This window comes from Phragmites australis, chromosome 2, assembly GCF_958298935.1.
Source record: "Phragmites australis chromosome 2, lpPhrAust1.1, whole genome shotgun sequence".
NCBI classification, from domain to species: Eukaryota; Viridiplantae; Streptophyta; class Magnoliopsida; order Poales; family Poaceae; genus Phragmites; species Phragmites australis.
Window position 1 is genome coordinate 11,688,218 of NC_084922.1, and position 71,735 is coordinate 11,759,952.

Sequence of the window (71,735 nt, forward strand, 5' to 3'; positions counted from 1 at the left end):
GGCCCCATAGATCCGGAGAGAGACTACACAGATCTGAGTGTAAAAAGGGCTTGCAGGCACCACGTGGTATGCCATGTCTGCATCAAGACCCCCTTCGAACCGGTATGTACCTGATTGATACAATTTAACAATATTAATAATCTAGAAATATATTTTTAGAGCTCATGAACCTAAATGACACAACTGAACAAGTTCGAAGATCATTACTGTATTTTACTCTTAAATTTATTATTGTCTATTGAGTTTCTTTAATTTATGCCTCTGAGCCAAACCTGTTCTTCACGTTGCCCTTAATTTCTTCACCTCTCATTTATGCCACTCTCTCTTAATTGTGCTGTTAAAAAATGCCATTGTCACGTGGATTCCATTAGGATGTGTTTGGTTATTCGAATTTGTTTAAGCCTGATCCAGATGATGTATATAATTTTAGGGAGAAGTATGTTTGTTTGTCTACATCTATTATTTCAACCAGATCTACCAGATGCAAATATACGTCTTTAGCCTGGCCTAGGAGAGCTTCACTCCATATTCTGGCCTTGCAGATATAGACTCTTTCATCCACTCATATAAGCGAGACCATTGTTAGTATCACAAAATCATCTTCATACGAGCAACCAATCACAATATCAACTCTTGCATCTGCTAATGCGTTATTAGATTCGGTCAACCAAACTAAAACTTAGCTTAGCCTGTCCAGACAGATACAACTAACTAAACACTTCTCTTTTCAATAAATATAACTTTGCTTAGTTTGCTTCTGTAAAGCCAGACTATAAGATGCAGCTTTACAAAATCCCATCCGGAAAACCAAACACATCCCTTTATAGTAGCAAAAATACAACTTTGTACAACATACGTGACCATATTTGCTGAAATAGACAACTATATTCCGTATTTACGAATTTAGCATATGTATTCGGCATACGGTGTGCTAAAAACGAATTTTCGGAACACGGTGTACCGAAAAAGTCATTTTCGGCACACCGTGTGCCGAATACAGTATTCGGCACACCGTGTGCCGAATACAACAAAAAGCATATTTCGGCACACGGTGTGCCGAATACCAACTGTATTCGGCACACCGTGTGCCGAAATACCCTTTTGCGTCACGTCGTGTCACGTCGCGCTTTACTTTTTCTTTTCGCTTTTCCTTTTTCCTTTTTCCTTTTCGCTTTTTGCTGTCTCCCACATGGCATGTCGTCCTGCATGTTTTCCTATCTGGCCGTCTCGTTGAGCTTTAAAAGGCAGCGCAGAGGCGAGCAGCGGAGAGCACAACGGCTTGCGCTAATCCGCGTTTGGAGCTACGAGCAGAGGAGAGCAGGGAGGAGAGCACGACGGTGAGCAGGGCAGCAGATTAGCGCGAGCGCGAGCAGTCGAGCACGAGGAGTTGCGGTGCAGCAGGACAGCCTTCCTTAGTAGTAAGTACTTATATTTATGAAGTTGATAAAATATAGTAGGTATAATATTTGCATATTTTATGATGTCGTAACAGAATCAGCTAGTTATTTGAATCATAGATTATGTATGTACTTATATTTAGATTAGAAAATATAATTATAGCATGCAGATATTAAGTTGCTAAAATAGAGTAGGTGTAAGATTTGCATATTGTATGATCTCGTAATAGATGGTACTATAGTATAATAGTAATCGTAATATTTAGATTAGAAAATGTAATTAGAGCAAGTAGACCGTTCGAATAAATTGGATAAATGATATTAAGTTGGTAAAATAGAGTAGGTATACTATTTGTATATTCTATTATCTCGCAACAGAAGCAACTATAGTGTAACATTAACTGTAATACTTAGAATAAAAAAATATAATTAGAGCAAGTATAGTATTTATTCTGTTCGAATACATTGGATAAATGATATTAAGTTGGAAAAACAGAGTAGGTACAATATTTGCATATTTTATGATCGCGCAACAAAAGCAACTATAGTGTAATATTAATCGTAATATTTAGATTAGAAAATGTAATTAGAGCAAGTATAGTATTGATTCCGTTCGAATAAATTGGATAAATGATATTAAGTTGGTAAAACAGAGTAGGTATAATATTTGCATATTCTATTATCTCGCAACAGAAACAATTATAGTGTAACATTAACTGTAATACTTAGAATAAAAAATGTAATTAGAGCAAGTATAGTATTTATTCTGTTCGAATACATTGGATAAATGATATTAAGTTGGAAAAACAGAGTAGGTACAATATTTGCATATTTTATGATCGCGCAACAAAAGCAACTATAATGTAATATTAATCGTAATATTTAGATTTGAATATATAATTAGAGCAAGTATAGTATTTATTCCGTGCTAATACATTGGCTAAAATAGAGTACGTATGTAACATATATCTAATTAGTTATTTGGTCATTTACGTTTGTTTAGCAGAGACGCTATGACTATCCATATTTATTATGGAGAACGTCCCGCTGTTTTGCATGGGAGACTCGTGTCCATTCAGAACTGCCAGCACGTAGAGAGTACGGTTGAGCTACCAATTGATCTAGAAGGCTTACAAACACATGTTATGAGCCTTTTGCGTCTAAACCAGCAGTCCTACAATGTTATCCTAGAGGGTGTTAGGCCACGGCCTGTACCAAACAGCTCGCTCATTGTCCATACGTTGTTCGATTTGAGAAGGAATAACGCTTGGGCCTTGTACTCACGTAAGGTATTAGAGGAGAACTTTGAAATGGGAGTGTACGTAAACATAGTATCACGACCGGTGCATGGTGAAGAGGTGGCTACCGTGGAAGGATCAGACCATAATGTGATGCATGATGAGGCGGGAGGGAATGTCGGGGAGGGCACTTCGGGTACGGATGGACCCGAAGTGGACTATGGTGAGGTAGATGCACAATGCATGGATGATGAAGTCAGTGGCAGTGGCAACAAAGAAGGTGCTGACAATGATGATCCGGTGCCGGCGATCCAGTACTTTCATGGTGCTGGGCTGCTTAATTGTACCATCAGTGAGTATAACACCCTATCTAATTGGGGATACCAGAATAGCGACATCCAAGTGGGGCAACGGTTTCAGAATAGGAAAGAGGTCATCCACTTTATCAGCAACTATACTGTAATCACAAGAAGGGACCACAAGTGTGCCCGGTCTAACCATACGGAGTATGAGGTCAGGTGTACGAAGCACCCGACTTGTCCTTACTTCGTATGAGCCCATAAGCCAAAGCACGAGAACTATTTTGTGCTGAGTAGACACACCTCACATACATGCAGCGAAGAGGCTATTAGGAATGTGAGCCACGCAGTTGATGCGAGGTTCATAGCCCAACTACTCATCACCCTTGTTGGCACAAACATATGTTTGTCGCCAAAATCCATTATGGAGGAGGTGCAGACTAAGATGGGTATGCTGATCAATTACCACACCGCGTAGCGAGCAAAGCAGAAGGCATTGAAGATGTTGTTTGGAAGTTTCGAAGACTCGTACCACTACGCACCGAGGCTGATGCAGAAGATTACCATGACCAACCCCGGGACCTAGTGGGCCATAGAGGATGAGCCGATCAGGCTGGATGATGGGTCATACAGCAACACTGATCGATACCTCATTAGGTTTTTCTGGTCCTTTGGCCAATGCATCGAAGCTTTCAGGCATTGCAAGCCGGTGGTATGTATGGATGCCACATTTCTTAGCGGCAAGTACCATGGTAACCTAATGACAGCGATGGCGGCGGAGGCAAACAATCAGATAATTCCTCTCGCGTATGCATTGGTTGAGAGTGAGAACAATGATAGTTGGTTGTAGTTCCTCACCTTGGTGAGGACACGTGTCGTCGGCAATAGGGAACGAGTCTGCATCATATCAGACTGCAATAAGGGCCTCTTGCATGCATTGGATGTGCTGCATGACAGCACAAACCCCTCCATTGCTTGGCCTGATGTGGAGAGAAGGTGGTGCATACGACACTTAGGTGCGAACCTTTACTCAAGGTATCACAACAAGGGTCTTGTGAAGAGGTTCAAAGGGTTATGTCTTCAGAACCAGCAGGCGAAGTTCAACGAGATATGGCGAGAGTTAAATGAGACCACTCGTAAGATGATGGCACAGCAAGAAGCACAGGAGGACCATCTGCGGACGCAAATGGTGGGGGGCCAAACCATCATTAGTCGTTCACGTGGTACGTTTAGCCAGTGGATAGCGGGAAAGCCGACGGAGCGTTGGGCCCTATTCCATGATACTCACGGTTCCAGATGAGAACATAGCGTTTGAAAGATCGTATTTTCTTTTTGGTTACAAAAATATTGTATCTAAAATTGTTGTGTCTTATAATAGGTATACGATCATGACAACGAACATAGCTGGGGCGTTCAACAATGTCCTAAAGGGTGTACGTGGCCTCCCATTGTGTGCCATGATTGAGCTCACATTCTATAGGACGGCTGACTACTTTCGAGACCGTGGTATAGCTGCAATGGAGTGCAGCACGCGGTTCGCACCTAAGGTGGAGGAAATCCTATCCAGAAGGAGGAGTAAGGCACACTTTCATCGGACTATGATCTACGACCGGACCAACAATGAATTTGAGGTCATGTGTCATCGTCGGTACACTTTCTGGATACAGTGCGGGGGACACCGTGCAACAATGTCAAATTGGTCCTCACGAGGTGAAGTGCACATGCAATAAGCCAAATCTGTATCATATCTCGTGCTCCCATATCTTGGACGCTTGCAGTCACATGGGTAGGAACGACGGATCACAATACGTATCACCCTATTTCACGATCGATGCACTGAGGAGCACATGGCTTTCAAAGATACGTTCATTTAACATCAGATCCAGCTACAAAGCAATCGAGGGGCCTAAGTGGGTACCTTATCCCAGGGCCAGACGCACGGATCCTGGAAGGCCTAGAGCCACGAGGCTTCAAGGTGACATGGATGCAGCAGATGCTGTTGATGGACTACGTAGGTGCAAAATATGCAAGCAATCCGGCCATGACAGGAGGACTTGTCCGACCCGGCGGTAAACTATTAGGCTACGATCGAACTGGATTGTATTAGCTTTGGTGCTAGTGAGTTTGTTATATGAAGTTTGTTAGAAACATGGATTGCATTGTAATTTGTTATGAACGTATTATGTGTTGTACCTATTTTGTAATAGCTGTTGTCTTACTTTATTTTATAATTGAACCATGAGGCTTGAAATCATTGACATGGCTCACGTTCACCTTCCCGAGCTTCTTCAACTACGGTATGACGAGAACCACAGGAGAAGGATGATTTTCGCAGGGCAACAGGTACATCGATATTACGTGAATTTTATTTGCTCTAATACCTTGGTACTTACTCTATAAATGTATTGCATACCTTTGCAGTTGCTCTCATTGCGTTTCAGGAGTGTGCGCAAGCTTAAGGAGTTAGACCCTCGATTCCACGAGCCCCTCGCACAGGCCGAACTACTATCGTTCGCACTTATGATGGCAGGAGCTCCCATGGAGGGTGGTGGCAGGACTCCACTGCCACCGATCGAGGTCTCACTGCTCACAGGCCTGGTCGACCGCTGGCGTCCTTAGACGCACACATTTCACTTTCCTTATGGAGAGATGACCGTTACTTTACGGGACGTTGCCATGCTGACCGGGCTCCCGATAAGGGGCACCCCGTTAGTACTTCCACGACCAGCAAAGGAGCAGTGGAAGAGTTATATTCGCGGCAGGTAATTATTTGTTACATAAAGCATTTCATATGTTGCAGTGTTGTTCGTGGTTCATTGATTCTCTGCACCTTGTAGGTTTAAAGTGCATTATGACATGAAGGATGTAGGGCTCTCCATGTCATGGATTCATGGCCTACCACAGTTCAGCCCTTACCCACCGGATGCGGACGAGGCAACAGTTATGCAGCATTAAGAGGTGTACTTATACATCTTGCTTGGAGGCATAATGTTTTGCAACACGGCAGACGATTATGTACTTCCGCATATTGTATGGTTAGCGCGTGAGCTCACGTCACGTCCGTACGAGCCGACACATTACAGTTGGGGATCTGCTGTGTTGGCTGCTACATACAAAGGATTATGTGCCGCAACCCAATAGTCAACGAAGATGGGATCTATTTCTGGCTGCCTACACCTTCTACAGCTCTGGAGCTGGGATTATCTCCCGATGTGTCAACCGTGGGTGAGCAAGACCTACTATCCAGTTCTCATCTCTGACGGCGTCGCCGACGACATGAGGCCAACGATGGGTTATAGGTGGCTTCATGCCAAGCTGCGATGGAGTCACCACCAAGACCATAGAAACTACGCCCGGGTGATCAGTGACCTTGATGTCCTCAGCGCCGATCTTGTGGAGTGGGATCCATGGCGTAGTGAATGAGTGGCCGAAATTGTGACTAGCGGCCTCATCGCACCATCTTGTTTCCGTGACTCCGACCTATGGATGACTAGATATTTTTTGCTTTATATGAACAATGTAGAAGTGTATTCTCCTGACCGTGTGCAGAGGCAGTTTGGTCATCGTCAGTTGGTGCCAGTACCTCCCCCACGAGACGCTGGTCAGGCGCACAAGTAAGTGTGTTACTGTATATACCATTCTTATGTTACGAAATTTTAACTATTTATGTCACATACAGGAGGAGTGCCCAAGGAAACGCAAGCACCCACGACTGGTCGGAGATTAATGCAGAACACATAACCCGATGGATGGAGTCTAGCCTAGTGGATGTCGTCGTTCCTGCGGGACAGTACGATGATATTACGTACTGGGAGTACCTTGCGTGGTATCAATCACGAACACGTCCCACCTTACTCAACGGTAGCGTACCACCAGCCCCCAGACCCTTCCCCGAAGCTCGTGCCCGGCTTCTTCATGCGGTGGTAAGTGATGTTGTACTTATAACGATTTTCATTAGTTTCTCATCCGTATTACTGATATAACCCTCAACAACAACAGACCGAAGTGGGGTACGAAATGCATAGGTATGCGGAGCATGAATGTGGGGAAGCGAGTGGGTCAGCCACGCGAAGGGATAGGCACCCTCTCCGGGAATACATGAGGACGAGAGGGTCTCGCCTTTGGTCCGCGATACGTGGACTAGGTGGTTGCGCCCCGCGTTATAGGGGATACGACGTACCCGCCATGGACCCGTCCCGTGCCTCCCACAGCAGGCGCTCATCCAGTGCTCATGAGGCACATTCACAGGAGGCCCCTTCGTCTGCGGCACATCACGCATTCTTGTGCTGGAGCCAAGGAGGTGATACTTGAAGCTCCCGCTCCTGAGGAGTGCATACTGGGTTCCCAGCCCCCTCCGTTCACACAACCTACTCAGGCTACGCAGACAACTCCACCAGGATTATCAACTCACCACGAGGATGTCATTGACTGCACACAACAGACGCCCACCTGGAGTGGCACTCAAGATTTTGACTGGGTTGCTGCATTGCAAGCGAGCAGCTTCACCGAGCTACTGAGCGGCCAATACCCCCAATATCCCGATGCACTAGGGGGTTCACACTGGTACCAGGAAGCTGAGACTTCATTATTTCGGACTCCCACCGAGCACGTACTACCGGCAGGCACACTCCCGCATGACGATCCTACAGCGTGGTATATGCAGGGCCGAGTTAGCGGTTCTGGATACACATTCGGTGGAGTTGGAACACAGCATCAAGACGAAGATGAGGACCAAGGGCACACATGGCAGGGGCCAGCTCAGGCGACTGGGATGAGGGCCACACACCCGCCAGACGCTTACACTCCTGGGGATTGCTTGCGGTGTCGGCGTCGTTAAAGAGCTAGTGCAATATATTGTGATATTTCATTGTCTAGTGCAATATATTGTGTACTCATCTATTTTGTGTACTCATCTGTACTAAGTGGTATTCACTATATTATGTACTCATTTGTACTATGCCATACACTTCAGTGTTCAAGTAATTACATTTAGTTTACATAATCTTTTTCAACTAATTAGGACACATAACTTATTTATCAGTAACTTATTAAGAATTTGTATATATCATTTTTGATATTTCATACATGTTTAATGTTTATTAAATAACCAGCGATTCGTGCTTTGGTGCAGAGCAAAAAAGTTGCAGGGAAATCTCAATATGGCGAGAAATTCTACTACTGGCTTCCCATGGACATATACAACGATCGATATAGCATTAACTGCCTGCTTGCAAGTTGTGCGTGGAGGGAAGGATAATCCCTTCAAAGAGAGCAACCTAATCCAAGCTGTGTCTAAATTGAATACAAGACTGCCATATACTGCGTTCACCGTTCCACTTCTACATGTAACAACCGACGACCTTATGGCCCTATTACATGAGCGCCGCCGAATATATCTCAGGGTTTGCGAACTAGCCGACCATCCTTCTTTACTAGGTTTCTGTATGAGGCAACGAAGGATGGCTATGTTGCCCGACCAGTATGCATCCCACATACAGGTTCGTTATTTTCTATTTGATCACCATAGTTGTCTTATTGTTATTGATTCGAATACCCCTCTTCTGCTTTAGGCATTCCCAGAAGATGCGGAGTTAATCAACAAAGAAATACCACACCTCTTGGCAATGCAAATGCTCTTCGGTGGGGGTGTGCTGCCTGGTTCGCGTCGAAGACGACGAAGATCAGTGAACCCAAGGGGTACAAGAGCTGATGACAATTTGATGCCACTAATGCCTCGGTGTTCCACCAGCCACACAGGAGAAGGTTCAACTCTTACTACAAGAGCACGTCCTACTACCGTGATACCTGAAGACGACGACGACGACGATTTCATGCCACCAATGCCTCGGTGTTCCACCAGCCACACAGGAGAAGGTTCAACGAACAATACAAGAGCACGTGCTCGAACCGTAATACCTCCGGACGACGACGACGACGATTTCATGCCACCTATGCCTTGACGTTCCACCAGCCACAACCACACAGTACAAGGTTCAACGAACAATACAAGAGCACGTGCTCCAACCGTGATACCTCCGGACGATGATGACGACGATTTCATACCACCAATACCTCGACGATTTCGTTAATCTACATCATCACTTTCTATCGCCATTTTAAGATGATCACTGATACCTTGTTAATGTTGTGCATGTTCGAATATAACCTGTTAAGACTATCGGTCGCCTTAAAGACTATTTTTTTACTCATGCATTTTAAAATGTTTTAGATTAGCAACAAATTTTTAATTTTGTTACATAAATTACACAGTCAAATCACATAAATGCGGGGGAGCACGAAGAAAACATGTATTTCGGCACACGGTGTGCCGAATACCAACTGTATTCGGCACACCGTGTGCCGAAATACGCTTTTTGTTGTATTCGGCACACGACACTGTGCCGTGTGCAGGTCATTTTCGGCACACCGTGTTCCAAAAATTCGTTTTCGGCACACAGTACGCCGAATACATGTGCTAAATTCGTAAATACAGAAAATAGTTATCCATTTCAGCAAATATGGTAAAGTATGTTGTACAAAATCGTATTTTTGCCTTTTATCGTGGCAAGTCCAATTTTTTTTTTTACTTTCTAGACTTTTCTTGATTTTTTGGGAGTCTTCTATGATTTTATTTAGCATTTTTCTAGTTTAATCTTTGGGATTTTCTTAATTGTCAAAGGCCCTTGACTAACGGACTCCAGGCGTCAGCGACATTTTTGGATAGCACACTAACAGAATAATGGCAAAATGAAGAGGAGAGTTCGATTGAGCACCATAAACTAAAAATCCCCTTGGTTATTAGAGTTCACCGTCTCAAATTCTCAACCCCGTGGCATTTCAGCTACGTTTTCCTTGTCTTTTTTCGGCTTATGATATCGACCCTTTTTCTATTGCATTCGAGTAGGGGTCACTTTCTTATACATAAATTTCACTTTCTTATTACCATGGTACGAGCACATACTAGCGTTCATGCGGAAACTTTTCACCGCTCCCAAAAGGACCCCCTAGGAGTGTTGGGATGTTAGGTCAAGATTCACGACACGCTGTCTGAATCATAGTAAATCCATCATCCTATCTGTAACAACACAAATACACGTAACCTTGCATCTTGGAGAATAAAGAAAAGAACAACAAAGGGCACAGCTTTTACACAAAACACACCGGCCCGAATTTTCAATGCCTATTATTCGTTGTCGACCATACCAGATCAAGAGGGCATTTTTTGGTGGTTGCATACCATACCAGCCCTAGTCGACACACGTCCCTGATGCAAGATTAGCCCACTAGTTAGCAGCTAATTAAGCCGCGATTATATATTTGTCGCGTATCTCCTACCATATCTAGCCCTATCTCTTATTTAACTAGGTTATTAGATGGAGGCGTACCCTCCCTTTGAGAGAGAGTCAAGGCAACTTGATTAATCAAGTTAAATTAAGAGATTGGAGAAGATACGCTGAAGCTAATGGTGTCTCTTGCTCCCTTCGCCGTTTCAGACATTATTCTTGGACACCCATAGTTTTGGATGTCGATCGACAAGATCTCCAAAACACTAGTTAACCTTTAATTACTCTACCATGATATGTTGTTTAATACGTTAATGTAGCATACCGGATTTATAGGTAGCGACATGTGGCTAATAATCTACGTATACTGGAACGACTTAGTATATCAGAGTAGGCCCATGTAGGTGACGGATATAGCCGGACCGGACGGGAGGATGTGTCAACTTGCATTGCGTTAGTGCTACGTAGTATACTCCTAATAAGATACCTGCACTAGCTCTCCTTTTGTCGTAACGGGAAGCTGTTGGGCATCGCCAAATCAAGAGGCATCTTAGGTTCCTTGATTAGATTAGTTGGAGTACGGAATAATAAATTGCTCAAGTTTTGGTTAATCATTCGAAGAGATGGGTCAAGTCCTAACAATAGATGAATTAGGATATTTAAAACTATTTTAGTTTAAAAATAATATAAGATAAATTTATATTAATTTTTATCTAAATATGTTTTAATTTTATCTAGTGTGTCTACTTTACTAATTAAAACGACTATAACCTATCTAAGAAGGTAAATTGGAAGAATATAAATGCAGAAACGTAAATAAGGTAGAGACAGTAAACTCGGTATAAAGATTTTTTTTCTCGTGGTATCGATGACATGAATGTCACCCCTAATTCACATTGGAGCAACACAAAGGATATGATACCAGTTGACACCCAGTCATGACTGTTGAGCTACCAAGTCACAGAGATAAAGCCTCCACCTGGATAAGCCACAAGGCCACCAAGGCAAGGTCTCACCATTAGCCTCTCTTCCGTTTCCTTGCCGTCGTGATCACTTCGGAGTTTGAGCCACCAAGGTAAGGGTCTCCATGTCACCGCACAATCGTCTTGTCGCCGCTCCACATCAAGTCGGAGGGTCAGCAAGTTTGCCGACGAGCTACAAAGACTCCAAGGTGCCGACGTACCACTTGGTATAAGGTTGGATCACTCTTTGATTCACTCTCTAGGCAGTAATCACCAAGCAACACTCTCTCTAGATCTATAAGCACTAAACAGTCTCTAATCTTGTATTTAATCGCCTTGGATAATCACTTTAAGCGCTTTGGTGGCTTGGATGTCTTCTCAGGTATACATGAACTTCTCTAGACTCCAGCAGCACGTCACAACTTCAAATGACTGAGTGGAGGGATATTTATAGCATCAAACCCGCGCACTAGCCGTAAACCCAACAGCTTAGAAAAGTTGTTAATACTAGATGATCCGGTGAGAACAATAGTACTAACATCGGATCATCCGGTGAGTACACTCTCACAAACTAGCCATTCGAAGCCTACTCAAGCCTCTGTGAACACCGGACACATCGGTGTATATTTCATCTCCATCACCAGACTATCCGGTGAATATCGGGCTATCCGGTGAGTTATCCTAAGCCATCCGAGTCTTTCCTTTTTCTCTGTGTAAATTACTCCGATGTAAGCATTCGGTGCACATTACTTTATCATCGAACTATTCAGTGAGTTGACTTTCGCCATCCGAGCCAGTGCAATCATCTCTAAAAATAATGCTCTGATGTACACAACCTTCATCACCGGACCATGCGTTGCGTTGAACTTTGTTCTGCCTCTTTGCACTGTTCATTGTTCGGTGTGTGCAACACATTGATCACCGAACCATCCGATGTTTTGATCTTCAACTTCAATTGCTGCAAACTTCTCTAGACAAAATGCTCCGGTATGTATCTTCTCTGATCATCAGACCTTCTAGTGAGGTTTTTAGTCTCTCTCCTTTTCCAAATATGCTCCAGTGAGTTCAATATCTAGAGCACTTGACCATCTGGTGAGATAAATCTTCCTGAGACTTCTCCAATTCAGTTTAACTTTATTCCGGCTATCATGACTTCTTCATGTATTGCATCCATAAGATCTACTAACATATATTCTTAACAAATATGTTAATCTCATTAATTATGTTATCATTAAACACTAAAATTACAATAATAAATTAATAAAACCATTTTCGCTACACATCCTTCTCCTTTTAGCAACATGTAGTTATATAGTTCGTCTATCTCTCCTCCTGCCTGGTGGCATATTTTATCGTCACCCCAGTCTTGAGCACGGTCAGCATCCACACGATGTTAGAGGAGCTTGGTTGATTGGAGTCGACAGCCATTGACGCTGAAGTGTATAAACGGATCATTTTTTTTTACACCACTATATGTATAACGAGATCATTATCTAAAAGAAAATATGTATACGGAGATTGTTAACCAATGGTTTTGATTAGATGTGGGAAAAAAAGTAAGATTCTATATCAAAATTAACGTTGAAGTGATTTACACAGGAAAATCATTGGGTAATTGGATTGGATGTTACTCAACATCACTAGAGGGCTTTTTCCCAATAAAGCTCTCACAATTTGGGATGTTCACCGCATCAACCAAAAAAAAAAAAAAACACTCCTCACCCACACATACGTGATACATGCATACAGGCGTGTTTTTGCGTCAAATTAGTACTCAAAACTTTATATGGACCCTAGGTCCAGCTTGCTAGTTGACTATGGTGCAACTCTTTATTCTGGTAGAAGGTTATGTCTAGGGCAGGATTTAATTTATCGATGATAACCGGTTAAAATTTGCGGTTACCGAGTTTACCGTTCCGGTTCGGTTTCAAAAACCGAACTGTAATCGAATTTGAATTAAAAAATTCAAAATAAAATCCTAAAAAAACTAGAGATAATTCTAGGACCTTCTGTGAAAATTGTTTTCAAAAATAATATCGTTTGCATCATATTCTATAGGGAGGAAGTTTGAAAAAAATAAAAAAAGTTGAAGTGTGCGGCTCAGTTACTAACTCATGTTAAGGAAAAGCTTAACATGCAAAAACATATTTTTCTTGTATAGAACATAGCTTAAGAGGATCTTTAAAATTGATTTCACTTCATTTAGAGTTTTATTAATTTCTCCATAATTTTTACAAAGTTCACAAGAATAAAGTGAATATGTTAAGAAACAACACTGTAATTAACTTTTTCATGTCTACCATTATTTTTCTTACATAAAGCATAGTATAAATAAACAAATAAAAATAGTTTCACTAATTTTGGAGGTGAAATGTGTCAGTTATGAATTAATCTAGTCGCAACACATTTACACAATCCTGCATGTTACAATAACTAATTCATGAGTTCATGTATTTTTAAAAGACATAGGATCATATAATAAAACCAACAAAATTAGTTTCATGATTTTTGGATTAGCAAAGAGTAAACTATGCATTTAACCTGGTTTAACAAATACATTTTCTCACAGAAAATTTTCAACTATTTTATGATTATAAATACTTTTATCACGTAGATCATGTTACAAGGAAAACAACAAAATTTGTTTCACTTGATTTTAATCTGAGATGAATTAGTTATTAATTTTACAAGATTGAGCCAATATTTGGGTTTTTTATTGAACTTCATTGAAAATCGAGAAAATCGTTCGATAAATCGAGAAAACCGAGCGGTTACCGATAATACGGAAAATTCGAGAAAACCGCTCAATAAATCGAGAAAATCGCTCGGTAACCGGTCGAACGGAGAATCTGACATTTTTTTTTTACAAATTTCAAATTTTAGTAAATAAATTTTGTACGAATTTTAGCCAAAATTTGAGGAGTTATCACGATAACCACTTATTTTTAGTTACCGGGTGTGATCGGTAACCAAAGCCCATTCAGTAAGTGAAACCTTGGTCTAGAGGAGGCAATATGGCGCATGCTTCTTCTCTCAAGTTGCGTTGCATCAAGGAACATTTCATGGGACAACTTTCTCTTTTTTAAACATGTTTATGGTGTCTAATATTATCTCTTGGACACAAATACATATTATTTTAGATAAGATAGGATCTTTAACGTATAAATTTGATCATTATTTTCTATTAAAATAGATTTATTAAATTTGTGATATTATAAAAATATTTTAAAAAATCTACATATATAATTTTAAGTTTCTAAATTAAATATTTTTAAAATTATTGTGGGTAAAATTTTTAAAAGTTTTAACGGTATGTATTTACAACCGTTAAACTTTGTTAGGAAGTATGTACCACGAGGTTCTGGTTGTGCCAAAGCTATGCCATTGTCGATGCAAGGGTCGATGGATACTTGTTACATTTTATTTTTTATGGTACGGATCGATCTCGTATTATGATTTCTTAAAATCCGTATTTCATGGGTGAAATGCGTGCATAGCTCACAAAAATCACATTTTCCTCATAAATTTATTCGCTAAATTTGGCCATGAATTCTTTGGACGCCCTTCCATCTCTCGTCCACCCCACCCTCTATGATTGGTCCTAAACGAGCGCACGAACGCATGGCTCCCAATTATTGGAGCTCGACGGCTCCTAAATCCGCTGCCCCACAAAACATATAGCCAAAACAAGATGCATGGAAGCCAAGTTGCTATAATCAAGGAGAGCTGCAAGAAAAAAGAAATCCAAAAAACCCCCAATTTACATCCATAAATACTCTTATTCTCCACTTGCAATTTTTCCTATTCCATTTCTTCTTCTTCGTCTTGGCACCAGCCTGCTCCTTCTTGGAAGAGAGAGAGGAGAGGAGGGAGAGGGAGGCATCGGTGAGCTCGGGAAGCTGCGTGGGGCTTACACCAAGGCCCCACCCTTCCCCTGCTCACTCACCACACTCCCCTCTCACCAACTCTCTCTTATCTCCTTCCAAGATCCCACCTTGTTTTGTTTCCCCCATTTCTTGATCTTGGTAGGACCATTCCTTGATCTTTCGCTCGCTCCAGTGCACTCATTCCGGCTCCGGAGATCCCATCTCTGGCTCAAAGAAGCCAAATTTTAGCTCAAATTAGAGTTGTTTTTGGCTGCTCAGCTCGTGTCCCTGCACGAATCAATCCAAGGACTCCCTGCTCGGCAACAAGTGTCCACCGTCCCCCTGATCCCCGGGCTTCGATTCGATCGAATCTGACCTAATTTAATTTTTTCTGTCTCCCGCTGCGCTTTCTTTTTCTCCCTCCTCTCGCAAAGTGGGTTCCATCGCGTCACCCGCACGGCTCCTCCGATCGGGCGGAGCAAGAAAGCGGCAGAAAAGATAAAAGGCGAGTTCTTGATGCGGTTTTGGTTGTAGCAGCAACTCCACTGTTTGTGGCTTGGCTTTGTTATTTATACGCATCAGCGCCCGATCGGAGCTAGCGTTCCGGCAGCGGCAGCGAGCTTCTTCCCCGGCGCTCGCTGATGCTTGCCCTGCTCGCCGCCTTCTTCGTGTCCTGCCTTCTCTTTCTGTCTAGGCAATGCGCGCGTGACATGAGACTGTTCCTCGCGTCCCTGTGCCAAGAACTCGCGCTGTCGGTGCTCGGATTCTTGGCCGGATACCGGCTGCTCGGAGGCGTCGCGGCTGCGGACACTATGCCGTTCATGCCGTCCTTCAAGAGAAAGCGGGCGGCGGCCACGGTTGAGAATGACGAGGAGGCAGCCGGCAGCGGCGAGCCATCGGTGCTCGACCTGCCGGAGCTGGCCATCGATTGCATTCTCGAGAGTCTGCCGCCGGCGGAGCTGCGGAGCATGGCCGCCGTCTGCCGCTCGATGCGGGAGCGGTGCCGCGGCGACCACCTCTGGGAGCGCCACATGTCGGAGAAGTGGGGCCGCGTCCTGGGCCCCGCCGCCAGGGAGGAGTGGAGGGCGTATCTTGCGTCCGCCAGCGCCGGCGGCGAGGCGTGCTGCGCGTCAAGCGGCGGCGGTAAGCGCCGGAGGTGGCTTGCCGCGCTGTCCTGCGTGTGCCCGGTGGTCTCCTGGATGCGACCCAGGGCCGACAGCGGCAGCGGCGGCAAGTCGTCTGGCCCTGCGCTGGATGACTCTATCATGTCGTGGTATCTGTCCATGGAGAGTGGCAAGTTCTGGTTCCCGGCACAGGTCTACAACCGAGAGGTATCATCTCGTGTCCTGGCTGTTACTAGCAGTTTCATTGTTGCAAAGCATACTAATTAGCAATCTTTGTCAGTGCTTACTAGTGCTAATCACTAGCCTGTTAGCGTTGAATTGCTGGAAAATAAGTTGTAGGGAAATGTTTACGTCTTAATTTTGTTGAATAGATTTGCTTCTCGGCGTCCAGCTGAGCTGAATCTAGTCAGGCTTGCGTGCTGGCTTACATATGTGTTCTTTTTTGCTCCTCCTTTGTTGGTTTCAAGAATTCGGTTATGTTTGTTGAAGCAATCCTGAGGCTTCTTTTCTGTTTTGCAGCATGGGCATGTTGGGTTCATGATGTCATGCTATGATGCAGAGCTCAGTTATGATTTCCATACCGACACATTCCGCGCAAGGTACTAATAACTTTTCTGATTTTTACCTTGATGGCCAGAAAAATTGTGGATATGTTCTGATGATTGTGTGGTGAACACATAGAAGCAAGATGATCTGTACATGCTGAAAAAAATGTTTCTTCAAATTGTCTTGCTGATTCTTAAAATTATTGATGTGCCAGGTATCCACCACATGGGCGACGAACTGTGGTGCTGGAGGACAGAGTGCAATGGGACAGGGTCAGGGCACCGCCGGTCGAAACTCTTGCACATGATCTGCATGCTTCCGACTGCTTACACGAACTCCGGCCTGGCGATCACATTGAGATTCAGTGGAGAAGGAACAAAGAATTCCCATATGGTATGTTCCCGAGCACCCAGCAATGGAATCCTTGCTATAGGCTGTGCCATAGGAATTATTAAAAACTGCCATATGGCATATGCTGATCTTATCTGATAGTGGTGAGGAGTATTTTACGAGTGGATAGTGTGTTCATTCATACGCATTTCTATGCTTGGCAGGCTGGTGGTATGGAGTTGTTGGCCACTTGGAGTCATGTGATGGAAATGAACACTTTTGTCGGTGTCATCTTAGTGGTGAGAATATCTTTAATCAAAATGACTAAATTAATTGACTTGACTAATAATTACAAAAGTTGTTGCATACACATATGCTTTTGATAGTCATGTCCCATGAACATGCCTGCAAAGTCTAAAGAACATTATAAAACAACTTCGTGGCCTCAGACTCATTTGCCTCGTTCATCTATGGAAAGCAAAATGCTACCCCAAAAATGGTCAATTAAGATATGTAACATATGTTTGACCTCAATTTTACTATATGGGTGTTGTACACTATGTAAGTTGTATTCCTATCAAATAAGCTAAACTACCATCTTTTTTAATATGTTTCTGAAAACAGCTGCTTAGTATGTATGCGAGTAAACTTTAGGGACATAATTTTCATTTGTTCATTTAAATGATATAGGTGCAGAGAAGTAATTAGGGAAGGAAAGAATTAGTTTGGCACGTGCATATGAACAACGCCTTTGCGACGAGTCTAAAAACCCTTCTCAAGGCCGTTCTCGCGCAACAGTAGTAGCAGTAATCACTCCAACAGCAGCAAAAGCTGCAGTTATCTCCAGTAGTCCATCATAAAGATTGGCAAGGTTGTAAATCTTCTCAAATTCTTGCAGTTCCTTCTCCCACCTCCGTTGTTGGACAACACATGCGCCATCTAACTACACATGAGATGGTTGATCGCCGTGCAAAGGGATTATGCTTCAACTGCTTTGAACTATTTTCTAAAGATCACCTACCTCAATATTAAATGAAGAGAATTTATTTTCTAGAATTAGAAGAAGATATAGCTGCATACCAATACAATGATAATGGCTGATTCTTAGGCACAAGAAATTCAACTCGAGAACGAGTTGTTTCGTGGCAATGAGGGAAATGATATAGGTGCAGAGAAGTAATTAGGGAAGGAAAGAATTAGCTTCCTTTTAGGTTTGGAATAGTTAGATTTCAGGATTGATAAGTTTCGTAATTTAGGATAAAATCAGCTAGGAGATAGAGTTGGATTCGTTTTAATAGTTAGTTGGATTAGAATCGTGACTCGTTAGTTGACCGACTATATATGGTTTGTAATACTGTGTATTAGGATCAAGCAAGAAATAAACAAAATAAAGATCAGAGCTCGTAAGGCAGGGCGATCCAGTTATCCGCCCTCAATATTAAAAATTGTTTTATCCATAGAGTCAGCATCGCGTATTCTGAAGTCCGAATAAAATCAAGTATTAGACTCACGTAGGATGTTGAGGTAAAGAATCACGGTCTCTGCAGCTACAGTAAACAAGATATCAAATCATTTTCGTCGATCCATTTCTTTAGTATGAATCTGAAATATTTGTGTAATTTAAATGTAATTGAACTCGAATATCCTGTTACCGTACAATTTTGCACGGAATGAATATCACTTGAGATAACCCTTTATAAAAAAGCAGTATGAACATGAATTACAGACTAAAATTTATTTGCAGCCTTTTGTGTTTTCCTATACTGTACCTTAATTAACCGAACTTGGTTATATTATAGACACCGTCGTGCTGGAATTCAATCAATACACGCCTGGCTCAAGATGGAGGCAAGCATTGGTCAACCGGAAGGACCACAGGGAAGAGGGCAACGAGGGCGATGGGTTCTACGGCGGAATAAGGAAGCTCCGCAGCAAGGATGACATCTCCAAGTGGAGGCAGCTGTGGCCAACAGATATCCTGGAGTAGAAGAACGGATTATCTCGCCATTGTGATTCATCAAATTGCTCATCGATACCCTCAAATTGACCATTGCTGTGCTCAGATGACAGCCATTCCTGTGCTCGTGCTGTGTACACGGATTAGATCACGAGGTGGCAGATCTGGTAGCTGGACACGGTTGTAAACTTACTGTCGGGTTTAGACGGCACAGATTGCTTCCAATTCATGGGACTGTAAGCCTTGTAACAAAATCTGCAGCCAGTGTATGTAGCACAGTCTGTGCCTTTTGCCTGCTGTTATAGCTGTAGAGCATAAAGATCAAATGTAAATTACATCTTTTTAGCTTAAATTCAAGACAAATTAGGATACCTCCTGTCAAGGGTTAGTCTCTGACAATAATTTTAGAGTGTACTGATCGATGGGTGTGTGAACAATACTTACAGTGTGTGTGTGTTTATAATGAACTTAAAAACACAAGGGTTATCTTTCAGATCTTCGGAAGGATAACAGTTTTACGTCATGTATATTTTGTTATCAGTGTTTGTGAATTAGTTATATATGAATCTTTTTTGTTAGACCCGTTCTCCTCTTTATATACAAGAGAAAGATAACTTATAAGTGTGCTTTTTTTCATTGACTTGCACCTAGCTAGATGTATTTTTTTTCAGACTATCATCACGTGGAGTGTACGTGCTGCACCTTACACTGGTGGTACCGCGGGGTTCGTCCTATTCTCTTGGACGCCTCCACTCTTATCTTACCTTGGTAGTTCTGCCTGTCCCATCGCCGTGCGTCGCAAGCTCATCTGCCAAGACGTTCTGTCTCAGCCTTCCATGAGTTCGCCTACAAACTCGTCAACTTATCTAGTCGTTCTGCAGATCCTGTTCTATCTGTCGGGTAGTGCTAAGTCGGTCCGTAACTCCTCACTCTGTAGCAATTAATGCTATAGAAAGGGGCACTGCTCATCTACGCCAGTTACGACTTTGTTCGCTGAAGAAGGAGCATCAAGAAAAAAAAACTTAAGTAGATATCAATAAATGCTACTAAACAGATTAGATATGGACACCTCGTGACCAATAAAGATCGGTCACAAGATCACATTAAATCACAAAGATACTGTTTGCACAAGCCTCATGTTGATCGTGCCATAGGCTATGTTCAATAAATATCCTCGCTAGACGTCATATCTCAGGTGGGGCGTTAGTAATGATGCTCTCTTATTTAATACTTCGACATCTCTGCTCGCACTTATCATCTTTGAAATACCGTGAAACGCTTGAACTGCATCTGAACCATTCTGATGTGGGTTAGAATTGTTTGGGTTGGGACACGACTCGTCATCATGCAGCTTGGTTCTTTCCAGCAGCGAGATTGCCGTGCTCCAGATAAACTTGAAAGTCCGAACTACCTGGGTTGAAAGGGGGTCGCCCGATCCGTTTGTAGTCGCGCGTTAACCTCGTGCTGCGGATTTTTCTCACTGTGATGACTAGCTTATTGGGTGTCTGTTTCTCCTAGAAGCAACTTCTGAAAACTGTGGCATCCTCAATCTGTTCTTGCTGCTGCTCTCCATGCCACCAGAATAGAACAGCAGAAAAGCACAATCACAGGAAGCTTTTGTGCCACCGAGTGCCCACTGCTAGCCCAGCGCCCACATCAATCACAAAAGGACCACACCGGTGGCTTTCATGATGACGTCACTACGCAAAAAAGGTTTGTTGTATTTACTTTGAATCATCGCATCTTTTTCATCGAGTGTTCTTTTGAGTTCTATTTCACCATTATGTTATTTGCAATAAGCTTTAACAAAATCAGATCTATATTACATATGTTTTGAAAATATTTCGTGTACTAGCAACTTATATATAAACTTTCTATTGAATCATTTATCTAAGTTGCTACCAACCATATTCACTAAAATTATTAATGAATGATACCTTGATACTAAGTTGCTGTTAGTATCTTTTGTGGTTGCTAGTAGCATTTTTTTTTTGGGTCAAACATACGTAGCAACTTACACAAAGATCAAGTTGCTAGAGAGACCGTGTAGCAAATTATGTAGAAATTCTATACCAACTTATGTTGTATGTTTAGTAGCAATTTATGTATATACTGTGTAGCAACTTATGTAGAGACCGTGTGATAACATATATAGAGATTGTGTAGCAATTTATGTTGTTTGTCTGATAATAACTTTATAATGAATTTGTAGATACCGTTTGACAGCTTATATAGAGACATGACAACTTTAAATTGCTACTTATGGTAGCATCTTATATAGAGACATATGACAGTGCGGTCGGAGCGCGTGCAATTGTCTCTCAGAGTTTTTTATATTGCAGGGTTGTTTAGCAGAGTTCCAGTTTTGAGATTCATGTAGTTTTTAGAGTTTGTAGGATAAAAATATATAGTTTAAACATCTATTTTTAGTTTAAAATAAGAATAATGTGGCTTAACCAAATATTATTAATCTTTCTGCAGTTTCAAATCCCAAAATTTCTGGAGTAGAAATTACCAACTCTAAAAAGTCTTGGATATAGAACTTTGCCAAACAGTGATTACCAAGTGGATTGTTGCCGCAACCGGCCTGGTTAGAAATGCAGTTTCAGAGGCAACATACAATCGAAATGACGAAATGTCTTATGGGCCTGCAAGCAGCCCACTGGGTCGGTTCACACTCGGGCCTGGAAAAGGAAGAGCGGAACGCTGAGCCCTAGCTGCCCTACGCTGCTCGCAACTCACGCCTCCACCTATCGAAAAAAATTTGACCTTTTTTTTAATTAATAGGGAATAAAGATTATCCCAGCTCTGCATCCAATGATACACACAGCTATTCATTATTACAAAATTGTTTACAAAACCCGACATACCAGGTACGTGAAACAAATATCTCAAACGCTTAATAATAGCTAACATAGTTAAGCACAATTTTGTTACGGAACTGCCTCCCATAATTGACAAGGATATCTATCATTGTTGTATCCATGCTGCCTTTATACGTTGCTGCTCTTCCTTCTTTTATAGCATTGAAAAGAAGCGAATGCCAATGTGTTGGACCTTAAAAAACCATATAATTATGGTTTAATCACAATGCCCAATAAAAAGCAACGGTAGCGCATTGTCTGCCACTAGCGCATCAGTTTCTTCCGTTCACGCCGGAGCTGCCTGCACGTACGAATTAGTGCTGCCTGTAACCAAAAGCTGGGGAGATAAGATTCAAAGCCCGGACGAATCAGAGAGAACTCAGAGAATGAAACTAACAGCACAGTCAGACACAGTAGCAAACGTCGTGGTGTACCTCTCCTTCGGGTCACATGTGTAACTCATACTAATTTCTGAATCAGTAACTATTACGCATATATTTTTAACATAAATAAATATCACAAACATATAACGATTAAATACGATATTAGGTATATCACAAAGTTAATTACAATAAAGGCATGTAGGCATAAATAAATAGGCCCTCACAGTATAACGGAAATAACGCAAAAATGACCCATGCCGTACAGGCAACTTGAGTGCAGACGAAACCAACTTCTCTATTCTTTATCTTCTCCTTCAACGAAGTTAGCCTCTGGATCATCTAGGTCCACAAATAGCTAGTGTGAGTACATAAGATACTCAGTAAGTCCTACCTCAAGGGAAGACATTAGATGCATATAGGTAGATCAAGAATAAGGCTGTAGAGTCTTTAGGTTTTACATAAAGCTAGTTTTTGATGCAAGGTTTTATTTGCAAATATTATCTTAAAAGCATTTCTGAGGGTAACACATAGGTCGAGTTTATGGGGGTTGTCGACCCTGGGGGAGATACTTCTATCCTACCGGTTCCCACACTTCTTTTGTCGGTGGACACACGGTCCAGGATACTCAAGGCACATAGCCAACTCCTTCATTTTGAAAACACAGGCCCACTACCCACTCACACACCAATGAGGTGCTCACGTCGAAAAGTTAATCATTGTGATCGAACCATAGCATGTCCTTGATCGAGGACACGACTATCCGGATATGTTTAACACTCTGCAGAGGTTGTACACTTTACCCACAAGATATGCACAGGCTCCCACCTTAGCAACTGGTGGAGTTGTCATAACGAGACGTAACGACCTCACAACGTAGTCACAATATCCACCCATGGGGCAATGAGATACCGGGGGTCTTAGAATATCCACAGGAATGATCACTTAACAATTCCAAGGATCTGACATAGTCTTAACAATATCATCAGCCGGACCTTGGGCTACGTACTACCCAAGTTTTCTCCTGGCCTCCATTGCCACTACCGGCCTCCGGGTGGGTACCGAACTAAGTTGAAGGGGTTAGATCAAGTCCTGCCCATTTATGCCACGTGGTTGTACGAATGGATACTAGGTAAGATGTCACAGCGAACCTGTCCTTATACGACCAAGGCAATTGTCTCCCAACAAGAACACCACAAAGGTGAACCTTGCTCCAAGGTAGTTCCCACCTTTGTAGGGTACCTTACTTACCCTCTTCAACAATACTCTAGAGTTTTCTAGGAACACATGTCTTACACACGCACTAAGCACATATCACTTCACATTTTGAAAAGACATGATTACCATATGTAAATATCCTGGTTCTTTCTTTTAAGAAAAACAATCATAAGCATGCTAGTAAATAAGCATTTATCCAAACAATCATTATAGTTGATGTTAGAGACCTTCTAAGGTTTTAACGGAATAAAGGTGATAATATCAAGGCATGGCATAAACAAGCTAGGTCATAACTATACTAGCATATTCATTAAAATCACAGCTATTAACTTAATCATGCATATCCCTATCGTTTAAAATAATGGCTCTACGGGTTATATTTGAAAACATATGATCAACATGATCAACGGTGTAGAATTTGCCTTCGTTGAAATCCTCGTCCGCTCCTTCTTTAAACTCCAGATTTTCGGGGTCTTCCTCGAATGCGCTTTCCTCTAACAATCGCAACAAACGACAAAAGCGCACACATACACAATCAATCAAACGATTAAATAAAGACTAGATAAATTACAAAAATTATGAAATTAACATGATTGGGTAGATCTTGAATTTAAATGAATATCGGTGGAAGAATCGTTGAAAACGGAGTTAGGACGGAGGAGAAATGGGCTTTAGAAGTTTTGCCATGAGAGAAAATTAAAAAAAAAAGAAAAGAGAGAATATTCCTGGAATATTCTGTTTTTTTAAATCGGCTCGGCTCGGTTGAGCAGCTTGGCTCGGCTCGGCGGGGCCCGCTTGTCAGCACCGCGTGAGAGGGAATAAAGGGGAGGGGAGCCGGCCCGGCTGTTTTGACGGGGAGAACGAGAGGGGGCGAGAGGGAGAGAGAGAGAGAGAACGGCGGAGCGGCGATAGGCACGACGGCGGCGCGCCAGTGGAGGTCGGCAACAGGCCTCGCCAGCCAGCAGACCAAGGCGGCGACGACTGGATCCGACCGGTGGGGCGGATCTAGCCAGCGGCGAGGGAGCGAGGGCTTCAGCCGGCGACAAAAAGCGGCGACCGGCGACAACGGAGGAGGCCGAGGTACGCTCCACTGGGTAGAAAGAAGAGAGGGAGAGAGAAAGAGAGAGAAGAGCGGCAGGGAAGCTCACCGGTGGTGGCGGGGGCGACGCTCGGAGAGGGAGGGAGGTAGGCGACGGAGGTGAGAGGGAGGATGATACTGTTCACCCCTTTTATAAGGGTGGAGACAGGACTGCGCAGGTGCGGGGTCTGCCTGCGTGGCGACGTCACAGCACGGCGACGTCGGGTCAGAGGAGAGGTGGGAGAGAGGAAATAATTTCTTTTCTCAGAGAAATCAAGGGTGTGACACGTCGCAACGTGCAACGTGCCGGGTCTCTCGCTGCCAGAATCCGGCAAAAGCTCGAACAATCACACAGACGAATACAGGACGACGAAATCATGCATCCTAGCTCTCGCCCTCTACTCATGAACTCCGATAAACATTTTCGCAGCAGTAATAGTATATAGTATGTACATCCTCTGCATCAACTAATCAAGCTAGTGCAGTATTGTAGCAGGGGAGGGGACAGACCCCCAACAAAAAAGAAAGCTCCGCTGATGAATCGGTTTCCCTTCTTCTACGCCCGGGTGATCCAGCTGGACGTGGACTGCGCCTCCGCCGCTGAATCATCGGCACAGCAGTTTTCATGGCACTGAGGAGCAGAGCACGGCAGCTTCAGCGTGAGGTCCGCCACTGTCCTGTCGATAGCGTTCGTCTCCCGTTCTGGACAGCCTCCTGGCGCTGAGACCCTGAAGTGGAATCAGTGACAACAATTAAGGTCAGGAATGATTAGGGACGCATTGAGATTTCAAGAAACAAACAAACAGTGATCAGTCAGTCCGGCCAAAATCGTGATTAAAAAGGTACAAGGTGGTATGTAAGTATGTATATGTACCTGGAGACACTGCTCTGTGGATGCTGGAAACTTTGCCTGCTTGAGCCTGATTCGGTTGCGCCATCGTCAGCCGTGCACTTGGGTTTTGAGCTCTCAGCTAGCCTGTAGAAGGCGTCCCGGACGCATATCCGTGTCTTCTTGGTCAGCTTCAGAGCCACATGTTTCATGGTTAGAATTAGAAACATGGAAAAGGTACAGTTTTTTCAGGGACTAGGCATGCCGTGATAGTAAACTTGTTACGATGAACATACCTGAAACACTACATCTTCAAGTTCCTCAAGCACCAACACTTCAAAGCCTGGGGTGCTCTCTGTATCGGTGACTGATCTGCTCCTTTTTGTCATGCTCACCCCAGCCTGCAATTTAAATTTGATTAGTATTCACTTAATCAACATATATGCCTTCATAAGAACAGATTAAGATTTTCCACCTTGTCCCTAGATGGGGGATCTGCTGGTATCTCCGAGCCATTTAGAGTCTTCACACGCGATGAGATGCCGCCATCTGCGTTCCTCAAATCGTTTTGCAAGTCATGGCTGAACAAAGGGAAGCCGCAAGTATCCATGGTGTCAATTCCATTTTGATCCAGCTTTGTTTCCTGACACTCTGAACCAGTTAGCACCCCACTCAGCATGTTCTCATACGACAAGAGGTTGTGCATGGAGTCCGGGAACATGTCCAGCGCTTCAAACGGCACATCCAACTTCCTCATTTCCTCATCTGAAAACTGACTCCTGCAAAGTATTCAAGGCAACATGAATCATCCACAGTCATGTATAGATCACAACAACAATCACACACTTCACTTCATAGTATCGAAATGAACATACAAGAAAATGTCTTCTGTTCGTTGTGTGAACTCCAGCTCCAATGGTGCTTGACCCTCAGATTGTTCTTCTGACCGCCCTGTGCTACACTGCGCGGCGCCATTTTCATGCTTGTCTGAACACACGTAGGCTGTGTTCTGATCATCAGATATGCTGAAACTCCATAGAGACCAGCCGGTGCTTTGATTCTCAAAGAATTCATCACCGGTTGACAATGTGCTCCCACTTTGCGGCAAGGGATACCACGTCATGCTACTCATATGAAGAAACAAGGCAGTGTTAGCATCGCCCAAACTACATCTTCAGAAAAAAAAAATGCATTTCTGAATTTCAATCAAAGCTATGATTCTGGATTTCTTCTAAGCACAGTCACCATTTTCAAATATTTAGCATCAGAAGTTCAGAATCTAACAGGAAACTTCTTAAAATGCAACCCCATTAGGTGTTCTTTCAAAAAAGAAAAAAAAGAAACGAACTCAAAATCTAAGAGGCAAATCGCATAATCTATCACAGCTTCCAAAGACAAGCACAACATGAATAATATACTGTAATTTAACAGAGTAGATCGAAAATCAGCACAATATAGTCCCTTGCGAAACGTGGAGATTAACATGATTTGAACATCTCATGATTCCTGATTGGGGTTGGAACAATCAAAATCGAGCCCAAGGTAATAACTACTTGACAAAAAGTGAGGTGGCTCGAGGTTTAGTACCAGGAATTAAACAGAAAATCCAGCGAGAGCATAGGAGATAAGAACACCCAAATTAATAGAACTGCAAACCAAGTCCACGGAGCTCACTCAACCTGCATAAAAAATTCTTCGGGCAAGAGGCAAAACAAGCTTTGGTTTCACACCTTTTTCTCCCTAGCTCTCATCTCGCTAACCACGAAAGGACTCTTTTTTTTGTGCGAAAACAAGAAGGAACTGGTTTTCCGTTCAAGAACGCAAACCTATTTTACATTCAAAATAATAAAAAAGGACAAACCAATTGGAAAAAAGACAACACGAATATCTTTCCTGTTGGGGGAAGAAAAAGCAGGGACCTTGGAGAGATCGCATGGAAACAGAGAGTACAAACGAAATGAAGAAACGGATCTGGGTAACCCAAACTTACACAGCGAGCAGAAGATCCTCACGCTGTCGTCGATCTCGCCGCCGAAACGCCCAGAAGCGTGTAGACGCTGCTGCTGCTGCTGCTGCTGCAGATCCTCCTTATAAGCTGCTACCGGCCGGGCGGGGAGGGGAGAACATGGATGGCATGGGGAGGACGGACGGAGGAGAGGAGAGGAGAGGAGAGAGTAGAGAGGAGAGGAGAGAGTAGAGAAGACGCGAAGCACCTGTCTTCTACTTAACAACGGCCGTGCATGTGGGCCCAGGGAGCAGCCTATGGTCCCACCTGGCATGCAGCTGGCTGCGGCGGGCCCCAGGAGGCGACCGAGGTGAGGTGAGCTGTGCGTGAACCAGCGGACCACACCGAAGGGTTTCGTAGCGCTCGGTGGAGAGTGGAGAGGAATTGTGTGGCTGGCGAGTGGCGACCAGTCTAGTGGCCTGGGTTAATCTAAATCCCGGCCGAGGCTTCGCCACGTCAGCGTGAGAGGATCTTTTCCCCATCGACGCCAGTCTAGTGGCCCCCCGCCATCGCGAGGACGCCGCGCGAGGTGGACTCGGCGCATAGATAGCCTGTCAGACGTGGTCCTCGTGCGCGGGAGACCCTGCTCAGAACTAGAAATTTCTATGCGCGGCAGCAACCGATTTGTACCTGGAAATCGGTCACGTTGATATTAGTGTGTGGCCGTGTTTGGGAGGGGTGGGGTGTGCATATGCCCTCGCCGAAGATGGTAGGGCCGAGGTTAGGGTTTTGGGTTTGAGTGGGGTGTTTTTCTTATTTTTACTATAGAAGAGATTGATGGAGATGATGGTAGGAAGATGAGAAGGTCATGAGTTGACTAAATATTGCTCTATCCTAGTCGATCGATTGGTATAATCCTATGAGTTTTTATATTGTACGGTAACGACGTCTATGCATAAAAAGTGTGACAAAAGGTTGTCCTGTCATATTTATGTCGGCATACGAATCCTAAAAAGCGTTAATTAGGCTATATTTTGGAATATGGTAAGCTGTTTTGTAGTTGGTTAGGAGACTAGCATTGTATTAGAACCTACAAACTACAAATTGTGCCCTTCTTTGATCTGGAGAAGAAAGGGAGGAGCACATCTGGTTTTTTTCCTACAGTTTTGTCGTTACATTAGGGACAATTACAGAAGTTGCAACTAACAGGCCGGACGGTGGACAATCTGGTGAGCGAGCGACAGCCCATTGCACGATATACAAAGGGGCTGGAGGCCCGGTAGTACATACTGTAGCGTCGCGCGGCCGAATGCTGCTGGGCCCAGGCTACGGCCCGTGGCCCTTCAAACTAACCGCGTGGCGACTCTACGCCGCTTTGGTCCCGCTGCTTGCGTTTCCGTGCGCGACGCTGCGTCGCCGCCCGCCCGCGTGGTTCGGCCGGCGGGAGAGATCCGTCCGCAGCCGGCGTCGCGTGCGGGGAACGGGACGGAACGGTTTGCCTCCCTGTCCAGGTCTCTTCTTTGCTTTGCCCGCGCGATCATGCGTAGCACCTGAAGCTGCTGTTATGTTCCACGTTTCTCGGCGCGCCTCCCATCAGGCACGGCACCGGCGGCACTGTGGGCGTGGCGGTGCTGCCGTGTACGTTCCAACAGGAAGGGTTCGTCGCTGACCATGCAGCCGGAGAGGGGCAGGAGCTCGACGTCGGTGCACGGCGCGGCGTCGCTGTAGCCGAAGTGGACGGGAGGGCCGCGCGCGTCGTCCTAGGTGCCGCGGATTCCCGCGTATGACACGCCGGAGACGGACACGGACCGACGGACGTGGTGGCGTTCTCGAACTTCTCGCGGCGGCAGTAGTACTGGTCGATGACAATGGGGTTGCGCACGGCGTCCACGCGCGCGTTCTCGAACCGCACGGCCGGCACGGACCCGGACCCGCCCTGCCACGTCTTGATCCGCACGCCGGTCGCGCTTGCTGTTCGCCAGCCATATGTATCGGGGTCGCTCGGCGCGACGATCGTCCCGTCGACTTCTTGTTCGCACACGAACGCCATTAGAACCCCAGAGTCGACACGCTGATCAGCGTCGGAATGATTAACTTTGAGCTCGCGGCGCCCAAGTCAAAAAGGTTTGCATTCTTCTGCGGCATTACCTGGAGCGTGACGTGTCAGTACATTATGAATATAATTGAAGCATAAACTTGAACTTAGTCTAGGATTACATCTAATCTACTTAGTGAAAGAGTGAGATTGACCTACGATTTGGCAATGCCATGTATATGGTCATTTTAGAACTGTGCTGCAGGACGCATGCGTGATGTCGATGTAGATGCTCGGAGATGGCCGACATAGATGTCCAACTGTGGGCTATGGCTTTCAACCCACTGTGTCGCTCTCTTGATCGGTAGGTTAGTGAGGTGACTTTCTTGGTCAATTCACACACCTTTGGTGAGAAGCCGAGACCATTTCTTATAGCGCTCGTAGGTTGGGACCAAACCTAGGTCGGTGTTAATCAGCGTTTCCCGATCATGGCGCATGTGTAAGTGGGTAGTTAGCCCTCTTGAAGACTCGGTCATTTTTGATCTGTTGAGATCACCGAACCAATATTCTCCCACTTGATCGAATGGCTAAAATCATAAGTTCCACACTCAACAGAACAATATGCCAAGATATAGTGATACAATAGTTAATAGAACACTACTAAAATTTTAGCATTTATAGTGTTTTACTCTATCTTGATAGGATAGTCACTTATTCTTATTTGCAAGATGGCTCGTACACTTATGATCATTTTGTGCAATTTGTTTTCATTTCTCATAATCGAAGTTTGCAATCTCAATTTGTCCCAGAAGTATAGGCTGTCAATTAGTCTTATGCGGCATTAATTTTGAGACAAGCCTTTAACACGAAATCATAAAGCTAAATATGATGCATAACACTTATGTGCTGAACATAATACTTAACTCTTATAGGCTGAATATAAATAATTTGATTTTGTGTCCTTCTTTCATAATGTTATGTGTTTGGCAGCGCCGCATGACAAGTTATTAATCGATATAAAATTGCACTTTAACATTATAAGTTCCGGGAAAGAATCTTAAGCCAAAAGAAAAAAATTCTTATTCTTAAACCACAACAACTTAATATGGATTTCTTATTATCCAATAGCTTTATAACATACCACAAGTCAGCTTGCATTATTAATAATACCTTAAGAGATTGGTTATATCCATTACATAATATGAATCATCCTGCAAGGATGAAGATTTGACTTGATGTTGATTTCCTAATATCAACACATCTTACAAAATTGATGTCTGAATAACGCACAACTTCATGATTATGAGATTTCTCATATGTGAGCATGTAATCATTAGTTCCCTACATATAACGTAGAGTCATCTTTAGTAGTTTACAGTGGTTCAGTCCTAGATCAATATCTACTAAGTTTTTCGGTTACAAACATTAATGAGAGCGCATGCAAACTTAAGTATACAAAATATTCATGACAACGGTAGCGTAAGAAAGACTTTTATCATCTTTAATAATCAGAGTAAACTCCCTTAATATTGGACCTATCTTAATAAATCTTAATAATCAAAACATGAGAGGCATCACCAAGACAAAGACAATATTAATACCTAGAAGAGAAAATAAATATTTGGATCTTAAGCATTAATATTCCTATTGCCGATAGTTAATAAATATCGTCTATATAAACAGCTAAGATGTTAAACTTACTTCCTCTGATCTTAATATAATCTTAAAGTTAAAACTTGGTATATCTTTATGTGAGGCTCGCATTATCTAGAATCAACTAGAGGAAAAACTTTTTGAGGCAAAGGATTGCCAATCTCTCGGACTTTTAGTATTAGAACATAAGTTCGGTTGTCCTCAAGTACAGTTCCTCTTGCCTCAGAGCTCCCACTGGAATCAATATTTCTACAAACTTATTAGTATGGCTTTGACAATAATAATAACACCTTTTAGTCCACATGGAAGCTTGTCAAGGCTATGCACATAAGTATCTTAAGCTCGAAACTCGGTATTTTCCCAAAACATAAGATATTGGTACTGATTTGCTAGTACCAACTAAATGTATGCACAATTATCTTTAATACTTCCGTAAGGTATGCATAAGTATATGAGTTTTCTTTAGTCATGGGGTATGTCTCACATAATGAAACATTTTCTTTCTTAATGAGATATTCCATTCTTCCCCTCGAAATATGACATAAGCATCGATGCCATAATTTCGATGAGTTCTCGTAAATATTTCATTTTAAGTGAAGCCAATAGAGTTAACAATTTACTTAATGCTTCCCAAATAATTCATAAGAGTGTAATACGAAATACAAGGAAAATACTTCCCATAATTAGGGCTGACAATGGGTCAGGCCAGGTCCGAGTGGAGCAAAACTATGACTGACTCAAAACCCGCCAGCCCTAACCCTACCCGAACCCAAAATACTAAATGGGCTAAAACTAAAACCTGAACCCAAACCTGTCAGCGCTCCCGTCGGGTTTCGGGCACCCGTCGGGTTCAGTTCAACAACACATTTCAGCAAGCCAACAACAACCAGCAGCAGCACATTTCAGTAGTAAGCCAACAGCAGCACATTTCATCAGCAGCAGAACAACACTAACAACAACAATTCAGGACTACAAGTGTTATTTCAGCACTACTAAGTACTAACAGCACTAACATTCTAACATCAACAACACTTCAAGTCTTCAACAGATATTACAAGTTCAAGATCAAGACAAAACTTCAAGTGTTCATCTTCAACAATCAACACAAAACTAAGTTTAGTTCAGCAATCAACACTCAAATATTACAAGTTCAAGCATGCTCATCATGTTATTCACCTGCATTTGTTGTTATTTCTTTTAAAGGACAACTGTACTAATTATTTTTGCTCTGTTATCCTATTGCCTAAAAGATCATTACCATGTTTCAAGCATGCATTCTAATTTTCTATGGACTGTATATACAACATGTAACTGTTTTATTAAGCATCAATGCTTGTCCTAGAGCTTGAGTGTAAGCATATACAATATGTAACCAATATGTGAAAAGAACTAATCAAGGAACTTGAACATTGTTTATTTATGCAGAAAACATTTTCTTGTTTCCTGAATGACAAATGGATCTTGGCGCTCACCTTGCGAAGTTGTGGTTCCTCGATGGAAAGATGGATGGATCAGCCGACATTGGACTTTGGGGGGCACACTGCACTGCACGCAACACCAGCATGGGAGAGAATCCAGAGGGAGGAGGTCACCGACGGGGGGAAGGAGGAGCTTGCCAGTTCGTCGTGCCAGGGAGGGAGGAGGTCGCTGGTTGCGGAAGACTTGGCGTATTGGCGGTCCTTTGTGGGCGTGTGGCGGTGGCTGGTCGGTGCTCAACGAGCGGCTGGTGACCACGGCTCACTTGGCCCACTGGACCGTTGGCGACTTGCTGCTGCAGTGTTACCGGGCACTGCGGGTAGGGGATGAGGTGACACAACTAGGATGACCAGACGCCCGGATGCGTGGACACTGAAATGGAGTGGATCTATGGACTGCAGCCTGTGGACATGAAGTCAACGCGCCGAAAGGGACGCGCGGGGGATGGCTGGAATAGAGTGGATCTGTGACCAGGAGGCAACACGAAGGGGATGCCCGAGCACGCAGAGCCGCGGACGTTGAAAGAGAGCGGCTGTGGATCTGTGGGTGGCTCCATGGCTGTGAGCATGTGGTCGTGCAGTAGTCTGACTGGACTATAGGAGTAGATGACAGGATGAGGTTGCGGCTAGGAGTTGATAGCTAGTGTTTTTAGTTTATACGGGCTGGGCTGCAAATATATGTATTGGGATGGGCTACTTTAGTACTATACAAGGCGACCTGTGGGTACCCACGAGCAAAATGCAAAACCTGAGCCCGATCTGACCCTAATCGGGTACCTAACCCGCTAGACTCATGGGTGAAAATTCAGACCCGAACCCGGACCCATCGGGTGCAGAACCCGCGGATACACGAACCCGCTGGTCCAGTTGCCAGCCCTACTCATAATAGGGACATAAAATTAAATTATTAGGATGGAGGGTGAAAATATAATTTAGTACTGATTGAGAACTTCCAATAGCTTCAACATTAGCCTCATATCTATTCTCTAAGACTTCGCTTTAAAACTTCTATATTCCTGAGGTAATATTGGCAGCATAAACATAACCTTTTATCTTAGTGTTTAGCCAACTTTCTTTATGAATACATATATTTATGGGCACAATTATAATTCACTTTTCATTCTGTGTTATTGATGACGTAATGAGCTGAATTAGAAGGCCTTTAATAATTCTTCATGTCCTAGATCATTAACCTTTGAGTACTCTTATGATCTGTGTACTGGCAAGACTTTTGAGGAGCTTTATAATGTTTTTCTATTATTGCTCGATAATTTAATTTAACTAGAGGATTGCTCCCCTAAATCCAAAATTTTATGATTATAAGGCATATTTGCTTATATTACTTCCACTAGTCATTAGAATATTAAATTTTATTAATGTCCAAATTATTAGATGTTTCTCTAATGGGAATCAATTATTATCATTATGTTTGTGTGCGTAATCAATATAGTAATAAATTACTCGATTCCTTGTTAGAATACTAGAAACAACCGAAGAACTTATGGCTGAATTGATAATAGGACCATATCACTGATCATTACTTTAATATACACAAAACTTTAACAATTCCAATTCGCTTCACCGTTGGGCAGAAATGAAGAACTTAACATGAGAAAAAAATCAGTAGTCCAACTTCACATCTCCTTTTGGCAGGAAACTAAGAATTACTGGATTCACTAATGGAGATGGCAAATGATCACAAACAACATTAGTCAATATGTAACCATAGGCCATGAAACATTATTTAACATAAAATTTCTAACTAAAACTTCTCGTTGGTTCCATTTTAATTAGAGAAACTATGGAAATGACACAAGATTGTAATCAACTTTGGTCAGAATGTAATTGTGTGCCACACATAATCCCCAAACATCATCATATATCTTATTAAGACTTCTCGATGGTTTCATCTTAATCAGAGATAATTTAATTATTACACAGTCATGATCACGTAAATGCTTGAGGCAAGATGACTCAATAGCTTATTTAATTTAATAATTAATTAAATGGCACATGATCATAAATATTGGTCAATATATAGCCATGAGCCATAAGATTACTCATAACCACATTAAGTCTCAAAGAAAAATACATCAATTAGAGGCAAGCTTAATTATGTGATCAAAATTGATGTGCATTAAAAATTACTTAATTGCGAAAATGTAAACATTAAATAATATCATAATTAATGAGCAGTAAATAAATGCTAAAATGAAAGCAAGAGAAAAAATTAATCTTGTAATTTAGGGTAATATTAAAGCACAAGAAAATTCTTGATAATGTAAATAGATTTAATTAAATATCTCATGAGAATCATAATAATTGATCCCATATTAGCTTATCCTTAGAATGCACTTAAACATTATTTGTGGCCTAGCTAAGTAATATCCAAGAGCTAGCCTGAAACTTATGCCCAAAATAGGTCCATTAAATATGCATGGCTCAGAAACTAAAATATTTTATTAGTGGGCAATAAATTCTGATAATTCATGATTATAAATAACTTTGGTTGAAATACAATTATGAAAAGTCAATATTAAGTATATTAATGCCTACAACTTGGTTATAATCCCAAATCAAAATTTATCATTGGTTCCATTTTATTTGAGACATACTTAATCATAATGTGCCAGAAAAAATTACATCTCTCTAGGCAATTATCAACTGAGGCAGTGCATAATGAAGCAACATTAATAATGAGAAAATGCAATGAAAATATTAAAGCCTAAACTTAATTTGCTGGCCCAAAATGAATCGAGCCAAGAAAACTTTGCATGTGGCTCGACCCAAGAAAATCATGCACGTGACCCAATACACACGTAGGCCCGCCTTGCTCCCACACGAATCGACAACTGTCAATCGCCATTGGATGGTTGGGATCGCACCAGCGTAGAACAAAAATGCTGAAACTCGGCAAACCCTAACCCTAATCTCATTTCTCCTCCTCTCGATTTTCACGTGCGCCCGAGAGAGGGCGACGATGAAGGCGCGACAGCGTGCAAAGCGGTAGAGACGACGGTGTCGTGAGTGCCCTCTCTGGCTTACATGTGCGGCGAACTAGTGTTGCGCGCTGCTTCGTCGAGTGGATTCATGGTAGCACGCGTGCGGTAGTGCGGTGAGGCGCGGAGGAGACTGAGGCATGGTGGACGTGGCTTCAGCGAGGTGGCACAACGTGCACAAACAGGTGAGCTGATGCCACGCGTGGTCTGTGACTGCAACGATGACGCACGTAGGGCAGTGCCACACGCAGCCTAAAACAACGGCGAGTGCATGAGGCCGCATGTGACACTCGGCATAGGTACTAATTCACATTGATTTTCGCTCTAAATAGCCGGCTAGGTTTTATTTGGGATTTTTGGCGGGTTTCTTGGGCATATGGGGATTTTGCCTGATGTTTCAGACTTAGGGTAAGAAGGGGCCTTTAGGGGTTCGGAATAGGGGAATTCTGACGCCAGGGTTTCATAAGTTGACTTATTTTTCCCTCCTTCTTGATGCTAAACTAGACCCAAAACCCCTAATCCATGGACAATAGGGCTTAATTTGAGCTAATCAAACATTAATGCTAAGCTAACATTGCACAACTAGGTACTAAAACATGAAATTAACCATTAACAGAAACATAATTAAAGCCTAAACATGGACCCAACATCAACAGAGGTATAATTAGGGCTAATCCATACTTAACCGAGCACATTAATCTAATTTAGGGTTCTAATTAGGCTAGGATGGCTCTGATGCCAATTAGTACATTGTGAACGTAATTAACACATAAACATGAACCTAGTCTAGGATTAGAACACCTAATTTACTTAGTGAAAGAGTGAGATTGACTTGTGCTCGGCAATGCCATGATATGGCCGCTATAGACCTGTGCTTGCAGGATGCAGGCGTGAAGTTGATGTCGACGTAGATGCTCGGTGTTGTCAGGAAGATGACCAGCACAGATGGCCAGCTGTGGGCTACGGTCTTCAACCCACTATGTCGCTCCTTTGATCGGTAGATTTGTGGGGTGGCCTTCCCATTTTCACACCTATGTGAGAATTCAGGACCTCTTGTTATAGCACTTGTGGGTTGAGATCAAGTCTAGGTCGGTGTTAATCAACACCTCCTGATTATGATATGTGCATACGTACGTAGTTAGCCCTCTGAAGATTCGGTCATTTTGACCTGCCGAAATCCCCGAACCAACATGACGGTGCCCTGGCATGGCCCGACGAAGACGGTGGTGCATTGGTGCGCACCTGGAAGGAGTACTTGGCGTCGGCGAGCATGACGCTCGGCCTGTCGTCCTTGCACGCAGTGTCCCAAGCAGTCTTGGTCGCGCCGCTGTCATCCGTGATGCCGTCCCCAACGGCACCTACGTCCTTGACGACGTCGTACACGATGGCTGCGCGCGGCATTGCGTAGCCCGATGGCGCCGGGGCCGGGGGAGGAGAATCCCGTGCCGGCTCCGGAGCGCGGGACGTCAGCCAAGCGGAGTCATTCCTGGTGCGCCTAGTGCAGTGGCGGTGGCTCCTGCCGCCATGGGAACCGTCACATAGGAAGCTTGAGGTGACAACAAGCGCAACAAGCAGAGCAACGGTAGTCCTTGCGGCGACCTCCATTTGTGCAACCGATCAAACTAACAACCTAAACTCTGGATCTCCCACCACTAAAATATAAAAATAAGAAGCCTTGCAATAATCTCTTGCTGACAGGGGAAGTCTCTTTACCTGAACTAGGAATTTTACTGCAGATGCTACTTATATCGATCATCCAAATGCTAACGGCAAAGCCCCATGTGTAACTATAACTTTAATTAACAGAAAATCTGGTCATGTTCTGATCTACGCGTGACGACTTTACATGATTTTTAGAATGCAATCATGAACAATGTGTTAGGCTGTTAGCCCAGATTAAATACACATTCCGTCAGTGATTTCTAGTGTAGACTGCAGAGAGCAACCGAGTCAACTTACACGTTCCTGATGTTCAGTTAAGCTATAATGCAGTCTGCGGTATTAATGCTGACCAGATCGTCCTAAGCATGAACATCATATGCATGCTGCAGCAAACTTAGTTTTGGTTCAGACTAATTCAGCTGGATATAAGCATAGAGCCTTCTAGCTGTCCTAGGCAGTAAACCAACCACCATACTGCGTATGCATGTGTTCATTATACAATATCCTTTCTGCTACTTTAGACACGCGTAGTCAGGAAAATGGAGCAGTCAGTTTGGTCTCTCACGCAAATATTAGACCTCGGACCGTGACGCACTTTGGATGGTTCTGCAAAATAGGTCAGATGCTTTACTACTAGTTACCGTGGTCAGGCCAGGATACGCCCACATGTGCTCAGGAACAAGAACAATATAAAATAAAGTTGGTATCAAGCACTTGGAAAATAGCAAAAGTGTGAGAAATAATAAATAAAGCAGATATGAACGACTGAGCTTTCACAAAACATCGTAGTTTTAACACTAACTGAACCAAATAATAACCACTTCATGTTTTCTGATGTTTCAAGTCTTCAAAAACTACTGATTGCTCTGCTTCTCTATCAAAGCAAAGAGCAGGCACAGAACCGAAATGGTACCATCGAAGCGATGATACATACATCAATAGCATTTCCCAAGAGACAAAAGAAAATGAGCAGCAGCAGCAGCCTCAGGCTCCGAGTAGCCTTTTGGTGGGAGAGTGGAGCGACACGGCCCCGAGCTTGGGGTTGGAGTACTTTCTGTAGACAGCCTTCTGCTTGCTCTCCGGTGCTGTGGAGTGGAGGCTCATCAGGCGCCTCGCGCAGTCCCTGCAGGTCCATGATTCCAAACAGCCAATAATTAACCTCCCAGTCGTGAACCAAAATGAAAAAAAAGAAAGACTTTGTACACTCCCAGTCCTAATGTTAGAAATATCCAGTATGACTGACAAAGGAAGCGGCATGGGATCAATGGATCACAAGTTTATGAGGCTGCTGACTACCACACAGCAGATGCTCTTCTTAGAGTTTCGGAGTTCACAGGAATATGTCTTAATAGATTTTCATAATTCACAAGAATATAAAACAAAGAATGACATACATCTTGTAAATGTGTAATCAATAGTTGTGAAAATAACAGCAGACTCTGAAGGCATGAAAACCAACCAAATAAAACTTAGCAGGATGTTTTCTAGCACGAGCATTCAGTTAAGCGCAATGGATCGGCTACAGTAGCTTGTCAGAATCACAGTTTAAACTTTGAGGATATGCAGTCAATTCAACTTACTAATCTATGTTTAAAATTAGAATCAGATTTCACCGGCAAGTTTAAGTCATGAAGAAGGACATACAGTAACTGTGGCTCAGCTAAGCCAGTATGATACTCCAGGATATCACTCCACAGTGGATTCATGTCAAGTGTACACCGAGCAGCATAGACAGCAGCTGCTGCAGTCACTGATGGAGAATAAACAAGCATCGAGTACTGAACCAATGCAAGTTCAGTGTAGAAGAACGCCATGTTCTCAAGCTGCACCAAAGACAGAAAAAAGAATTGCAGATTACGTCAATGTGCAAATATGTGGTACAACATTACTGAAAATGGATCAATATACCTCTTTGCCACCCATTGCAGCTTTCAGATACCGAACAATGAACATGTACATTGTTGGAACTGTCAAGTTCCAGTGGAGCTTGTTCAGTATGTCCTTCTCTTTGGTCAGCATCTGCTCCCTGCTAAAGGCATTATCTGATATGCACAGCAAATCCTTAACCTGTAAACATTTATGTTCACTGTAAGCTAATTGAAGAATATAACTATGTTTAGATGCACACACAAAACAAGCATCAGTAATGGAGAATCCTACCAGGGGAGCCCATATTTCCTCATACTTGCATGCTATGAGCATGGCACTTACACCGACGAGCTGCAGCTCCTTTTTCGGCACACTCTCCATGGATAGGTACTGATCGATTATGTAGACAGTCAAATAAAGTGTCTCTGGCATTAGTATAAGCCTGTGTTGCACATCAATTATCCAGTCAATAAGGATAGCTCTCATTCTCTCATTGATCTCAGTCTGTGAGTTCATATAGCTTCTGAGAGGTAGGGAGGTACTCTGGACAAGCAACAATGCAGCAATCAACAACGATCAGAAATGGCCACACTTCAATGATCCAATCAATCAGCAATGCGTCAAGATAATCATTGTTCCTTCACAGGTTTCTCATAAAAGAAGTGAATGAGAATAGGGCAAAAATAAGATTACCTCAGTGCTCTTGTAGAAAGTGTAGATGTCGTCGACATATTCAACTACTGCTAGCTCATTGCGAGCATCAGGCGCATCAATGTCATAAGCCTGCATCTTCTTGGGACTGGAGATCACCCCATCAGAAGCCTGTGTTCAGAGTAAAAGGTATGAAGACATTCTTAGAATGGGAAAAGAAATCTTTATGTTTAGAATTCAGCACGCTTGATAAGATCACACACTATCATACCCTGCTGCACTTTGTCAGGATTGATGTAAGAGTATGGATCGGTGCCCTCCTAGCGACTCTCTGACCCCCTGAGGCTTTCTTCTCATTCTCAGAATCTGAACTTATCACGATTACTTCAGGCTTCAATTTGTTGCTCTCCTTCAGCTTGACTGCTTTCCCACGCTTGTCAGCTGCAGCAACCACTGGCTTCTGGTGATTAGCAAGAGCAGGCCGGCCATTGATGAGATTGCCGACGTCGATAAGAGCTCGACGGCTCCTTGCTGCTAGCGGAGGGACCACTTTCCCACATTTTTCAGCTGCTACAACCACTGGCTTCTGACGGTTTGCAAGAGCAGGCCGGCCATTGATGAGATTGCCGACATCGACAAGAGCCCTGCGGCTTCTTGCTGTTTCCTGAGGAACTGTGGCCATTGGCCTCCTGACGAGCCTCGCCGCATCTGCTCAAGTTTAATATTTAAAAGATGAACACACGAAAAATTACGTGAAGGACAAAGCAACATTACACCATTAGTGCCATGGCATGATAATCTGAAGACTAAAGTTATAGAATCATGCAAAAAAAAAAAAAACTCCCTTTTCTTGTTTGCAACGATTCACCTCAGCATCATGGCAACCAAGAAAAAGACATTTGCAATTCAAGCAACATGAAAACACGACAGCTAATATCTACACCCACTACGTATATTCATATCAAGCTCACGGTACAAAATTCTCCGTACCAGTACAGTACTGATCCAAACCATAATTGACAAGCCAAAGAACGCAATCCAACAAGGTGAAATCTTAGTAAGGACGCGCATAGGAACTGTATTTTAAGAAAGATGCTCTCTTTATGGCGCAAGGGGGAGAAGAATCCCCAAAAGAACGATGCTACAAGGGGGAACCCGCAAGAACAACACAATGTTTAATCGAACCGATGACTCGCTGCGGAAGCCAAGCAGGGGCATTTGCCATGTCAATTCAAGAACCATCCACACGAACGATCCAAGAAATTGGCCAACGCAAGAACTAAAGCCGCATCTTCTACTCACGGAGAAAGGAACCCAATCCATCAGGAAAAGCATAAACCTCGCGGCGCACGCACATATCAACCAATTTTTCGAAAAGGCGCTACCTTTATGGCGAAAAAAAGGAACAGGATCCCCATCTAAACCCATACACGAGGAACTAGATACCAGGGAAGCGATGCGACAACAGAATCGCGCAAGAGCAACCCAAGAACTCGTGAAACGCTGATCCCCTAAGCTATAACGATCATTGAAAGACCTTTGCCAAGCGCCAATTAATCCCAACGAGAAATTCAAGAAACCTACGAACCCAGTGACTCAAACCGCATCCAACTACGCTCTCCCGAACATGCTCGCCGCATCAAAAGAATCAAACAAGATGGTCGAGCCGCCAAGAATCGCGTCCTCGTACAACTCACCACCCTTCTTCTGTTCCTGAGCAGGAACAGCGCCCCTGGGACCCGCCTGCCTCTTGGACGCCATGGTCGCCGTCCAAGAAGAGCGAACCGGCAACCCCCCTCACACCTTCTCCTCCTCTCTCCTTCTTCGACCTCTTCTCTCCTCCCCCTTCTCTGCCTGATCTTGCGTTCTCGAGGGCTCGTAGAACACGAGATGCGGCGGAGAAGGCAAATGGGGGGCTCGACGGCTGGTAGTCTTGTGGTGGGATTTCTCTTCGCGTCTCCAACGGTCAGAATTTTAATTAATGGAAACCTGTGGTGGGATGGCGCCCAGATTGAGGATCGGACGGCTGGGGTTGGCTGTTCCGAATTTTTTAGCCGTTTGGGTGAAGAAGGGAAGGAGAACTCGGGTCGGTGGGTGAGCAGATATGGAAAGTGCTGAGATATTCTACCGTGTGTACTAGCAAAATTTCTTCCTTCCCTCCCTCCTGCAACGGCTTTTATTGCTCTATACATTGTTCAATTTTTCTCCATCATTAAAAATCCTCTAATCTTCTGCAACGGCTATAAAGGTGACCTAGTTTCTTGGTTCTTTGGCTGTGCGATATCCATATTCAATCCTCATTGCAGAACATACAAATGCAAAAAAAAAAAAAAAAAAAAAAAAAATCAAACGAATTTAGAATCTATGTTGTCTTAAGAATAAGAGTAGTAAGAAAAAAGCCACGAGGTTGATAACAAGAAAGTAAAATGACAGTCAAGTGCGCTTACAGAACCTAGACCCACTCTAGAAAAGTAGCACGGTTTTGTCGTGCCTAATGACCCATGTTGACTGCACTGATTTAACCTTCAACATAAAGACATAAATTCTAAATATTTTATTTAGATAGTTTCAAAAATCTGTAATTCTTTGCTTTGAAGTATGTTCCACGTGTTAGTCTAATGTGCTGGTTACTGAAATACAGACTAGTTTGTATAACATAGCATATTAAATCGAACAATAATATATTTAGTGGATGCAGATATGGTCCATATTACAAACAGGATAATCGATATTACATAGTTCAATATAGCATGATATAATATGTTTTACTTAAACAAGATTAGAGTTTCATATAAGAACAATGTGGAGTAAAAGCTCCATAACTATCTATGAGCAATGAGAAGGTCAATTTAGCTCAAATTTCAGCTTCAACTTGTGAGATTAAAGGAGAAGACAGGATGCAACAGTTAAAATATTATCAGTCATATTAAACAATCCAGAGTCATGTTTTCAAGATAAGTCTGTAATGATCTGAACTTAAATGGAGACATGCTTATTTTCTTTACCTCTCTCCTCTCTCTTCCATCAATGCCTTCCAAATCCATTACAAGGGCGCATGGTTCAATATATAGGTTACACACAATAGGACCAATGTACTTAAACATTCCGTAGATAGAAGTTTTGCTAGAGAGCATGAAGCTATTGATAGTAAATGGGGAGCTCACCGCGAGCATGTTAGCCATGGCAGCTTGAAGAGGCTCTTCTCGGGTAGCCTGCTTGACATTTGGTGCCGATATCCTCTTAAGTTCACTCTTGATGTTGTTGAGGATATAATAACATAACCCATAATTAAATTTGTAACAGCTATAATAATATAATTATAAGAACTTTAAAAGTACAGATGAATATGGGGAAAAAAACTATGATCATTTAAGTTGGATATGTAAATAGGTCATGTTGAACAGTAAGAACTCAAAAGGTTTGATTAATAATATAATTATAAGAACTTTAAAAATACAGATGAATATGGGGGAAAAAACTATGATCATTGAAGTTGGATATGTAAATAGGTCATGTTGAACAGTAAGAACTCAAAAGGTTTGATTAATCATTGTGAATTTTGTTACGCTGAACATTTGGGCAAAAGGTAGGAAATGCGAAAAATATCACCCTGAGGATAACAGAGCCATTGAGACAGTAAGTTTTTTTTATCACCATGAGGATCCAAATGCCTCTCTATTATGGTTAACTCATTTGAATGTCACCTATTTATAAAGATAATACTATGATTTAAATTGGGAAATACATCACAGTGTAAGATACATGATATAAACCTTAGTGACTACAACGATGAGATAATAGATTGAACAAATTTGATAAAAGAATGCCATCCTACATGGATATGTAGCTCACAAATTATATGGATGTCCCATCTCTCGTATCTTTGATTGTATAATTTTGCAAAGTAAGTGCAGAGGTTTAGTTAGTTATATGCTTATGTGGACAGCTATAATAATAACATGAAAACACATTTCATAAACTAACCTTGATGCAAAGGGCTATTTTGATATTGATAGAGTACACAACCATCACTTGTATTTAAAATGACAAAAAAAACCGATGGAATTATGTAGTTTAAAATAAGGATAAGATGTTTGAGTTGGTTGACATATACTATTTGGCTATTGTCAAATAGTAGATGTCAACCAACCCTAGCATCTTAGTTTGTACCGTTTGATTTTCACCCTCGGAAAATCTCATACTTCCAAAGCTGGATAATCACTTCCATTACAGGCACTGCTGCTATCACATGTCTGTTATTTCATTAGTAATATAAACCTACACAGTAAGAGCGTCATCATTTATACCCATTTCAATTTTGCAGGTTACTCGATATTAGCATTTCAACTTCAAATAGCCATTTCAATTTTGCAGGTTACTAAATATTAGTATTTGTCCCTTCAGATTGTATAAAAATACCTTTGACTCTTACTACTTCAGATATGAGTTTGTTGTTACCTTTATATACGCAAATCTCCTTTGCTGCCTATTGGGGTGAGGCAGGGTAGTAATATTTTTGAAATAAAAGGAAAGGCAGTAACATCGAAGAAGAGAAGAAGACTCACTGCGCACTGAAAAGGATGATGCTACTGGCCCCCGCATCTAGTTTTTCCACTGACTTCGATTTCACAACATATGAAAATGGACCCCCTATATCGGCATCCTCTGGTAATGCAATATTCTACATGCACAAATGAGCAGCTTCTTCATGCAGTTCAACTATCCCCAACTATGAAAAGGAATTGAGGACAGAGTTGAACATCCTATCAATCAAACATGTTGCAAAAGCAACCAACTATAAAGTTCATTTACTTGGAAATTTCTTCATCCCTAGAGATACAATGTGCTATCTGAGTTGAGTTATATGAAACACATAGCTCAAGACAGAGTAGATAACTTCAACTATTGTAGGTTCCAGGTGTTCATATAAACAATAGGAATTTTCAGAAGAACAAGTGAGCAGCAATAAAGACACATAGATGACGATCCCAGCAATAAACTTTTGATATAGACAATTGTTATCCTTAGTGGCAATGAAAGCCTCCTTCAGTACGTTTGTGAGCTTAAACAATCGGTATGGTAGTTGTAGTATAAATCATGTAATGAATACCTTTTTGATGATTCTATTGAACGAAATGACATTGAAGTTGGTAAGCTTACTAAAAGTTACATCGTTGTAGTAAACATGAAGTTAAGCAATGGATAATTTGGTATGAAACATAGAAGTAACTTTGGCTGCCCATTTGGAATACCAGCCCTGTAAAAGAAGCCACTGATTGCTCTATGTAAAAGAACAACATAAACTCACAAAAGTATATGAACATTTTCTTTTGGTTTCAGTTTAATACACTTCTGCTACATAAAAGAAAGATTGACTAGAACACTTCTGATTTCCATTTCTTGAGTGTTGAACCTATATCTACATGCTATAGGATACACATTACAACATTACTGAACTTGAAGTATATTCAGTAATTAGGAAATGAGCATCATATGCAATAGGAACTCAGTCCCATACCGAGTAAAAAAAGACCCATACATGAGCCATATGTGGAACTGAGAAATATAAGTCTCCATTGTGATTTTGCCAAGTCAACTATCAAAAATTGAGATTTACTTAGAGACGGAGTAAGCGAAACAATATGAAACAAGGTGCTAAAGATTTAGAGCTTTTTATCATCCTTGAAAAGGTACCAAGAAATACCACAAAGTTTATCTCGGAGGCACATTAAAATCGGTACATCGGGTACAAATTTTTTGGTACCTCTCAAGTTATAATTTTGATATATCTTGAAACATTTCTAAGGATCGTAAGAAACCTAGAAATTTAAATGCTTACACAAAAAGCGCCAAAGAGGAACTCCTCAACTACTTGGTGTAATTGCGTAGACAGATATAAACACTATAAGAAACATGGGGTCACTTGCAATGAAAATTTCTGCCATATGCTATGTTGATTTGAAATTTATGATAACATTTTCTTATGCATACTTTATAGGAATCTATGATGTGTATGGATGGTACTGGTTGTATGTAAGTTTGTCTAGCTTGTATATATTTGCCTTTTTCTGGATTTCCTAATTAACTCAACTTCTAAATCCTATTTTCACCCAAATTGAGCTAGCTCTTCACATGGGAGTGGGCCAAGGCATATGTTGACTTGGTTTATACAAGCTTCAACAGAACAGGCGCCATGGGAGGGTATACAAGAGCTCTGGCGTGCCTGGCCAGTGGCAAACGACAGCGCGGCTTGGCCAGGGAATGGCAGAAAAAGCATCAAAGTGTCACCGAGGTTCCATTTGAGGCACTCGCAGTTGTCGGCACTAGCCAGAGCACGATCGGCGGTGAGCTCAAAGACATTCATGGCTTGTACCTCGCCAGCGCACGGGCGCACCCTGTTGCCAGCTTATTGTGGCACGACTCGGCCGACCGAGGGCACCTAAAGCATCTTCGCGTGCATGTGAACTGTACTATGTGCCTATTGGCTGATGAGCTCGGAAGTAACCAGGCTAGCGATGGGTGGCTCTCATTGACGGTTGCGTCAACCACGGGCCTAAGCTAAAATAGTTCATGCTCAAGCTTAGGAGAGAAGTGGGGAGGCTCACCGAGGGCTCAAATTGGAGGATGGAGGCAATAAGGAACCGTTCCAATAGTATTCTAATTAATCATTAACTCGATCATTAACTTAATCATGACTTCAACAATTAACCAGAATATTATTCTGGTAGTCCTAACACATGTTTTGTGTCCAAGATCGAAACATATGCTTTTCCAACATTTAACATCACAACACAGCTTAATAAAGAGCGAGTAATGAAAATTAAATTACAAGATCATTTACCAAGTTATTACAATTTAAAGCAAAAGAGAGCTAGGATGAGATAAAAATCAACTCAACTCCTAACAAAAAAATAAACTACGTAGCGGAAGACTAAAGACTACAAAGATGGGTGAAGTCACATGCCCTTAGGCTTTACCCCAAAAGCACGACATCCGAGTAGCTACCTACTCATGCTCGCCACTACCCTCCGTGGGCATAAAGTAGCCAAAGACCAACTCCTCCTCGCCGGTAGCACCTGAAAAAGAAGCGTGAGTACAAAGATACTCAAAAGACTTAATCCATAATAGGCACTCATAAATAGCCCGACTTTAAGGATTATGTATTTGGATGTTAACAAGAAAATGCCACATAGTTAAGTAAACTTCATATGTGAAAGTAAATTTGACATAAACATGTGTGATTATCTATACTTGACCAACATGACTATCTAACCCATAAACCTCAACTGAACATATATGTAAACGGAACCATAAGAATAATATCTGTAAAGCACCATCTCAACCCATCAACCACCTCAATCCACACTCGTAACTCTACGACTACTGCAAATAGATAAAAGCATGCTCATAATTAAGAGTGCGGTATTTCAAAATATTCTTACATCCTGCAGGGGTACTCCTTTACCTACACGACTTAAGGACTATACGACTTGCATGACCACATAGGTCCATACAAGAGGTAGTCATGTCAACCTTTTTCAATAAGCCCCAACCATTTAATCATGCGCCGATAGGTGCTTGGGTCATCCAAAACTACTTCTGGAGCAAAATGGATACCCCAACTGGTCTCATGTTCGACACCATCGACCCACACGCCAAAAAGCCACAGCTACAAAGGTAATCGGCATATCGTTCCTATATGTGACATGTAGTAAGCATGAAAATGGCTAAAGCTAACTGCAACAATGATTGGTGCTTAAACGTTGCAAACAGTCTACGGTGTCCAGGCCCCTCTCCCGACATACTCAGGGGAACTCCACATCCGGGAAAGACAAACACCCCTAACACCGCCCACATCTCGTCTCATCCTCACCACTCATCCAACCAACTCTATCAACCCATCATTATGATTATTGTGCAAGTAATTAAAGCCTATGCTCGCGAACGATGAAACATTTCACTGTTCGACTTCTACCGAGGACCTAAGCACTTGCTAAACATCATGAATGACATTTTAAGTTAGATAACACCATATTAAACCCAAGCTACAAGGATAAAGATCAACAATTATTCAAGGTAGGAGAATTAGTGCATCAATATAGGTTCTACCTATCATAAACCCGACATCAACTCGAACTCATGCATAACATACAGAAAGCGTAATTTATCACATATGACGCATATGATCCAAATTAATAGGAGAAGTATGCTTAGATGCTTGCCTTACTGCTCTAGTGACCGCCTTATGCTACCCGTGCAACACTCGTAGAACTCAGAGAGATTGATGTCGCCGTCAACCGTAGCTGGGTCACGTGCCGGTGCCTTGTTCACTAAACAAGAACACGTGCAATAATAAGCATGAATGAAGTGTAACCAAGTATGCCACAATATGCATATGATAAAATACCATAAACTATTATTTACAATGCAAGAAAATATCTTTTCTAGATGGCACTAATCATAACATGAATTGTCCAAGAGGTTTTATAATTTTAGGACATGTTATTATTTACCTGTGATCTAATCAAGCTAACGCATTTAATTAATTAATTAATTATCAAAAGTATGTTCTTGAGTTCCAACATTTTTAACATGTAGTTCATACTCATACGAAGCTCACACAACTGGTTTTATGATTTTTAGAGTTTGCATGAACTAATTATGAAATTTACAAACTATTAGCACAAGAGAAAAGGCCTGATGAACAGTAACTCCAGATAATTTTTTGAGTCTCCGCACTTATCTGGACTATTCGAAAAATTCCCTGGACATTCCGGGCAGTGGAGTCTCCGGAAACTTCTCCGGACTCTTTGGATTCCTATGGAAAGCAGTTTTTTCGTGAGGAAAAATTGCCGATTTGATTTGTGAACCTATCGAAACCAAAGGAGAACATGTTTGAGAGAGTTTAGAATCCACTCATCAACCCACCAACTCGATTCCCTAGCTCAAATTTATCCAAATTCCTAAATTGCTCCGAAGCTCAAGAACCCAAGAACTCCGCTCCAACTCGAAATTGACCAACCAAATCATGTATTCATGCTGAGGGAAGCCTAAGGGACTTATCCACGGTACTTGTAGAGGTCGGTGACCACCAGGTGAAGAAGAAAACAGAGGAAATCACTTGGGAGACTAAGAAATCGGGTGTTCCTCTCGTTTCAACATAGAACACCAAGAGATCAAAACCGGCTTGAATCCTTCGAGAAAGAGCAAATAAATTGGATAGATGGGCAGCTTATGAGCTCGTGATTGCGTGAGTACCACATGCTTATCTCAAATCCTTCTCTTGAGGTCGGATTTTGGGGGAGAGGGAGAGAGTGCTTGAGAGAGGAAGGGAGAGAGGGAGCTCCTTGCTCTTGTGGCCGGTAGGGAGCACGGGAGTGAGAGAGAGCACGTGGAGAGTGAGGGAGCAGGTGAGGGAGTGAGGTGGTGGGGCTGGCCAACTAAGTGGGTCCCACGTGTAAAAGAAGGAAGTCTATTTTACTACGAGAATGATTCTTTTCTCCCCTAAATTTCTTTCTCTCGCCCGATTGACTTCAAACGAAATGCTCTAATGCGTCGAAATAAATTACCTCAAATTTAATCATGACACTAATGACACATAAATAGACTTAAACACATGATTACGTATGCATGGCGTGACAGAGGCCTGCAACGATGAAATCAACGGTGAGGTCAGTGGTGACTGAAGTTGAAGTAGAATGGCACGTGAAACATGATTCGGCTGGGGAAAACTGAGGATTCACGTGGGAATTGGCTCGGGGAGACTCTAGCGACCTTTCTACGTGCTCGAGCTCTGGTCCTTCGGAGGAGGGATATGGACGACGGTTGCGGTAGTGCTTTGGATGGAGGTGGGCGTCGGTGCTAGAGACAGAGAGTAGCGGGGAGGCAGAAGAGGCGCTCGAGGAGGAGGACGAGACAATGAACATGGGGGAGGAGAAGGTGATCGTCACGGGGATGCAGCAGTAGGAGATGCACAGACATGGTCATGTCTGTGCAGCTCCTGTCGATGTGGATTTGCGTGGGATTTGGATGTGCATCGATGTTGATTTTGAGCGCAGGAGCGATTGCTATTGACCGATCTTGCTCTGGGAGTCTCTGGACTACGCTTGTGCGTCAGACGCCTCATAAAAATCGCTCGATGTTTCCCGAAGCCGGCCTACACTGTCACCTTATCATCAGATTGTTCACACTTGTGATCGTACGGCTTGCATACACAAGCCAATCAGTGGCCGCAAACCCTACCATCAATAGAATAGAATAGAAAGATGTGCTGCAAGCCGTGGCCCATCCACATGTGTACTTTGGAAATGACAATTAGGTACACCTACATGAGAATTTTTTAGGATTCCTATTACACTCCAGGAACCATCACAAGTTCAGAGTATTACTAAATTAACCTACAAGATTATTGAACCCTGAAAAAAATTCGACAGCACCTCTCTTGTAACCAGAGGTATAAATGATCAAACACCAGAGAGAGAGATAAATATATCATCACAACAGTATTAAACATCCTAGCAAACAAAGCCTCGATCATACATCCATGCCATAATGAAACAGTCAGACAGCACAACGGCTAAGAGTCCAAACTGGCATTACAACAAAAAGGACAAAAAATAGAGGTGATCGTGCAAAAGACGTGATGTTACTCATCCCGTATGTTTGCCATCACCTCTCAGCGCACCTAGGAAATAGCAAGGGTGGTATTCAAAAAATAGCAAGGGTGCTTTAACAAGCTATTTAGTTACAGTTGATTAGGCCTTCATCTTTAAAAAAGATAAGAAGCTGAATAGGTGAACAATATCTGAAAAGAACATAAGTAAGCCTGACAATACAACAACCACATGCTATCATCCGCTAGCTATGATTCATCATATTAGTATCATCCAAAACGGTATTAAAAACTTCCTTGCAATATAAGAATGACATCGATGCAATTAAAGTAAAGACACCCATATGAATGCAAATAAATGCATATGGCATGCACTTTCTCACGCTTGCCCCTCCACGGGCAATATAAGGGTGTACGTCGTACCCCTCCATGTGTAACATACATCGATGTACCGGTATAGTCGTGGCCATAAGACGGTGACAAAACTTCCAATGCAAGATGTCATGCTTATGATATGCTTCATATATAGCCAATAATATAACTTCCAAGGTATGTATAATACTTCAAAAATTGCATTCTATGATGAAGAATAGCTATAAAGCGACATTTCTCACTTACTACACTTCATAATTCAAGAATCAAGTAAACTTCGAAAAAGTAAATATTAAGGCAACAAACTCATGCATAATCAAAAGATAGCTTCCAACATAGGTATACACTTCATGCTTCGCATACAAGGAATATAAACAACTGCAAGAAAGAAGACATATTTGACTTCCTTTACCTCGTAATCCAGATAAAACATCCAATCTTCAGAAGATAAAAAGTAAGTAATATGCTCACATTTAATTTAATAAATTAATAGTAAGTGCAACAATAAAAAGATAAAAGTAACCAAATAACAAGTTAAAACGTAACCATCCATTACATTCACTTGACTTTATCGTGATAAAGGCATGGACTAGCTACATCCCGAAGCGGCAACATCGTGAAAAAGTGCATAAATTAGCCGTAACCCACAAAAAAGTATGCTTCCTACACTGATAATCCCCACATACACCACTTCTGAAACCTACAGAAAAGCATCTACCACTTGGCTAGCATGACATGATTGGGATCTACCTCTAGTTAGGTTGCGGACCGAAGGTCCAAACTAAAAGCTTGAACTAAAACACACTGGGCATCCCCCTATTTTACCAATTACTCCTAATCTGCTTAACCGAATCAAACAAGGCTAGAGCCGTAAAAAAGATATTGATGAGACCTATTACTTTCTTTTTAATCTTATGGGCGAAAAAGACACCAAAAAGCGTCAGATTCAAAATTAAATCATTGTACACAAATGATTGACCAAAACACTAAACTAACGACGAGCATGAACATTCCCATCTATCCACAAGTATGACCGTAGATGTCACCTTTGCAGCAGGATCGCAAATTGACGATGAATTTGGGGAAAACCCACAAAAATTCTTCTCTTCTTCTTCTCCTTCCTCCTTTTCCTTCTCTTTCCTCTTCTACTTCCTTCTTCTTCTTTCTTCTTCTTCTTCTTTCTTCTTTCTTCCTTCTCCCTACTCCTCCCACCCTCTATTCCACCCTGGTGACGCACCGGCGGCGGGGCAGCAGCGACGGAGTGGCGGTTGTAGGTGCTAGGGTTCTGGAGTGTGGTGTCGGGATGGCCAGGCAAGATGGGTGGGGATTGAAGTGTTGAGAGATCTCACCTAATCTTATATTCTTTTTTCTTTTTATCCAACGGTTTACATTTATTGAGCTCACTACGAATTCATCGAGCGTCCAAACGGAATCATCTCAACGAGATATACACATCTACGGTCTCCGATCGTCCATCTGGGTGATGGATCAAAAGGTCAAAATTTGCACTCTTTACGGGTCCTGCAATCAACAATTGAATTTGTACATTTTCGGGTATTACAATTCTTCAATGAATTGAACTATTTATGTGAAATCGCTGTAGAATCCATGTGTTCATGATATACTCTGATGGAAAATTAATTTTGGAGCATGGAGAATTCGAAGAAGATCCATATTTTCTCATGAGACAATTATGCATCCAAATTGGTTCTACTATAATTTCAAGGCATGCTGATTGATTTGCTAACTGTACAAACTGTCTAGCAACAAAATGGAAGATGAACATCACATCAAATCCAAACCATTCTTTCAATTATTTTTGAAGACCGGCAGGAGCTCTGCCGTCACTACACAATAATATGGTCACTGGATTGTTCTTAGACCACTGGTGTGTTCCCAAACCATACCACAGTTCTTGACACGGCCTAAGGTGGGCGGAGAGATGAACCAACCTCCATACCATTAGACCATTGACCTGTTGCCAAACCATACCACAGAAGAACAGAAACATGGGCTCGGCATCAGTGAATCGCAGGATCTCACGCGCCAAATCCGAAGCAGACCAGAGGACCTGGCCGGTAAGACACGCCGTCCTTCTTACGCCGCCATAGGGATCTCGGCGCCGCGGCAGCGCTCGCCATCACGGCCCTGCACAGCAAGTGCTTGACGCCCCTCCTCGTTCGACACGTCGGCCTCGCCGAGACGCTCGCGCTCCCCTTCTTCGCAGCCGCGGCGCCGCCCACAGGGCACGGCGCGCGCGAATTGTTGTACCTCTTACGGGCGGGCACCGCGTCTTCCGCGGCGCTACGCAGCGGCGAGAACGACCTGGCGCGCCTGGGCGCGCCGCCGCCGTCCCTGCGCACCTTCTCGAGCGCCGCGGCGAACGGGTCGAAGCCCCTGTGCTTCCTCCTGCTGGCCTGCACCGCGGACGACGTGGGCGAGGTCGCGGCCGAGGCCCCGGCGGAGTACGCGGGCCGCTGCAGGCGCGGGGGCAGCCTTAGCGGGAGCAGCACGCCGGCGTGGAATAGCTCGTCCGCAAAGGCCGCCGACACGTCGCTGGCGCACGCCTGCAGCGTCGCGTCGCCGCCGCCGACGTTCTTGGCCGTCGTGGCGAACTCGAAGCCGTCGCCATTGTCGTCGTGGAGCGGAAGCGGGAGCGCCCCGTGCTTTGCGATGCTGGGGACGTCGTACAGCAGGTAGAGCGGCGCGCTGTATGAGTGCGACATGAGCGAGGCGGCGAGGTCTTCCATTTCCGCGGCTGCCACGGTCGCCAAGCCTGCCTAGCTAGGAGAGAAACGTGAGCGCGGGATGTGATGGAACTGGATTGATGGCTGATGCGTATGTGTGTATATATATTTCCGGCCCAAAATTGATAATTTGACCGCAATCCTACGCAATGCATGCACCCAAATATCTAATGAGCGCTAGATAGTCTCTATTGTATCAAACACAAGTTAGTATTTGTATCATCTTATTTCCTACTCTTCTCACATATAGTAAATCTTTACAGTATAAAACACAATATATGACCTATTTTGCTAATAAAAATAAATAAAGAATTTATGATAGAAATTAGTAGATAATCTTCTTCTCTATTTTTAAATCACATCTGAAATCAAATTACGATATCACTCTCGACATATTTATTCGACGGTACTCTCATAATACATCCATATCTTTATATATTAAATACTTCAGTATTATCTGACCAGTGAATGCAGTGTATTTCTTGTGAACTACTCAAACAGTTGCTTCGGCAGGCTTTATATAATATAAAAAAAAACTTTATTTATTTTTAGTTTGTGCAGCTTACTTGTTAGAATGCTGATGAGTTCCCGCCAGAATACGATGACCAAATCCTTTATCCGAATGATGATGATTTTACATTTAAATATCTCTTGTGAGTGTTCGCAGTCGCACATTTGCCGGACCTCCAAGCGAGAAGGGTGGCAGGGAATTGAAGCCTTTGTCTGCAGACCAAGAAATGTGGCTCAAAATCTGGGAAGGGTGATGTATTCTATTCGGATGTTGCGGCAGTCGCATTCCTTTCCCCTTTGAATAATCCGGCTACCTTTTCTCCCTTATATTTTGGCGGGCGCGCACCATGTCGCCTGCTTCCTTTAAACAAACGCACAGTGACAAACGTCATCAAGAAATCACATATAATCACAGCATGGGCTTAGGACTTAATTCACTTCCGCACATAGCTACAACTGTTTGCCAAACAATATCTAAAGTGTCGTTAGCCACCTTAGGTAATATTTGGCAAATACATGAGTCTACAACCGATGGAGAAAAAGTATGGTAAATCATAGTTGTGCCAGTCTGGCAGAGATCCAAGTACTCGCATAAGAAATTGTGACTTTAGGAATAGATGGGCACAAGAAGGATATTGATTTAACGTGAAAAAATCTTTCAACGTGAAGGAAAAAAACAACGGAAGATAAATTTCTATTATGATGATACATAATATAAATACAAGGGTATACATATATTTATCGGTGTCTTTTTAAAGCCATAATTGTTGGTGAAAGAAACTATCTTTCACAAATAAGGTGCGGCAAGAATCGTTTTTACTATAGCGATTCAAGCTTGGAGAAAGAGGACGCTTATAATAGTTCTCAGAATTTTTTGTCCCCAGCACCATGTACCCATGGTTAGCATTTATATTACTTTTCTAAGCGTAAGGTTACAGACATGTCCCCCTCAGTGGTAGAGACACGAGCTACTACTAGTACAATGGGGTTATAGAACCAGTTTCATACTACACCACCCAAGCTAGAGACCAAATCGACACGATCATTACATCACCCAACCGTGGCAATCACACAGCGGTGAGCGGCCACTGTGCTTAGTCAGTCGCCAACTACAGCGCCAATCTTGTCCGTTGTGTCAGGGCGGCTACTACTTACACCGGCATATTAGGATGACCACCACTTGACGGACATTAAATGCTAGTCACATTGTGGCAAATACCACATGATTGGTAGGCCCGGCCCTACTGGTCTCATTGGGGCCCTCGCCCTTTCCAAGCCTACGAAGGTCCATGGCCTTTGGTGGTTAGCAACCTTCGGAAGGCTTCGAAGGCTTGGGTCACCGGGACTGATCTAGAGCCCGGCTCTGAAAAGGTCCTGAGTTTAATAGTCTTCAGTCTTAAGTGGGCGGATTCAAGAGGTGATGGGGGTCCTTGATGAAGAGCCCCCAACAGCAGCCCCTCACGAGGGTGACCGATGAAGTAGCCGTTCACATAGTTTCTGGAGCAAGGCCTCTAATAATTACAATAATCTCTCTCACCCGCCCACAAACTCTCGCCTGCGCCCTTTCCTGCTTCGTGCGGCCTAGCCCGAGATCGCCTCCAACGCGAGATCCTACGGCTGTGGATACTGGGCGCAATAGGGAACGCACAGTGCGTACCACGCGTCGCGCGCTGAGCTGCGGAGAGCGGAGCGAGCTCCCTGAGGGCTCCCATTTCTAGACCCGATTAGTATAGAGATATATATAATGGTTTCGCTTAAAAAAGCACACAAATCTATGATGCTAATCATTTCTAGAGGTATGGCAATTGAAAGATTTCAACAGATATCAGTGTCTTTATGGCCTTGGAGCCATAATCTTGACTCGGATCCGCGTGGATGAGCCGGGATTTTAGTTTCCAAACAAGGTGTGATACTTTAGAAGGCGATTGGTTACTCGTATGTCTAATTTTTAGTATGTATCATATACGTAGGCTTAACGAAAATAAGAGTATTGAAAAGAAGAGTGTTTGGTTGGTTGTATCTGTCTAGACAGTTTGAGCTAAGTTTTTGTTTTATTATTAAATTTAAGGTCATATAAGTGGATGTAAGAGTTAAAATTCTGATTGGTAACAAATGAACCCGCTTACATGAGCAGATGCAACAGTTAGGGAGGAGCTTAAATCAAGCTTCCCTCCCGAATCAAGCTACGGACATACGTTTACATCGTCGGGCCAAGTTAAAACAGTTCATAAAGATAACCAAACACGCTTATCTTTGAAAATATATGTATCCATAGAGCTAGAATCTATTCATACAGAGTGTGTTTGGTTAGGAGGCAAAATAAGATGTAATAGGGTTGTCCCTAATTTTAAGGATGGAATGATCCTCTTTTTTATTTAATTGGATGAATAGAATGAGCCGCTTTTTTTGTTTGGTTGGAGAGATAAGGATAGATGGGGACGAGAATCATTAACAAATTATATCTTTTAATTTTAAATAATAATCATTAATAATACACTAATCAACATGCACTAACGCATATTAATATTACTCTTGCCATAGTCATTACTAATTAACAATAAAATATACTAATTAACCCTAATTATACTTTAATTAGCTCATTATTTATCACTAATTAGCATATTAACCCTTACAAATTCTAATCTCATAGTAATATATACTAATAAATAATACAAACATACTAATATCACTAATTATTTTACTAATGAACATAATTAGTAAAGATGGATGGCTTCGTTCTACCGATTTAGAAAGATAGTTTTATCTAGCATATTGAGAAAATATTCCTTAGTAATGATAATCTCATCCTGTTGTACCTAAACTAAACACCATAAAAACATGAATCGCCCCCTCCCATCTTACTCCATCCCGTGAACCAAACACACCCAGAGCCAACCAATCACCAGCTTAAACAATTCAACTTGCAACATATAATGCACTTGATTAAGAGAACAGCTCAAACTGGCCCGTTACCCCAGCAAACAGATACCAATTGTTGGCGCATAAAAGTAAGGTAATCAAGTAATTAACAGAAAAATGAGCTCAAATGATTTCAATCATAAGGTGACAATAAATATAATACTACACCTCAAAGAGAATGCTAGATCTCAGTCAAACTGAGATCTTGCATATTCCCTGGTCACAGAAAAAAAAACTTTATTTGGAGGATTTAGAGCTAGAGACGGGGATTCCCTGCTCTGACGGGTTTAGAGGGATCTTAGGAAGGTTCGCTGACTGACGGAGGTAGCAGACGACAGAGATGCCGTTTGGCACGGTAGCAGAGAATAACTAAGGCTGAAGATGGTCAACAAGGCGTTGATTTGTAGTGGTTAGCGGCAACGGCGGTCGAGGGTGGCGTCTCCGGTGGGGGTGACACCGCTGGAGCTGGACAAGGTGGCAGTGGAGGCGGGGCGAGCATCACTAAAGTCCAAAAAGAACGGATGCGTCGGCGAGGAGGCAAGCTGGAGAGGAGCATGGGCAGGGCCTCGCTGGCACCGACTAGGCCCGAGAGACGGTTAAAAGGAGGGGCAAATCTGGATGGTTGGATCTCAATCCAACGGTGTGAAAAAGTGACTGAGATATACAATATCTCAGGCAACTGACGTAGAGACGGATCCAAGAGAAAAAGGTGACAGTGACGCCTCAGAACTTTGTTTAAAGATACACAAAGGCAAAACATAATATTAGAACAGGAAATACAATATCACAATTGATCTACTGTCAAGAATCAACAAAAACTTCACGTCTATTTCTACATCGACAATTTATCAAGAAGGCCATACCTGAGAAAAGAACAATGGGCCATTTGCATTGAACTGAACCATCTCCTCAACATTCAACTTCCTCGTAACTGTCTTCTCTTTCCTTCCTTTGATCATTTGTACACGAAAAGATTTACTTAATTCAATCCAACAACACCAGTATCTCTCTGGCACGTGGATTTCCTATAAAGAAAAAAGTGAAACAATTGTAATGTGCTCGTTACAGTCAACTGCCTCCCTTCTGCTTGAGGGTGATCTTGTCCCCTAAGCTGAGCGCAATGCCTTGGGTCTTGCTCCTGATTCTGATATAACCGCTGAGCTTGCCATCATGTTGCTTCTCAATGCTGATGTTCACCAAAGCATCTTCGCCAAACACACTCTTTGCGTAAAGATTAGCAGCGAGGAAACCGCATTCTCCATCAAGTGCAGACCTGTTGTCAGGTTATCAGTTACAAAAGTTGATAACTCCATTAGTAATCAGACAAGCACTGGAACATACAAACACATTAGGTTTATGGTAACATCCAAGCTAGCTAGCCCAATTCTTCAATGATCCACACAGTTCAACCCGCAAAAGCAGTTGCTCAATATTCGAATGCAAGAATTTTATACGTTCCTGCTAACCAAATTAATTTGTCATCTACTTGTACTGCAAGGCAACTCAAATATCTAACCAGCTTGGACAACTGAAAATTATCCCTGCCTGGGAACCCCAGCTGACTATTTGTGTAAAAAGTGATAACATATGAGAAAGCCAGAAAGGTTTGTTCGGTATAATGAAGCTATATTTCTTCCAGTTTGAGTTTATTTATAGTTCTTAGTGCAGTCTCAAAGGCATGACATTGAGTGCTACAGATGACTAGAAGTTATATTACACTAACTGTCATCAGCCTGGCAATTTTGTCACCGTAACAGAAGATAGAGTAAATCATCTTGTACACATCAACATAGAGATTAATTAGTAACACCATTCCTATCCATGATCATGTATTTGCTAAACAAAATGCAGGCCAGCGCTTGCAAGTTGCAAGGGTATAAATGCCTAAGATACATATTACTATAAGCATAAAACTATTCAAATACATACTAAAACAGGTGTATTTCTTATCTGCATGTCAACATGAAAGGTCTATTTTCTCAAAAACTTACGGTGGCGTTAGACATTTCATGTTTGTTGACTTGATAATATGATTCAAAAACTCCTTCTGATCCTGAATAACAGTATTCACGGCCACCTGATGAACAAGAAACAATAGTCTTAGCAACCTAAGCTAAACAATCAGCAAGAAGATTGTCCCAGACAAAATAAAAAGGAGCATGCCTAGCATAACAATTCCAATGCATTCCAGATCAACCATGGAGGTCACTAGAAAAAGCAACTAGACAAAGACAATCCAACAAAAGACAAACAAAAAACAAAAGAGCAACCTAGATAACCGATCGACACCTCTAAAAGAGACTTTTTCAATTAAGTTCAACTTCGAGCTTACAGAAATTCTGTAAAATGAGTATGATTCAGAACAAAATCTAATAGAAAATAAAAAACAACTTTTCTCACCTAATGCATAAAACAAAGAAATTAACAATGCATAGTTTTAATAAAAGAAAATACAACTTCAGCTATTGGAGATCAGGAGCTGAGAACCTGAACTATGATATTGCAACAATTATTTACATCTTATCTGCAAGATGTTAAAAAAAGCAGTAGCCTATCCTAATATTGCAGTCCATAAACTTAACAAAGAAACCTGAATCAGACCAAGGACAATTAAAGCTAATGAGTTTTGCATGTATCTATGACCCAATGTGTGTGTGGGGGGTGGGGGTGATAACACAATGGTTCAGCAAATTTGATATAACGGTAAGAAAAGTACTATTAAAAAAGAGCATAAAGGAGGCTAAAAATCAGGAAAGGAGAACAACTTTCAGAAAATGAATAAGGTTTGGAACAACTGCAATGTACAAGGAAGCACGCTACCTTGTTTTCCCACTCAAATTCTGCCCACATGTTCCGGAAAGTAACATCAGCACATGTAGCAGGTGAAATGTAATCCATGATGTCAATGTGAATATCATTTAGGATGACTACTGATCGTTCCATCACATTTGAAGTCTCATAAACTATGTTCCCAAATATGACTCCAGTCTCTGTTGTTGAAACCTTGATGTTAGCGCGGATCTGTTTGCTTGACTCAGGAGCTAAGGTGTAGTTCTGAGGGCGGTCAACAAGTTTGAGGTCTCCCATTGTAGCCAATTCCAAGCATAAGTTCTGAAGCGTCTCCTTTGTGCGGTTAATGACAGTAACATCAAGTACAATATCATAATGGTGAACTGTTACAAATGCTTCAGCATACACGGGATCACTGAAGCCAGTCAATTGAAGAATGCGGTTGAGCTTGTATGCATCATCTGCATCCTTTGTAAATCCACCAGTTGCAGCCTTCAAATCATCATGGATCTCATCTTCCAACTCAAGCTGGCTCATGCCCTAGAAAACAAAATGGCATGTCTTAACAACAGAAGGAACAAATGTAACGCCCATATTATAAGTGACTACTGAAAAGAAAGGTTATCATACAAGCCAATAAACAATACTAAAGATACACTTACTGCGTGCGTTGCCATATGAACACTAAGAGCAAACCTTTGTCTCACAGCAATAATATGCGGTCCACTTGTGTATCTATCTTAATATGCGTTTTACCTAATCATAACATGCATTCATGTGTGTACATCTTGGCATGCTTGCTAAATTGTTAAACTAATTTGGCTCTACCCCTACCAAAGAAGATGGGGTTTCCCTTTTTCCTAACTAAGTTTAATAGCTTATTCGATCCAGAAAGATCGATATGATTTCGCGTGTGAACCAGAAGTTGAAAGCAAATGTAATATAAATACATTCTTTCACGATCAAACAAGACCAAGAATTCACAATGGAATGCAAGCGAAAATTAAAACAGAGATCAGATATGAACCAAGCACAACATTACCTTACAAAATCACAAGAAAGAGCATGAGAAAGGCTTGCATAGACTATTTACAAACCAAATAATTGCATGAGATATTAGTGCAAATAAAGAGACAAATCAGTGCTTGGTCATTCATGACAAAGTAAGACTTCAGGGCAGGGAGAAAAGTCATACGAGTTGTGATTTACATGTTTAGGTATTCTTATGGACCAGCAGATACAAATGTAGTTTGTTGTAAGATAATTTAATGATGACAAACTGCAGGTGTGCACTGCTTGTATCTTTTTAATATCATGTATCATTCCAACCAATAAATGAATTGTTTGTGCAGCAAAGGAAACAAATCATTAGCTATGAGTGCAACGTGGAATAGGAAATTTTTGAAGAAAATAAGAACTAAGCTATGTATCACTTTAACGCTTTAAATTGACTCGTCGAATTAGCTAAAGAAAAGGTTTGAATTTCTCTTACCCTTCTGCTCTTCAGGTGGTAGAAATCTATAAGATCGTCTGGCTGGGCATGAGAGATCTGTGACTTTGCCTTCATCTCCTGTGTCTCCCTGAACTGTTTCTCAGCAAGCATTTTGGCAAAGCTCTGTCTGCATGACTCCAACCAAATCTTCCTCACATCATCACCAGTATTGCAAAGCAACCTCACACAAAGCGCAATTCTATCATATGAATCATTATCAATCGGGTGGGGAAGGTATGAGGATTGGCCCAACTGCAGAATGGACGTCATGATCAGCAATGCCTCGGTGCAAGCCTTGTTTGATTCAACCTTCGATGGCTGCACCTCCTCCAACCTCAATACAAGCTTGGTCAGGGTACAGGCAACAACTGCAGCCAGGAAGAAATCGCCTGACAGAATGAGTGATCTGAGATTCAGGGTTGATGATAATGACCCAGGAGCAACTGATGGAGTCGAAATTATCTCAGAGACAGCACTTTGTGTGGCATAAGTGCCATCTGCAAGAACAACAGGCCGCCTGGAAGATACAGTGACAGAGTTCACCACCTGCTGGGCTGGCTTGGCAGAATCAGTTGTTTCTCCTTCCTCCGAGACAGTGTAGAATGGTAGATCCCCAAGGCATTGCTTAATAGCGGCAATGGCGCTCTCAGCCTCTGATAACGAGAGGGAGTACTCCCCAAGGATCCAGAGAGCGCATGAGCAGACCCGGGATGCCCGAATCTGATAGAATGTATCAATCAGCCTCTGGATCATCGAAACACGCAGCTTGGGATTGGTCTCAATGATCTCACGGACAAACAACACAACATCAACTGCTGCAGCAACATTAGTGTCACCCAGGAAGTCCATGAGGAGGTGCACCACAGATCCAGCCACCTCCGGGTACTCAACAGCGCAGGCATGGATGGCCTGCACCAGCATCTGGCGGTACTCGCCACCCTTCTCGAGGTTTACAGCCTGCGTCTTGACCACCTCCTTCTTCAGATAAAGCACCACCTCTTCGACATTACGTGGGGTGAGCAGATCTAGCACCAAATCAAGCACCTTCCTCTTGACATCCAAGTTGGGGCTGGCAAGGGCACGCAGCACATCCATAACCACCCCCACCATCACATCCCGATGTGAGGTGCGCAGCTCGTTCAGGCGATCCAGGATAATGAGTTTCACATTGTTGTCGCTCTGCGATGAGAGCAGCTGGCAGTATGTGTTTGCGGCAGCACGGACAGCTGTGGGCGCCGAGGAGAGCGACACAAGGGCACCGGCACACTCATATACAACCGCCGTACTGGTCGCGGAAAGGAGGGACTTAATGATCGTGATGTACTTGCCCTTGTTTGCCCGGTTCTGGGAGCGGCAGACCTTGCGGATAAGATCTACGACCGCCATCTGCAGCAGGTCGGGCCACTCGGTGACGCGCTCGGCGTTGGAGAGCAGGTATGCGACAGCGCGCTCCTGCGCGCAGGCGCACAGCATGTGGAACGCGTTCCTCCGCGCGGACGCGTCCTGCTCGGACGCGAGCGCGCGCTCGACGAGCTCCGGCGCGTCGGGGATGAGCTGGTCCCCATGCGGGAGGCGGTAGATCGCGGAGATTGCCGAGATGGCGTGCCTCCTGATGAAGTGGTGGCGGTGCTCAAGGTTGGCGAGGACGGACGGCACGAGCGGCTCGAGCACCTCGGGCTCGGAGAGGCGGCAGAGGAAGCGGAGCGTGACGCCGCGGATGTACTCGTTGGGGCTCTGGAGATTGTTGCGGAGGTTCTGGCAGATGAGAATCATCTCCGGGAGTGCGTGCCCGGCCGGGTCCCGGCGGTCGATGATCTCGAGGTAGAGGAGGAGCAGTTTCTGCACCGTGTGGTCCTCGGAGGGGAGCACGTAGCGGACGATGGTGATGAAGAGCTGCGGGAGCGTCTCGCCGTTGAGGAGGAGCGAGATGGCGCGGCGCATTGCGTCAGCCTTGACGGCGCCGTCGCCGCCCGCCAGATCCACCTTGATCTCGTTCGCCATCGCGGCGGAGCCCTTGTCGAAGTGGACCAGGAGGGAGCACGGCTTCTCCATGGCTGAGGCCGCGGCGAGACGGACCTGCGGCCGGGAGGGAGGTCGTGGTTGGATCTGGCCGGAGGCGGCAGCGGATTGGGATCTGGGAGGGGAAAGAGCGGGAGGGGAGAGCGCGAGAGAGAGAGGACGAAAGGGGTGAAGAGAAGAGGCCGCGGGCCACCACTCTTTGCGCCGGTTGTTGGGTTTGGGTGCGTTTGTTTCGTTGGACGGGAAGTGGGTGGTGCTTTTGGGCCTTGATGAAATGGGTTTGGACTTTGGGCCGGTGGGCACATTTGGACATGATATGGGAAGGCCCGTCTCCAGTTTGGTGGTCAGAAAAGAAGTTGTAATTAAATGTTAGCCCATCGCCAATGCATCTCAAAGGAAAACATGACCCACTGATCGCTTTCCAGCCCAACTTCGATCGGCCTGCGGAGGGCAACACTCGGCTCAGTTTCAGTAAAGGCCTACGGCTGAAACTTAGTGTTTTTGCTGATAAACGGTTTTTTTTATGAAAGTTGTTTATAACTTATGTCAAAAGTTGATAGTTTTTATAAGAAATTTTAAAGTTCTTAACATAATATTTTTTTAAAAGTCACTCTCAACTAGTTTATCAGTTTTTAATTTATTTCATCGAAAACTAATTTTTTTTAAAACAACAATAAGCTAGCTTATTTGTTTTAACTTATAATTTCTTAAAAATAAAACTAGCAATAAATTATACCAAATAGGACCTAAGATTGTCCGTCATGCCCAGTAGAAAGGTCAAAAACAATAGTTTTGTCTCCTCGTCAGCTGATTGAGATTTTACTTATCTCCCGATCACTTTTTCAACCGTTGAATGTGAATTCGACTATCTAGATCATCCTCTTACTTTTTAACCTTATCCACTCTCCATCCATCTCCCGTTCCCTTAAAATATTCTATATGATAAGAATAATATTCTAGCTTCAATAAAAAAATATTCCAACTTCAAGAAAAAATATTCTAGACGCACGTTTGATTTGTTTGTAAAATATGCCCAAGATATCTGCAAAATCTCAACCACCTGAGAACTAGCAAATTTGGAAGAAAAAAAAGAGAGAGATGCCAATATAAACGTTTGGACTCTCTTTCTAAGATTTTAAAAAAAAATGGGTGGAGTTTATATTAATATTTCAGGACAATACAACCCCACTACTAGAACCCGTAAAAGGGGTATCCAATATTTCCATCCCACTCGCAAGAAGACGAATAAAAACTTACCTTTCGAACACAGCATACCGCCACCGGAGTTGTGAGGGAAGGACAAAAACTCATACCTTATATCCGAGGTCACCAGGAACCTAAACCTCCAAATACCTCCGGAGAGCTCATCGACATCACCAAAGTCTCCTTGGAGGTGACAAATCCCCTTTACATCATCGCCGAAAAACGTGTTGAAGATGGATCGACAGGAAACACAAAATCTCATACAGGAAAGCCGCAATGGGGGGACTATCGGTGACATAGGAACCAGGGGTTCCTGAGTCCCGAGGCCAGGACAGCAGAATGCCACGTGGCGCCCTCTCTCGGGGACTATCTCCCCGAGGTCCGAGAAGACCAAGTTCCAGGAGAGGGTGCTCGGGACCATGAACAGTGGTGCTTGAGCACCCGAGTTCCCTGAGGACCCGAGAAGACACAGTTCCGGGAGAGGGCACTCGGGGCCATGAACAGTGGTCCCCGAATACCCGAGCTCCCCGAGGACTCGAGAAGGCAGTTCCGGGAGAGGGCGCTCGGGGCCATAAACAGTGGCCCCCGAGTACCCGAGTTCCCCGAGGACCGAGAAAAGGCATATCCGGGAGAGGGTACTCGTAGCTATGAACAGTAGTCCCCGAGCACCCAGAGTTTTCCGAGGGCTTGAGAAGCCCCTTGCCGGTGGACCCCATAAGGGCTCAGCGGTGAGGTGTCAGATGGTGAGAAGCCCGATGCTGCATTTAAGAGGGAGCGTGGCCTGTCACTTCCAACCACTCCCCCCACGCCTACTGTCAGTCCCTGCCACCACCTGGCAGGGAGGCGTGGGGATATTTAATGCGGCGGATCCCATCGCGTGTCATCCGGCGCGCCTTGGGATATCGTCATTGGGATCGAGTCATATCGCCTACCGCCCTGCTGTGTCAGGCCTGCTCTGACCGGGCGGGCACGCGGGGTTGCTCGGTGGCCGCCCGGTGGGCCCCTGTTGCACCCGCTGAAATGTGGGATGATGACGACAGGACCGGTCGGGGACGTATTTTCAACCCTCCCCCCTCCCCTGGTAACGTCAAGCTGCAGCCCATGATGGTTGCTTTCTATTTATGGCACCTTGGGACTCACACCCTCCTTTCTAAGCACGCCAGGCCACCCCGACGGGATATAAGAAGAGGTGGGCACCCCGGAGAAGAAGGAGAGGCTTGACAAGTTTTAGAAGACGGGGACAAGTTATGGAAGCTCAACAAACGCAGACAAGCTAACGAAGATAGGATACACGAAGCTCTAGACTTACACAGAAATCCTTGTAACACAAGAGATCCTTAGAGAGACATTCCCAGAGCATTGATAGCATACACACAGGAGTAGGGTATTACGCTCCGTGCGACCTGAACCTATCTAAAATCCCCTGAGCATTTATTTCTACTAGCATCCGATCATCCATCCCGTCTTCATCTCATTTACTCTCATTAATTCACGTACGAGGTAGATTCAAAATCATCCCCCCGGCCGAATCTCAAATGGGGTCCCTCCGGATCTCCGCTTGAGGAGTTCATCCTCCGACAGCTAGCAGGTCCTCGTCAGGTCGCCCGAGCCGGTGTACATCCAGGTGAAGCGGGCACGCTCCCGCAGAGGGGCTAGACGGCGGCGCAGGTAGTCGCCGACCACCATCGATGAAGTCAACCCCGCCCGGCGCAGGTCATCGATGCGGTTCAGCACCGGGCGTAGGCACTCGTCCTCCGAGGGGGGCCGCCTCCCAGATCAGCCTGTGGGGCTCCGCCGGCATTTGGGGCAATGTGAGGCGGTCATGGGGGCTGACGTCGATGTAGACCCAGTTCCGGCGCCAGTCCTCCCATTTGCCGCGCAGCACTTGCAGGATATAGACGTCGCCGAGCCCCTCCCGCAAGCGGAAGTTGCAGAAGCCGACAACTTCCACCTCGGCGGACCCCTTCTTCTTCCCGACCGCTCGAAGGACGAAGAAGTGCCAGAAGAGCGCGACCGACGGTGGCACTCCCACGAACATCTCGTAGAAGTTGGCGAAGATTACCAGGATCACCACCGAGTTCGGACTCAGGTGGGCCAGCTGGACACCGAACGTGTCCAGCACTTGGAGGAAGAACGTCGAGAATGGTGGCACCAGTCCGGCGGCGACGATGGACACGAATTTCACGATCCGCTCCGACCGGCGCGTGGAGGGCGGAAAGTTCGCCGGCGTCACCACCGACGCCTCCCGCTGGCCGGCGGGCACCATTAGCTTGCGGACTTTCTCTGCCCCCTCCTCATTCATGATGCAGGACTTCGACAGGACGCTGTCGGAGCTCGACGTGTCCCGGCGACCGCTTCCTGCCCTCGGCATTCTTCAAGGGTGGGGAGTGTGCTAGGGGAGATGAGAAGAAGGGTGCACTGCGGGCTGAAGACAGAGGTTCCGGTGCGCAAGGAAGAAGAAGAAGACAGGAGGTGGCGATCGCAAGAATGGCGTGGGGGGCAACGGTTCGTTCCTCCTCTCCTTTTTATATCCTGGGGATTTTAAACGGCACTTTCCGCGGCGCAATCTGCGAAGTGCATTCCCCTCGATCGGCGTGGTTGCCAGGCACATCTCCCTCGATCCATGCGGTTGCCAGGCGCACTACCCTCGATCCGCGCGGTTGCCACGCGCGCCTCCTGCCTCAATATCACTCTCCTCGGAAGTCAGAAGGACACACGTCCTTTCGGTTTCCCACCTGGGCCGTACCAAAAGCCTGGGCAGGGAAGACTGCAAAGACAGCAAGATTCTCGTGCCTGAGAACAAGCCACGTGGCATCGATGCTGGGATCAACCTCGAAGAAATAAGGGCCCCATCCGTAGTCTCTGGGCCATCGCCTGCCAATGGGCCCGAATGCTGCTGTCGGTGAAATGAGAACCAGGGGTCCTCGAGTCCCGAGGTCAGGACAGCAGAATGCCACGAGGTGCCCTCCCTCGGGGACTATCTCCCCGAGGTCCGAGAAGACCAAGTTCTGGGAGAGGGCGCTCGGGGCCATGAACAGTGGTCCATAAGCACCCAAGTTCCCTAAGGACCCGAGAAGACACAGTTCCAGGAGAGGGCGCTTGGGGTCATGAACAGTGGTCCCCGAATACCCGAGTTCCCCGAGGACCCGAGAAGACACAGTTCCAGGAGAGGGTGCTCGGGGCCATGAACAGTGGCCCCCGAATACCCGAGGTCCCCGAGGACCCGAGAAGACAGTTCCAGGAGAGGGCGCTCAGGGCCATGAACGGTGGTCCCCGAGGATAGAGAAAAGATATATCCGGGAGAGAGCGCTCGGGGCTATGAACAGTAGTCCTCGAGCACCCAGAGTTCCCCGAGGACTTGAGAAACCCATTGCCGGTGGACCCCACAAGGGCTCAGCGTGAGGTGTCAATTGGTGAGAGGCCCGATGCTGCATTTAAGAGGGAGCATGGCCTGTCACTTCCAACCACTCCCACCACGCGTGTTGTCAGTCCCTGCCAACTCCCGTCAGGGAGGCGTGGGGGCATTTAACGCGACGGGTCCCATCGCGCGTCATCCGGCGCGGTTTGGAGATATCGTCGCTGGGCTCGAGGCATATCGCCTGTTGCCCTGCTGTGTCAGGCCTGCTCTGACCGGGCGGGCACGCAGGGTAGCTCGGTCGCTGCCCAGTGGGCCCCCCTGCTGCACCCGCTGAAAAGCGGCATGATGACGACAGGACCGGATGGGGGCGCATTTTCAACCCCCCCCCCCCCCCGTAACGTCAAGCTGCAGCCCATGATGGTTGCTTTTTCATTTATTGTGCCTTGGGATTTGCGCCCTCCTTTCTGGGCACGCTAGGCCGCCCCGACGGGATATAAGAAGGGGTGGGCACCCTGGAGAAGAACAAGGTCTGAGGAGGTCGGACAGAAGAACAAGTCTAACAAGGTTGAAGTGAGGTGATAGAAGATAAGTTCAAGAAGTTCAACAGACGCAGACAAGCTAACAAAGATAGGATACACAAAGCTCTAGACTTAGACAGAAATCCTTCTAACACAAGAGATCCTCATAGAGGCATTCCCAGAGCATTTATAGCATACACACAGGAGTAGGGTATTACGCTCCGGGCGGCCCGAACCTGTTTAAAATCTCCTGAGCATTTATTTCCACTAGCATTCGATCATCCATCCCGCCTGCATCTCCCATATACTCTCATTTAATTCACGCACGAGGTAGATTCAGAATCATCCCCCCGGCCAAATCTCAAAGGGGGTCCCTACGGATCCCCGCTTGAGGAGTTCATCCTCTGACAGGGACCCTAACATAAGCTACAAGACCCTACTAGAAGTTTAGTATCTACACCAGTCGATGAGTCTCAAGTTCCCCTTCCCCTCCGGCGCTGGGAAGGCAGCCAAAGAAGAGGAACCCATCAAGATCGACAACGGGATTGGTTCTCCCTTGCTTCGTCATCTCCTTACAAGGGGAGGGGAAGACTCAAGAGATGTTGCCCAATTTCCTAACCTCTCTTTCTCCTTGTAAGTAGGCGGCAAGAATTATAAATGAAATAGTGGTCACACTCACAACTGTATTAGTGTTTAAGAGGAATAGAATGCAAACTCAAACCGGCTTGAATACATTTTTTGAAAAAGGAACTTTCTTCATTACTGTTAACCAAATGTATATAGCAAATGCTACATTAATTTGAAGACAAATTTGATCAATTTGGTTGGATTCGGATAGTCTCATAACATGTGTTGTGGTAAGGTATAATGGCGTGGCACACTAAATAATTTAGTTCATTTACTTCACCTCTAAAAACATCAACTATGCATAAGTTTGAAAAAAATGTTAAACTAATGTTACAAACATGTTGCTTGAGATATGTAGTGGAAGAAAAAAATCCACGTACAAGGGATCTAAACCCTGTTGCTAGCCTGAACTTGTTTCCTTATCAAAGGATATTTTTTTCATGTACAGATTGAACTTACCCTTAGAGAATGAGTTTGTGTCGCACTTACCGGGATGGCTTATGGAACCCTATGTCATGGAAGCAAGATACGTGTATGATGGAGATTCTATTCCTAGATAATACATATTTCTAGTAACATTCAAATTATATATATCAGTTCTCGATGTGGCGTTGTAGGTCAGACTGTTCCCCTCGTCGTGTTGATGGTTGTCAGTGTAATAGATAAGGGGGTGCCCCATAAGATGGGCCCCATATCGTTAAATGTCAACCGGCAGTAGATATTTACAAGACCACAGGACTTATCGTGCGGCCAGGGTGGGGCTCGTGTAACCAACCCCTAGTCGCAGACAGGGCAAGGCAGGTATCCATCTAACATGTCATGCGCATTTAATGTCATTCACTCAAGTATTTTTCTTCCGTAGGAACTCCCTTTTGGTGAACGAGGTCGTGGGCAGGTGTGGTGGAGCAGCGACTCGTTCCGTAGCTTTGAATGCTATGGGACGGCTTGGCCGATGAGAGTGGCGGCATTCAGTGACGGGATAGGATGTGTAGGACGACCAGGGCAAAGTGGGCATACCTATCCGACGACATGATGGGTTAGAAGTAGTTGGCCTCGTCAGGGGTAGGTCTGCCGCGGCGTTTGGCATGGTCTGTTTTTATGTATTTCTCTTTTCTTGGCTATATAAAGAGATGAGGAGGGTTCAAGAAGGAGGATAGAGAACACTATGTATTAAGTTCATCCAATCTATAAGAAAATACATAGGACGTATGGATGTTATTCCATAGAGACCTGAACTTGGATAAATCTTTTTCTTCTTGAGTTCATTCGATACACACCCACAAGAAATGTAGATCAACATGCTGGCCGTCTAGTATACCCTGGATTCATTATCAGTGATCATCTCCTTGACAGTTGGCATGCCAGGTAAGGGCATGTTTTTATGTTTTCTTTAGATTTTGAAACTATGGCTTGGCTACCCATGTCTTGATCCATGACGGCCGCAGAGTCCCAGTTCGAGGACCTCGGCTATCGGAGGATGAATTCCTCAAGCGAGGATCCTGAGGGACCCCCTTTGAGATTCAGTCTGGGGGATGATTTTGAATCTACCTCGTACGTGGATTTAATGCGAATATGTGAGATGTACGCGGGACGGATGATCGTCTGCTAGTGGGAGTAAATGCTCAAGGGATTTTAGACAAGTTCAGGCCGCACGGAGCGTAATACCCTACTCCTGTGTGTATGCTATTAATGCTCTGGGAATGCCTTTCTCTGGATCTCTTGTGTTACAAGGTTTTTTGTCTAAGTCTAGAGCTTCAGTCTTCAAGTGCTGACCTCTAACTGTGTGCTAGAGCTTCTTCTTCTTTGATTCGTTCTGGTGTGTTAAGACTTCTACTTCATCTTGTACTTCTCCAGAGTGCACCCCCCCCCTTATCCCGTCGAGGGAGGCTTGGCGTGCCCAGAAAGGAGAGCACGAGTTCTCATGAGCCATAAATGGAAAGCAACTATCATGGGGCTGCAGTTTGACGTTACAGGTGGTTGAAAATGCGCCCTCGGCCGGTCCTGTCGCCCATTACGCCAACTTTAGCAAGTGCAGAGGGGGGCTCACCAGGCAGCCGCCGGGCAACCCCGCATACCCGCTCGGTCAAAGCAGGTCTAACACAGCAAGGCGGCAGGCGATATGCCTCGAGCCCAGTGACGATATCTCCAAGCCGCGTAGGGTGACGTGCGATGGGACCCGTCGCATTAAATATCCCCACGCCTTCCTGCCAGGCGGTGGTAGGGACTGATGTACTCAGTACGACAGGCGTGGGGGGAGTGGTTGGAAGTGACAAGCCACGCTCCCTCTTAAATGCAGCTTCGGGCCTCTCACCAATTGACACCTCATCGCTAAGCCCTTGTGGGGTCCACAGGTAAGGGGCTTCTCAGGTCCTCGGGGAACTCTGGGTGCTCGGGGACTATTATTTATAGCCCCGAGCGCCCTCTCCCAGATATGTCTCTTCTCAGTCCTCGAGGAACTCCGGGTACTCAGGGGGTCACTGTTCATAGCCCTGAGCACCCCTCCCGAAACTGGCTCTTCTCGGGTCCTCGGGGAACTCCGGGTACTCAGGGACCACTGTTCATGGCCCCGAGCGCCCCTCCTGGAACTAGGTCTTCTTGGGTCCTCGGGGAACTATGGGTACTCGGGGACCACTGTTCATAGCCCCGAGCACCCCTCCCAGAACTGGGTCTTCTCGGGCCTCGGGGAGATGGTCCCCAAGGGAAGGCGCCATGTGGCATTCTGCTATCCTAGCCTCGGGACTCGGGGACCCCTGGTTCCCATGTCACCGACACCGGCCATCGTGAGGTTTTTGTCATGGGGTACGACTCATACGAGCCTGGTGTACTCCAAGCATAGGACACCGAGATAAAGTCAAAGGACACCGAGACAAAATCAGAGGATTCCGAGATTGAATGTGAAGTCTGCATG

The 71,735-nt window shown here is 44.0% G+C and overlaps 4 protein-coding genes and 1 pseudogene across 7 annotated transcripts; 1 reads left to right on the plus strand and 4 right to left on the minus strand.

Annotated features, from left to right (window-relative positions):
* The first annotated feature begins 14,869 nt into the window (after positions 1–14,869).
* Positions 14,870–19,373, plus strand: LOC133899725 (F-box protein At2g32560-like). 2 transcript variants are annotated; one of them, XM_062340786.1, is made up of 5 exons: positions 14,870–16,376; positions 16,689–16,768; positions 16,930–17,108; positions 17,270–17,344; positions 17,944–18,838. In XM_062340786.1, exons 1-5 carry the CDS (start codon positions 15,687–15,689, stop codon positions 18,075–18,077), a joined length of 1,158 nt encoding a protein of 385 aa, XP_062196770.1. In that variant the 5' UTR covers positions 14,870–15,686; the 3' UTR covers positions 18,078–18,838. The 2 variants fall into 2 exon arrangements, with proteins under 2 accessions (XP_062196770.1, XP_062196760.1); XM_062340776.1 differs by lacking the exon at positions 17,944–18,838 and adding an exon at positions 18,845–19,373 and having other exon boundaries at positions 14,874–16,376.
* Positions 19,374–24,941: 5,568 nt separating this feature from the next.
* LOC133899736 (uncharacterized) lies at positions 24,942–27,565 on the minus strand. 3 transcript variants are annotated; one of them, XM_062340807.1, is made up of 6 exons: positions 27,362–27,565; positions 26,247–26,495; positions 25,847–26,150; positions 25,668–25,772; positions 25,417–25,562; positions 24,942–25,270 (listed from the first exon to the last, which is right to left on the minus strand). In XM_062340807.1, the coding sequence occupies exons 2-6, from the start codon at positions 26,492–26,494 to the stop codon at positions 25,099–25,101; spliced, it is 975 nt and encodes a 324-aa protein (XP_062196791.1). In that variant the 5' UTR covers position 26,495; positions 27,362–27,565; the 3' UTR covers positions 24,942–25,098. The 3 variants fall into 3 exon arrangements, with proteins under 3 accessions (XP_062196791.1, XP_062196786.1, XP_062196778.1); XM_062340802.1 differs by having other exon boundaries at positions 26,247–26,503; XM_062340794.1 differs by lacking the exon at positions 27,362–27,565 and adding an exon at positions 26,959–27,329.
* Positions 27,566–28,853: 1,288 nt separating this feature from the next.
* On the minus strand, positions 28,854–29,366 carry LOC133902865 (polygalacturonase At1g48100-like; annotated as a pseudogene).
* Positions 29,367–37,911: 8,545 nt separating this feature from the next.
* Positions 37,912–41,784, minus strand: LOC133909859 (cyclin-B1-3-like). Its single transcript, XM_062352404.1, has 7 exons — positions 41,358–41,784; positions 39,932–40,368; positions 39,703–39,831; positions 39,301–39,552; positions 39,049–39,207; positions 38,785–38,963; positions 37,912–38,263 (listed from the first exon to the last, which is right to left on the minus strand). The coding sequence occupies exons 1-7, from the start codon at positions 41,419–41,421 to the stop codon at positions 38,125–38,127; spliced, it is 1,359 nt and encodes a 452-aa protein (XP_062208388.1). The 5' UTR covers positions 41,422–41,784; the 3' UTR covers positions 37,912–38,124.
* A 15,902-nt stretch (positions 41,785–57,686) lies between these two features.
* LOC133899754 (coatomer subunit beta-2-like) lies at positions 57,687–63,317 on the minus strand. The gene is made up of 4 exons (XM_062340818.1): positions 61,103–63,317; positions 59,641–60,150; positions 58,812–58,897; positions 57,687–58,093 (listed from the first exon to the last, which is right to left on the minus strand). Exons 1-4 carry the CDS (start codon positions 63,152–63,154, stop codon positions 57,889–57,891), a joined length of 2,853 nt encoding a protein of 950 aa, XP_062196802.1. The 5' UTR covers positions 63,155–63,317; the 3' UTR covers positions 57,687–57,888.
* Positions 63,318–71,735: the final 8,418 nt, after the last annotated feature.

Excerpts from the sequence above, each read along its gene's own strand:
- LOC133899725 (XM_062340776.1), top strand. The coding sequence starts at position 15,687 with ATGCTTGCCCTGCTCGCCGCCTTCTTCGTGTCCTGCCTTCTCTTTCTG. Across the intron at positions 17,109-17,269 it reads GAACAAAGAATTCCCATATG|GCTGGTGGTATGGAGTTGTT; the intron begins GTATGTTCCCGA and ends TATGCTTGGCAG. Across the intron at positions 17,345-18,844 it reads TTGTCGGTGTCATCTTAGTG|ACACCGTCGTGCTGGAATTC; the intron begins GTGAGAATATCT and ends GTTATATTATAG.
- LOC133899736 (XM_062340794.1), bottom strand. The coding sequence starts at position 26,990 with ATGCTCTCGCTGGATTTTCTGTTTAATTCCTG. Across the intron at positions 26,496-26,958 it reads GATTTTCTGTTTAATTCCTG|CATGACGTGGTATCCCTTGC; the intron begins GTACTAAACCTC and ends TCATATGAGTAG. Across the intron at positions 25,563-25,667 it reads TTGAAGATGTAGTGTTTCAG|CTGACCAAGAAGACACGGAT; the intron begins GTATGTTCATCG and ends GTGGCTCTGAAG.
- LOC133909859 (XM_062352404.1), bottom strand. The coding sequence starts at position 41,421 with ATGGCGTCCAAGAGGCAGGCGGGTCCCAGGGGCGCTGTTCCTGCTCAG. Across the intron at positions 39,832-39,931 it reads TCCTGACAAAGTGCAGCAGG|GCTTCTGATGGGGTGATCTC; the intron begins GTATGATAGTGT and ends CTCTGAACACAG. Across the intron at positions 38,964-39,048 it reads CTGCAATGGGTGGCAAAGAG|CTTGAGAACATGGCGTTCTT; the intron begins GTATATTGATCC and ends TCTTTGGTGCAG.
- LOC133899754 (XM_062340818.1), bottom strand. The coding sequence starts at position 63,154 with ATGGAGAAGCCGTGCTCCCTCCTGGTCCACTTCGACAAGGGCTCCGCC. Across the intron at positions 60,151-61,102 it reads ACCACCTGAAGAGCAGAAGG|GGCATGAGCCAGCTTGAGTT; the intron begins GTAAGAGAAATT and ends TTTGTTTTCTAG. Across the intron at positions 58,898-59,640 it reads AATTTGAGTGGGAAAACAAG|GTGGCCGTGAATACTGTTAT; the intron begins GTAGCGTGCTTC and ends CTTGTTCATCAG.